Source organism: Papio anubis, chromosome 14 (genome assembly GCF_008728515.1).
Source record: "Papio anubis isolate 15944 chromosome 14, Panubis1.0, whole genome shotgun sequence".
NCBI lineage: Eukaryota > Metazoa > Chordata > Mammalia > Primates > Cercopithecidae > Papio > Papio anubis.
This window is the reverse complement of record NC_044989.1, coordinates 7267883-7339971: the sequence shown is the minus strand read 5'-3', so window position 1 is coordinate 7339971 and position 72089 is coordinate 7267883.

Sequence of the window (72089 nt, the reverse complement as noted above, 5' to 3'; positions counted from 1 at the left end):
AGAGACTTGTTGAATGGTTTTGACCAAAAGGTTGTTAGTGATATTGGTAGTAACATCCAGGCTGAGGTGATCTCAGATGGAGATAAGCAATTTATTGGGAACTGGAGTAACGGTCACTCTTGCTATGCTTTAGCAAAGAGATTGGCAGCATTTTGTTCCTGCACTAGAGATCTGTGTAACTTTGAACTTGAAAGAGATGATTTAGAGTATCTGGCAGAAGAAATTTCTAAAGGTCAGTTGCTACACAGGTCAAGAGGTGACCTGACTTATTATGAAAGCATTCAGTTACATGCATTCATAAAGAGATGGTTTGAAATTAGAACTTATGTTTAAAAGGGAAGCAGAGCATAGAGGTTTGGAAAATTTGAAGCCTGGCCACATGGTAAAAAAGAAAAAATAAATTTTCTGTGGAGGAATTCACCTGCCAGAACTGTATGAGGATAAATTATTGTTGTTTTAAGCCACTAAACAATTTGATATAGTGGTAACAGAAAACTAATGCATCTCATTTTATCAAAAAAAAAAAAAAGCCTCTGTGAAGGTTAATACTGAGTGCCAACTTGATTAGATTGAAGGATGCAAAGTATTGATACTGGATGTGTCTGTGAGGGAGTTGCCAAAGGAGATTAACATTTGAGTCAGTGGGCTGAGAAGGGTGAACCCACCCTTAATCTGGGTGGGCATCATTTAATCAGCTGCCAGTGTGGCTAGAAATGTGAAAAGACTAGACTGTCCTAGCCTCCCAGTCAACATCTTTCTCCCATGCTGGATGCTTTCTGCCCTTGAACATTGGACTCCAAGTTCTTCAGTTTTGGGACTCCAACTGGCTCTCCTTGCTCCCCAGCTTGCAGATGACCTATGTGGGACTTTGTGATCCTGTGAGATAATACTTAATAAACTCCTATATACATATATAAGAGTTCTAGAGAACCCTGACTAATACACCTTCCAATCCAGGTCGGTTTTTCTGTTTTATTTCTTGAGCTGCTTTTGACACAAAACATAAAGCAAGAGAGAGAGAAAGAGAGAGAATAAGAGGAAAGAAAGAAGGGAAGGAAGGAAGGAAGGAAGGAAGGAAGGAAGGAAGGAAGGAAGGAAGGAAGGAAGGAAGGAAGGAAGGAAAGAAGAGGGAAGGAAGGAAATTTTTTTTAAAAGTGTATAGCCCAAAAAAGACTTGACTAGAACATTCATTTCTACAAAGGACGGATGAACTTCATCGTTATGAGTTTCTTCTGAACGATGAAGAACACTTATTTTTGTACTGTGGATCCTGTGACTTCCTTTATTCCACAGCTGGATCTATGAAGTAGAGAGCTTGCTGGGAATACAGGGGCCCAGGGAGAGAGGAAAGCAAGGGAGCATTGCCTGCAGGCTCCCATCACGAAAAAGAGCCAAGGTAAGAGACCCATAGTGATGTGAGCAACTCAGAAATCCACTACACAAGAGTGGCCACACCTACTGTACACTTGCCCTATGTCATGTGGGTGAAAAGAATGTGCCTTACTGGAAAGGCATGTTTTCCCTTAGAAAACATGCAATCCAACAGGAAAAGAGATATGTTAAACTGACTAATAATGTGGCACAAAAGTTAACAACAATTTCCATTGTTGTGGGTAGAAATGAGAAAATGCAACCACACTATATATAGCCATGCACCTTTTTCCTATAACTTTTTTTTTTTTTTTTTTGAGGTGGAGTCTCTCTCTGTCACCCAGGCTGGAGAGCAGTAGCACGATCTTGGCTCACTGCAACCTCCGCTGCCCAGGTTCAAGCAATTCTCCTGCCTCAGTCTCTCAAGTAGCTGGGATTAAAGGCACATGCCATAATGCTCAGCTAATTTTTGTATTTTTTAGTAAAAACGGTTACACCATGTTGGCCAGGTTGGTCTTGAACTCCCTACCTCAAGTGAACTGCCCACCTTGGACTCCCAAAGTGCTGGGATTACAAGCGTAAGCCACTGCACCCAGACTTCTTTTAACTTTTTAACTGATAGTGGCTCTGCTGTCTGGTCATCGCCTGCCTCTGGGTATTCTTGTCAGTTCACTGTCCCCCTCTCTGAGTCTTCACAGAGTTCTATTCAGCTACTGTAGGCCCTGGGAAAAGGCAGGAATTCTGCCTGCCCTCGACCTCCCTCCTCCTTGCCCTGTGACTGGTTGCCCACATTGGTTGAGTTGAATTTCTGCTACCACCTCTAGTGATGTCCATTATTTCCATATCTAACAGGGGCCAGTAGTTGACTTCCCCTGAGCTGCTTGAATCAATGTGGTTCTCTTACCTAGGCTCTTCTTTGTAATGGGAGCCTGCAGGCAACTCTCCCTTGCTGCCCTCTCCTCCTAAGTCCCTGCATCCCCAGCAAGCCCTCTAATCCATAGTTCCAGCTACAGGAGTGCCCTGGATACTGATAAGTGGGGCCCTTGGTGGTGATGGCTACCCTCATCATCATCTTCTTGAGTCATAGAAAATGTACTAATCCTCCTTGGTGGGTGATATAATTTGGCTGTGTCCCGACCAAAATCTCATCTTGAATTGTCATCCCCATAATCTCCATAATCCCCACGTGTCAAGGGAGAGACCAGGCGGAGGTAATGGAATCATGGGTGCAGTTTCCTGCATGCCGTTCTTATGATAATGAGTGAGTTGTCACAAGATCCGATGGTTTTATAAGTGTTTGGTAGTTCCTCCTGCGTTCATTCTCCTTCCTACCACTTTGTAAAGAAGGTACCTTTCTTTCCCTTCACCTTCTGCCATAATTGTAAGTTTTCTGTGGCCTCCCTAGCCATGCTGAGCTGTGAGTCAATTAAATCTCTTTCCTTTATAAATTATCCAGTCTTTGGCAGTTCTTTATAGCAGCGTGAAAATGGACTAATACCGTAGATTTAAGAATATTGGCTTCCCCAGACACTCGATTTCAACAACACTTATGCTCTCCCCTCATTTCCTGATCATCTTTAGGTTTTAGAGGCAGAAACACTGGAGGTGGGAGAAGAGCGAGAAGGGAATGAGTTAGGAAACTGTGCTGGAATGGCCGGGGTTGAGGCTCACTTTCTGACTCACTCACTCCCTTCTGGAGGCAGCAGAATGAAAGGGGTCGTTGATCCCTGGGAATTCTGAAATTCCAAGGACACTGTGTCCTTTCACCTCACTTGGTGATTTCCCCTGCTTAGTAAAGGGAAAAACTGTAGTGATGACATTTTTTTTCTAGTGTGCTTATTTGTGTTAGTTTCACAATGGTGAGGTTTCCACTGAGACATTCATAATCCTGTGCAGAGTCCCAGGGAAATAAGTGTTGATGTCTCAAATAATTGCAATAAGTGACTAATAACTTCACCTCCATAGGAGAGTCTTTTACGAATCCTAATCTCAAAAAATTGATGTAGAAAATAATTTAGATAATAAACATCAATTGGGGTTGCTAGATTTAGCAAATAAAAATTCAGGACATCCAATTAAATTTGAATTTCAAATATCTAAAAATATATTTCAAGTAAAAGTATGTCACATTTCATATTTTGGATATATACTAACAACTTTTGTTACTAACCTGAAAAATTGAGCTAAACACCCTGCACCATATCTGGTAATCCTCACGCCAACTGTATACTTGTCCCATGCCATGTGGATGTAAAGAAAGTGCCTTACTGGTAAAGCCAGTGAGGCTCATTCTCTCCCTTAGAAAATACATAATCTGGCAGGGAAAGAGATTATGTTGAACTGACATAATAATGTGAAATAAAACTGCAATAATTGACACAGGTAATATTAATGGACTCTGTCTGTCATGAGCCGTGTCTTTTGCATATGATCTCCAAGTCTCACAGCACCTTGGAAACAGCCTTCATTATTCTTATCACTTCTTTGTAGGTGAGGAATGAAACCATGTGAGGATAAATGAATTGCTAAGATTATCTGACTAGGGCTGAAGTGGGTTTCAGACATGGTCCTGTCTGCAGCTGCCTGCCTTGGAACCACACACACTGTCATGCCCGCAAAGGCTACAGAAAGACAGCTGGCTGAGCCAGCTGGACATGGGTCGACATAAAAAGACAGAAGAGGCCAGGCATGTTGGCTCACGCCTGTAATCCCAGCACTTTGGGAGGCCAAGGTGGGTGGATCACCTGAGGTCAGGAGTTCAAGACCAGCCTGCCAACATGGTGAAAAAAATCCTCTCTACTAAAAATACAAACAATTAGCCAGGCGTGGTGGAACGCGCCTGTAATCCCAGCTACTCAGGGGACTGAGGCAGGAGAATCGCTTGAACCTGGGAGGCGGAGGTTGCAGTGAGCTGAGATTGCGCCACTGTACTCCAGCCCGGGCAACAAGAGTGAAACTCTGTCTCAAAAAAAAAAAAGGGGGGGGGGGGGGGGGGGGACGTTTGTATCTTGGCAATTGGGTCTTTAAGGTTAAACAACAATTTACTACATGGGTAAAGGAAGAACCTCTGGGTTTAGGGAGAGAGAAAACAGCAAGCAGAAAATATAGTAAAAGCAATGGTCTAAAGGTGTGAAATGTGTCATGTGTTTGGGAACAGGGAAGAGGTATTCGGAGGAAATGGACACAGAGGAAGTGAGGTGATGGCCCATCTAAGTTTAGCAGAGACATGTATGAGCCATGCCTATGAGTGGGAGCTTAATTCTGCTGAGTAAGGGGATGAACATCATTCAACATTTACTTTATAAAATTACTTTGACTGTCAAAGAAGATGATGGGGTAGAGAACGGAGCACTAGGTAGTAGAAGACTGAGAAGAGATAAGTAACGAGAGAGGCCCCAGTTGGTGGGAATGAACATTGAGAAGAAACACAGATGGGACATTCAGGATGCAGGAGGTAGAAGGCAGCCACTCAACTGACAGAGGAGGGTGAAGATGACTCTTCCGCCCTGGCAAGCTCAGCTGGGAGGATGACAGTCGCACAGTCCCAGCTTAAACACACCTGCTCTGCTCCCATTTATTCTCCCCAGCAGAAAGACATTTGGACAAGTACAGTGTCTATGTTCCTTAACGTACTGTAGCATTTGAGAATGCAATTTTGACACCTTTTTGAAACTCTATAAAAATTCATCGTTGACCTTTTTTTTTTTTTCAAGGAAATCTAAGGAAGCTGATGAAAATGAGGGCACAGATGACTCAAACCCAGTTATGGAGAAAACTGACTCTATGGAAGCCTTTTTGTTTGCGATGAGTAAAAGCAGAAATATGACAACTCATATTGTCACTATGATAAATTACAAATTGATGAAATAAAAACACTGTGGACAGAATCCAAAGAAATATGGCTCAAATTAAAATATCCACAAAGCATTCTCTGTGTGCTGCGTTCTTCCTGAACTTAGACCATGGACTGACCAAATGGTTCCTGTCTATGTCCTTCTCTCTAGCCCCAGCCCAACAAGGTCATGGAGTGTTACAGGAGAGTACCAATGAGCAAACTGAAGTTTTTCCTTGGCGTTTGCATTTACGTCTTCCCCAAACTCAGGAGCATAATCCCTGCTGCAAACCATTTGAATTACTTTTAATAACTACTATGTGGAGTTAAAAATAGGCAGCTGTTGCCCACTCTTAATGTCTCAGAACAGTTCTGGCAACAAGATGTTGCTTTTTCATAATATTTTTCTTTTCTTGTTTTTTCTTCAGGGAAGGGGTTTAAAATAATTTATTCTTAATATTATGCCTGCCTAGTATGTGAGAGTAAAGATAAGCTTGACTGTGGTACTCCAAATAAATTGCGCAAGCAGAAGGCAGCTGACTGGTGGGTAGTTGGGATCACAATGCCTCATGTACACCTCTCTTTATGTTTCCAACCCTGAATTAGATGTTGGATCCCCGTGTTTGTTTCAGTACCTTGTGAGCCTTTGAAATGTTATAGTAGATGAACTAGAGAAAGGAAGACGGGGATGGTGACGTGCTTCACTGCCAAAGCGACATGCACGGTATGCATTTCTCAACAGTAAGCACATTGATTCAAAGTCCAGGTGAGCAGGCTTCCATTTTAGGCTCAGAGATTGAAGCATCATCTTGCATTCTAACTCTAATGATCTTCCAAGTAAATAGGACCCTTCATTTCCTTAGCACTGAACTCATCTCTTGTTAACTTTCCCGGAGCAGACTTGGGAAGAGATGTGGGAAAGCACATGAGAATTTAGGAGTGAGGTTCAGATCCAAGAGTACAATCTGGACGCCAGTGGTAGATCTTTTTAAAGGAAGCCACTTCTTTTTCTTTGCCTCTCACGTCTATCTGGATAAATATTTGCAGCTGAGATGTGATTTACACTTCACATTTGACGCATTAATTTTGAGCACCATCATGTTGTTTGTTTCTGAGCCAAACATAGATTCCGCCTTTACCTCCAGACAATCAGGAGTTCACATAGTTTTGTTTGTGTGTTTTTTTGTTTGTTGGTGGGGGCAGAGATGGTAAGTGTGTATTTTAACACAAGAAATTACATGTCATATACACACTATGACTTTAAGTCTGCTTCTGCCTTCCCTGGTTTTCACATGACTCCTTCAGTCAAGGGCCCATCACAGCCTCAGTTTCCCCTGAGGTATTGAAGTGTAAAAGAAAAGTATTGAAGTAGATGCCTACAGCATGGATAATACACTAAAACAAATTGTACCTGGAATCTGGAAGTCGGCCTATTGACCTTATGCATTTAGCTTGAACATTTGATCTTTGGTGAGTTTAGATAAGCTCTGAAATATTGCATATGCCAGAGGACCCAAAAGGATGAGTGGCAATTAGCAATTAAATTTTTTTTTAAACCTGCTCAGAATATGCAGTAGATCCATGTTTCCACCAAAGTAGGCTCAAGAAATTAATTTTCTAAGGAAAGGAATGGGAGGGCAGCCTTTCCATGGCCACAGTGTGGATGAAGCTGAGAAGCAGCTACCAGTGGACACAGACTCCTCTCTAAGTGAGTGTGCTGTATGGTAAAGGCTTTCATTTCACAGGTATCAGAGGGAATACCATTAAAAGTCACTTCACTTATCTTTGTCTCAATTTTCTTATTGTGAATATGAGAGATTTGGCTTGAATTATATGTGAAGTACCTTTGTATCATCAGACATGAGGCTGTAATCCTTGGAATATGCAGAACTGGTCGTTTAAAGGACCCATGGAAGCAGAAGTGTGTTATTTATGCAGTCAAAGAGAAGATGAGGTGCCATGACCCAAAGACCAGAAGAAGATTGACATATTCAACTTCATCCAGTTTGCTCTTTCTACTACTGTCTGACCAAAATTTCTAAAACACAAAAGTAAAAATACCAATTTCTCTGAGTTTAAAAGTATCAGAAGATTGTATTAATGTCTAAAAATGAGCCCAGCTTCCCAGCCTTGCCTTTTTCCTCCAGCTACAGCAGAGAACAGCTGCCATTCATCCTCTGTTCCCACTTCCATCCTCCTGCATCCCACAGCCAAATGTCCTGCACCAAACCTGGTGTCCCCAGAACACAGCTTGGGCTTTTCTGCCCCTGCGTGCCTTTGCATATACTTTAGTTATGACCTTCCTCCATCAGACACCTCCTTCTGTCTATCCCAGTCTGGACTTTCCATGTGTGCCTTCTAGAACTCTCTACCACCTCTGTTCTGCATTCCGACTGCCCTTCAGCAGTGTCATTCTCATTGCTGGATGATAAATGCTTTAAAGAAAGGGACTATGGATTCCCTATGTTGATACTCTCTATCTCCCATAGCTCAATGTCTTGTTCTTAGTAACTGTTAATAGATATTTATTAATGCAAATAAATATGTGGTAGCGGATTTGATGAGATTCCATAAGCAGAGTAGTTGTATGAGGGAGGGCCACATGGTGCCATGGAAAGAGGGACAGCTGGCATCGCTCCATTCCTCCTTACCCTGCCTCTGTGCATGCAGCCCTGTTGCCTGGACTGGGAACCACGTGGAGAACATCACGTGGTTATTGTCGTCTTTGAATCCCCACAGCCTTGCCCAGGATCTACTGAGTGGAAGATATTCAGATGTTTGTGAGCCAAGTTGTCACTTACTGACATTTTTACCTGGGAAAATGGGTTCTCTGAGTCTCTGAGTCTCCATTTCTTCCCGGTAAGATGAGGGTCTTTGATTGCATGACTTATTTTACAAACGTCATCAAGTTTTAATTTTGCAGAACTGTCTTTCCCTTTGCGTGGAACTACTAGGTGTTTCTGTGGTAATCATTTCCTCGCATTTTGCAATCAGTCAGGTTTGGTTTGGTTTTCTGCTTTGTTTTGTTTAATGAAACTCTCCAGAGTAAGCATGTTTAAATATTATTACATTGTTACAGTATCAAAGAAAATAGAAATAGTTACAAGGCAGAAGAACACCTCAGATGTTCACAGTGGGACTGTCCTCACTTACACCTGTGCCCCGCAGGTCTTCATCTCCTCACTCTGTGTCTGTAGTGAAAAACAGTGCTGTGAGGGACTGACCAGGAAAAAGAGAAGTGCCTGAGAGCCAGCTTTGTGATTGGAAACTCAGCAACCAAGTCCCTCTCCAACACATTAGCTGCGTTATGCATTCGTAAAATAAAACCCCGTAATTCCTGGGAGAAGTATCTTTGACCTGTCAGACGGAACATCCTTTGAGGATGGTTAGGTAGAAAACGCATTGTCCAGGTGCTGGTTTCTGGGAACTGCTTTTAAAAAAATTTTAAAGGCAGATCACTAAGCTATAGCTGCTATTGTAGTCTAATCACTAGTTTTCCACAGTAAATGATGAGCCAGTGTCTGTGTAAGTGGCAGCGGCAGTGGTCTTCTTGCTTCCTTTGCACTTCCACAAACTCATTGTTTTTTAGCATCTGACAGTGTGACAGCCGTGCAGAGCTGAATTCTCCCAATTCTGACTATGAAGAAGAGGTTCAGGGGGTCTTGTGCAGTAACATGCCTGCCTTCATGCACTTTGCCATGAGAGTAATTTGAAGGTCTTCAGGTAGCTCAGAAATAAGATTCATGCTCTCAATCATACAAAGGGAAATATTAGTCTGTGCTAAAGAATCTCAAGAATGGACAAAGAGATATTGCAAGAGCCTAGGAAATCTGACTTGAAATTTCTTCAACGAGTTGCTGAAAATTTTGGGATGTGGTGCTGCTTCCAGAACCGGAACAAAGGAGAGGGTGGAAGCATCCAAACTGTTTTCCACATATATATATATATTTTTAATGCTTTTCACTGGCTCTACTGTCTTAAGGGCAATGGCAGTTATATTGGAAGTCTGCTCCTTATTCCAATGAAATGGCACAGACGAATAAAACATTTAAAAATTAGAAATCATTCGTACCTCCATGAGTGATATTTAATCCTCATACATTCCATGTAGAAAGGAACAATTTTCAATGAAGTTCTTCTTAATGTTTTCTAAGGGACTAACATTTTAAATGTTGTATGATGTATAATGTTATAGGGGTATAATATTTCTCTGGGGGCTTCTGAAGAGGATTTTTTTAAAAATCATTATTTTATAAAATTATGCAAAATATTTAGGTCACCATCTAATAATGTCACTATAAATTATGGCAAAAGATGGATTACAAATAGTGTTTGTGATATTTTCAAAGTCATGGTTTGTAAGATTACAATCTTCCCTCAGCCAAAAAAAAAATTCCTCCTTCTGAAAGTGCATTTTTTAAAATTAATGATACAACCATTTCCCACTGATCTAAGCTCAGAATTGACCTTTACTCCCCCTTATCTCTTAGGCCTAGCCTACTGTATGGAATATATCATCAAATATTCTCTGATTTCTTTTATTTCTTTTATTGCTTTTAACATCTCCATTCTTCATCCTTTAAAAAAAAAATTGAACCCACTGCTTACCTATCCTTATTTCCTAATGTGAACTCCAAACCACTTCATGTGCAGCAAGGTCACCAGCGGAAGGAACCACCAAGGACATCTTAGTCCCCGCTCCTTTCTCCGCCTGTCTCACAAGCTCCTGGGGATGGCAGTTTTGCTTCTCTGAGAATTACACTTTGAGTAGCAGCCAAGGCTTTAAAACTCAACACTCTGTGCCTCAGCACCAGTTGTCCTGGCTTCTAATGTGATAAATGAATCTTTCTACTTCATCCTGAAATTCAGGCCCTTAAACATGCCCAGGTTTGGTTCTGGCTGTCCTACTCCTTTTACCTGAAGACTAAAAGTCACTCATTAATAGTATTCAGTCTTTTTTCAGGGATGACATCCCAAATCACACCGTAAAACTTGTCTTAAAATAAGAGTAATGCTTTTGAATCCCCACCATAATGTGTGGGGCTGTGACACCACCTGCCCCTGCCCTGAGGCTGAATGAATGCTGTGTGGCCACATCTCCCAACCAGACTTGCTGCTGGATCTACCATCTTCCGGTCATGCACCTGCCTTGATGTCCCCGACTCTGGATGCTTTTGCAAGCTTCAAGTGTCACTTATTACAAGTTCATCTGGAGAGCCCTCCCCTCACAAATGTTCCCTAGGGAACAGGTTCTAAGAAGGTAAAGCATCTCAGTCATGCTCTACAATTATAAAATTCCCCTCCCCAAAGAAATGTCATTTTGCCTAAGTGAGACTTCAAATTAATTTTTCTAAGCAGACTTAAATACAAAGCGCTTTCTCTAAAGGGATGGCATTCAGAAAGATGCTATGATCTGTATTGGGGATCCCCAGTTATGACCAGAAGACCGGGGCTTGAGTCTTATTATTTTAAATTCCATTTAATTTATTTTCTATAAGACATAAAATCTATGTTGATGAATCTCTAAACAATTCCTCCACCTCTGACCTCTCTCCCGAGCCCTATTCCTGTGATGTCAAAATACGTTCACTTAGGAATCCAGACAACATCTTGGTATAATACTTGTCCTCCCCAAATATCATAGGTGTCTTTCTTTGGTTAATGACCATGGCATCCTTTTAGTCACTTGAGCTAAAAATATGGTCACCTTTATTCCTCTCTCACTCTTGTCACCCACATTAAATCAGTTGTCCTGGTTATTGTTTCTCCTACTTTTATTCATCTGAGGTTCACCCCTCTTTTCCATTTTATTCTCTTATTACTCAATTTAGGCAATTATTATCTCTGATCCATACTTTCATAATCATCTTTAATTGGTTCCCGGACTTTTATTCTCAGATTACTTTCTTTTCTACATTACTTCCAGGTTCCTTGTCTACCTCAAAAGAGATCTACAAAATAAGACCACCTCCCAAAAAAAGCATGTATTTCTAAAATGGGTACTAACTGTCCCCCAAATCTGTCCTCAGTTTGCCTACCTAATCTACTCTTTAGTGAGCTTACTGTTGTAGTCTATATTGCACTTTTTCAAACATTATTTCCTTTAATAATTGCATCAGCTGTGTGGGTGGTATAGCCTCTATGATCTTTTCATTATTCCATTTTACAAATAAGAAAATAAATGTACATAAAATTGTCTGACAATTGGCCTCAGTCATTCAAAGTCACACTGGAGTAAGAGAGAAAAGTAAATCCAAAGCTCACACCCTCACTGTTTTCCTATCTCCCCATGAACGTTTGTTGAAATGTCAATTCTGAAAATGCCTTGCTCTCTCTCTGGGCAGAACTAGTTTCCCACACCCTGGGTTCCCAAAAGACTTGCCCCATACACCTCCTAGGACACTGATCACATGCAAAGCGAGTATGTACGTTCATGTTGGTTTACAGTGAGATTCTTGCGGGAAGGAGCTGTGCTTCTGTTTGTGCGTGGCGTTTGTCAAGTGGCAGGATCTGACACATGGTGACAGGAAGCGCTGCATAGTGAGTAACCGCATCTCTCTATTACGTAGCTTGAGACATGCACTGATACCCAGTGCAGTAGGACATTCCTATGCCCCTAAAGAAGTCACAATCATATTTTGATTTTGATAGGGAAGACTATTTACTTGCTCTACAGCATGTGTGAATGTGAATCTTGCTAAACCTGACACCAGAATTTATTCTGGAAAATCAAATGACCACTCTAGTTGTAAAATAGAAAATAGATTTTATGAGAACCTAAATTCTTACCATGAGTCACAGTGAGTTAGGGCGTAAAGTCATGTTTGGTTTTGAAAGAACATTTGTGTTCTTCTGCAAACGCCTTTATTAAGAATTTAACTATTATAGAGCATGGGTTTTTTTATAGATTTAACCAAAGTTGAACCAATAAACTTATCTAATCTCTGATGGTTTCATAAAATGACTAATATTGAACATTTTAATATATTATGAGCGACTAGGCAACATCTTGACTATGTTTGCTGCTGGAAGATGTACTTAACTGGGATCTAAAGCTTTGCTTTTTATTATGGTTTAATAGGTCTAGTCTTGCAAATTTCAAGAAAGTGAATTATGTCAACAAAACAAATAAAGGCTTATGTTATAAATTGTACATAGTGAAAGAGTCCAGAACTAGTAGCAAGATGATCAGTTGGACAAAACATATGCTTAGGAATTTATTAATGCTGAGTCATTGCAGTTCATTCGGTTGAGTGAAATACGGGTGAGAATGTAATTGATTGAAACAGTGGCTCCTGATCATCACCAGGCACTGTCTGTTGGATATTTAGAAAAACCTCAGTTAGTAGGAGGAATTCTAAAGTCTCATAGGCGTTTATGAAGGGTAAACATCATAGCACTTGCTCTGTACAACCCTAAATAAACATCTTTCCCACTGCCTGTCTGTGCATAATCATATCATCTGCGTTAGAACCAAGTGTGAAGGTGGCCCTCGTCTGCATATTCCATCTGCATGGTGTGAAGAAGTTGGAAAACTCGTGCCTTTTAATTCTAAGCATTAGGTTTTCACATTTTCAGAGCCAAGGACCGACACCTAATGTGTGTACTTAGGCTTATGGAATGATTACTCTGGGACAATCCCACGTTTTAAGAAGATGATGCACAACGCAAGTAACTGCCTTGTTGGCTGCCCAGCTCTCAACTTCAGTACCCTGATCATAATCTCAAAGCATCAAATTGGTGGATCCCTAGCACAAAAGCCTTTCCTTTTTATTTTTCATGTTTAATATTTTTTTCTTATTTTTCAGATTCATACGACCATTGCTGATTTGAATTGTTAAGCAACTGAAAAGTATTTCCATAACTATAATGGTAAAATATATTCTAGACTCAATAGTCGGATTACATTTGAGAAAGAAAAAAAAACCCAGAGATCAAAGCATAATATTTAATATTAAAAATACTTCTATTCTTTCTCCAAAGTTTCTTTTTCATCATTCCCCATATGTTAGTTTGTTCTCTGTCTTAAATCAGCTCATATTTACCCAGATTGTCTTAAATATTTTTCTTATTATTTGCTTATAGCTGAAGTTCTTCAGGGCTTTTAATGAAGTGCTTTACTGGGAGCCAGTTCTAACCCAGAAAACCAAACTAGATCTAGAAATAGAAGTCAACAATATGTGGTTTTTACATTTGAAGAGTTCACAGCCCAATGAAGGAAACAGAAAAAGTGAACAAAAAAACCCCAAAACTACACTGAAGAAAGCTTCAACAGAGGTTTTAAATAAATAATAAGAACACTGATGAAAGGGGAATGGTCCCAGCCTTTGGAAAGAGGAGATTAAAAACCAGCTTTACAGGGGACAGCAGGTATCAGAGAGAGATTGAAAGTTTAACTTTCCATGTTCTACCCTAAAGTACAATATTTTATGAACCGGGAGATCTCCAGCTGCCATTGAGAATATTGGCTTTCATGAAATCCTTTCTTAAGTGTATTGTCTGAATAAATATCACTGAGGCACGGACTTCATTGCCAAGTAATAATTCTAACGTTTGGTTGTAGAAGAAATTGGAGTTACAATGTCATGTAGATATTTATAACAAACAATGGTGCTTGATGTAACAGACTCCAAATTATTCTCAATTGTCCTATTGTGTGAATTATTTATGAACTTTTACACATCTGTAAACTCTTAGAATAAACCACTTTAACCATTCCATCCATAGCCAGAAAAACATTATCAGACATCTTTTCACATGACTTACTTACAATTCATTGATTTACTTCAACATAGCATTTCACATGTACAAATTACAACATTTTAGTTGTCCAGATGCTTAACAATTAGATATTTCCATTGCGTATCTTTATTGGTGCCCGCAAGTGGATTCAAACCCTTCGGGAATCACTAGGTGGAAGCTCGGTAGTAGGCAATATAGATATCTATAGTATTTTTTCTATTTCTTAAAATTTTCTTTAATGAAAATAAATAATCACTGTATTCTTGTAACAATACTGGAAAAATAGAATAGGAGAAGGTTAGAAGGGAACTAACATTTGTTTAGCAACCACCATGAGCAAATGTCTTTACAGGCATTATCATATTTCATCTCTATAAGATGTTAGTAAATGAGTATATCATTCTCCTTTAGATTATCTCCCATTGAGTTTTATTAGTCCCATTTTATCAAAGCAAACATGAGAGTCATTTTCCCAAGATCCACATATTCAAGGTGGGCCCCATGTCCACCTGCACACATGGTCAGTATATAGCCATCCCAGAAGCTGAACCTTATTGTGACTTTTAACCACAAGATAAATGACACTGTTTGTACTACCCTTTTATTTATGCTGTTAAGGATTATAGGCCATCACCCATGTCTCTGCATGGATATAGAAAGTGGCTAAATCATGCTGAACACATTAAAAACCTTGTACCAGACTTGACCACTAGCGTCCAAAGAGTGAGTGTGTCTGTGGTGGCCAGAATAAAGGCCACCAAAGATAAATATGGCCAGTCCCTGGAATCTAAAAATCTGTTACATTACATGGTAAAAAAGACAATGCAGATGTAATTAAGGTTACAGTTTTTACAGTTGGAAGATTATCCTAGACTATCTGAGTGAGTCTAATATAATCACATAAACCCTTAAAAGTGGAGAGCTTTCTCTGAATGGAGTCAGACAGATGCAGCAAAAAGGGAAGTCAGAGTGATTCCACGAGTGAGAACGTTTCAGTGCACCATTGCTGGCTCTGAGGTCTAGAGGCTCACACACAAAAACCAGAGAGAGGCCTCTGGAGCTTAAAGCTGGCTGTCAGGCAGTAAATGAGAACCTCAGTAGTGAAATCAAAAGAAAGTGGATTCTGCCAGCAATGTGAATGGCATTGGGAGCAGATTCTTGCCAGAACTGTTGATTAGAGCTTAGCCGACGGACACCTTGATTCCAGCCTAGTGAAACCAGAAGCACAGGAATGAGATGATCCACATTTCAACCTACAAAACCAGGAAATAAGAAATACATGTTTAAAAAAACCAAGTGCGTGATAATGTGTTATGGCAGCAAAGGAAACAAATGTAGCACCTTACCACCTGGTTAGTAGCCCTAGCCGTGGTCAGCCTGGTAGATCTTTTCTTTCCTCCTCCCTCTCCCAGTGTTTATCTATTTCATTACTTCAGAGCTGCATCTGCCACCATTAGAACATTAGGTATTTAGTTACAAAATTCAACTCAACAAGGGTCCTCAGAGGCCACCCTTCCTTCCTCTTTCCTTGTTTTTAACGAAGTATCTCCATCCCAAAATACTACTCTTGAGCCAAACTCACCATGACTAGTTTTAAAGATTGTATAAAATTAATTCATGAACTGATAATTCCTATATACTCAGTTATAACCAATAATAAACAAATCTAGTCATTCTAACCATTTGTATTTTACTATAAATTAGTGTATTCTTATGTTTAAAGTGCCTGTGGTATCATAAGCACTTGGCATAGTTTATTAGGCAGTGGTGTTCATGGGGGCCACACAGCAGTGTGATTGGAGCCTCGAAGTCCTCCTCTGGATGACTGTGCTGCTTCCTGGACATGCACACAGCAGCAACGGATGAGGCAGTCACTTTCCAAAAAACCAGAGTGAGTCTGACTTTAGCAAATATTTTGCTTCTTTTTTTCTTCCCTCCAAAGAGCTGTTGAGAAATATGTTCCCTGATTTTGCTGCAGCTTATCCTTCTGTAATAGTTTTCTATTGCTATGGAGCAAATTACTACAAACTTAGCAGCTTTCCACAACACATATTTATGATCTTACGGTTTTTCTGGGTTAGGAGTCCAGGCGTGGCTTGGCTGGATTCTCTACTTTAGGATCTTACCAGGGTGCAATCCAGGTATTGGCTGGGGCTGAGTTCTCATTACAGTCTTGACTGGAGAAAGATTCAATTAACTTTCATGCAGCTTTGAGTCTGAGATTCTCTTTTTCTTACTGGCTGTCATCCAGAGAATATACTCAGCTGGAGATCCTGCCATGCAATCCTCTCATAGCCCTTCCTAAAGACCCTCCTCTAATGTGGCCACTCACTTCTTAAAGACCAGGAGCGTAATCTCTCTTGCTTCAAATCTCTTATTAAGGGCTTACCTGCATTGATAAGGTCTACCCAGGATCATGGCCTTTGATTAACTCAAGGGCACCTGAATAGGAACCTTGATTGCTTTTGCAAAATCCCTTCCCTTAACCAGGAAAGTGAAAGCTCACCATATTCACAAGCTCCACCTGCAGGGGAAGTACACCAGAGGGCAGGGTCTGTGGCCTATCTTAAAATTTTGCCAACTACACCTTCCTCAAACCAAGCTGAGGAGAAGGGCTGGAAAGAAACAATGCATCCTGAGCAATAAGAACCCCTACAGAATAAAATAACCAAGGCTTAAAGACAAAGACCGTCTGGTATTAGCAGATTTACTGGACACAGTTCAGTTGTGTAACTTAGAAAGAGATCTCTTGTTTCTAAAGGGGGGAAAACTGGAAACTCAGGGAAGAGAAGAGTATATTTCAGTTGTGCATTTAGCATCTAGTAATTTCCTATAGTGGTTATGAACTCAAGCTCTGGACTCAGACATATCGCACTGGAATGCCAGTGGCACTACAGAACATGATGTCTTGACCAAGAGTTTGAACTTCTCAAATGATGCACAAGCATTCATTGAGCATTTCCTGGGTCATAGATACTAAGCTAAGTTCTTTATCTAAGTGAATTAATTAATAGTCATAGCAGTTCTATGTGATAATTATTTATCACATAGGCACTGAGGCTTGGGGAGATGACGCAGCTTGACACAGCACATTAAACACTGGAGGCAATTTAAACCCTGCCCATGTGACTTCCAAGCCTTCATACTTTACCACTACCTGTAATGGTCTCTAAGCTTCAGCTGCCTTAACAAACCTGGTACAGTGAGCACTCCTACCAGGGTTGCGATGAAGATAAATTAAGCTAATGTGGGGCGATGATCCAGCATGGTGCCACATGCTGGTTTCTAGGGCAGGGACTGGCAAGCTTATCTGTAAAGAACCAACAAGCAAACATTTCAAGCTTTGCACATCACACTGTTTCTCTTTGCAGCTACTCAGCTCTGTTGTGGAAGAACGAAAGCAACAACACACAATAAGTTAACAGATGGGTGACACTGTATTCTAATAATATTTTATATACAAAAACAGGCAGTCCCCTGTTCCAGGACAGCAAATTAAAAATCGAGCAGCTCATCTATCCATTTTTTCTGGAGAAACATACCTTTTAAAATCATGCTGTAGTGTTCCTTAAATATGCCTCTTAATATGGAATTTTATCAAATAAACTTATTTGAGTAGCCAGTACTCTAGGATTTTTTAAAAATATTTTTACTATGTGTAAGATAATTTCTGAAAAACGAATATAAAAGTAACGTTGCCATTTAATGTTTTCATTGGGTTGTTCAACCACTGAGCAGAAACTGAGCCACTTTGCTTTCTGTAGGCACTTGACTGTTGGCTTCCTTATGTGTGATCTGTCTTCCTGACTTGATGTTGTGCCACGCTGTTCTGTTCTTTAATGTCATATAAGAAGATATACTTTTATTTTTTCATTTTCCTCTTCCATGCATTGTCTTCATATTTTTGTCCACTCTTCTTACATCTCTGCCTGAATCCCTGGTGATTCATTGTATCCTTAAAGATTCAATCAAGAGATAAGCTGCATGTTAACTTGAACAGAGGAAGCTTAATATAAAGAATTTATTAAACATAACAGGGGATTGGAATAAGGCTGGCTGAAGAAAAGAGAACTCTAAGGGATCTAGAAATAGAAGATATAAGGAGACACCACTAGCCCTAGGGCGGAGAAAGAGTCCCCAAGAAAGTGCACCTCCTCCCCCAAGGCTGAGGTGCAGACTTTGTTGAGGAGGGCACAGCTGTGGGCCACCACGTGGCAGGCAAGTCACTGTGGTACTGCACTGGCAGAACCTGATGGAAATCCACCCTCAGGGATTTGCAGTAAATGGACCCTCTCAACTGCAGGGGAAAGCCATTCATAGTGGGGTGCTCACTAGAGACTCAGTGCTAAAAGCATGCCCATGGGCAATCCCAGGATAGGCATCTAACCCTGCACACTGCAGGAGCCAGGCACTAGAGAGGATGAGTGCCCTGCAGCCTGCCTGCCAGGCAAGCACCAAAACCAGAATACAAAATCCATGCTTCCTGCGACGTCTCTACCACCCTCTACTGACAAAATTTAACGTCGTGACAGCCGGCAAAGAAAAAAATAAATAAATGAAAGACCCAGATTCACTTCCACAAAGCAGACAAAAAGGATGCATTTGGGGCTGATTAGCAATAAATCAGTAGTGAACATACTCATTTTCCATCACATCTTTTGTTTTACACATGGTGCCTAGGTTTTCTGTATTTTGTCAACTTGAAGTAAATACATTTTCAGAATCTCTTGGTGATTCTGTACCATATTGTTTTAATGGCCCCTTGGGCAATACTGCCAACCCTCTGGGAAATCCTGCTGTGAATGATGAGGCAGTTTCTCTACAGGAATTATGCAGCTCACCCACAGTCTTCTACCATGCCTTGCCATTGACCAGCCAGCCCCTCCATGTCCCAGGGAACATTTAAACCCCTATGTCTTATGCAAGGCATAGGGTTCTCCTTATGATGAATTAGAGAATTGTGTCACAGTGTATTAAGGGAGCATGCACATCTCTCTACCAAAACTTTGACGTGGTACATGTCACCAATCGGCTTCTGGTGAGCTCAACCCACCAGAGTGTTACACTGCAAAAACATATCTGAATTGTAACTTAGGTTCAAACGTAAAAGCCCAGCTATCATTAAGTATCTTATGGTATGTTTGTTAAATAGATTGGTAAGCAATCATGAGGAAACATTCATGAATATGTAATAACATGTAAAATGTCCACAATATAAATTGAAGTTAAAAAATCAGAATGTAGGCCAGGCACAGTAGCTCATGCCTGTAATCCCAGCACTTTGGGATGCTGAGGTGGGTGAATCACTTGAGGCCAAGGGTTGAAGACAGCCTGGCCAACATGGTGAAACCTTGTCTCTACTAAAAATACAAAAATCAGTCAGGAGTGGTGGCATAAACCTATAATCCCAGCTACTCCGGAGGCTGAGGCAGGAGAATTGTTTGAACCTGGGAGGCGGAGGTTGCAGTGAGCTGAGATCATGCCACTACACTCTAGCCTGGATGACAGAGTGAGACTCTGTCTCAAAAACAAAACAAAACAAAACAGAATGTATCTTATACACACCTATATAACCAACATAATGCATTAATAGCAACTATTTCCATAGTAAGAATGTTGAATTTTCTTCTTTATATTTATACATATTTTGATAAATTTTCTTTAATGGACACTATGTTTTAAAATAAAAAAATTAAGACTCACTTAAAACATGTTTCACCTCATCTCTGTGTTTTTCCCTTTCTTTCCCAAAAGATTATAGCGCCGTGAAGAAAGCATTCCTAGAATTGTAGTACATACAAGTAGCTCAATAAATTCTTATTATATTGAAATTATTTGACCACATAAAATGAATGGAAGAATGCTTTGTTATTTTTATCAATGATGAAAACAAAAATCATTCTTTCAGTGCCCCTATCCTCTACTCAGCTCATGGACAACTCATTAGAAATTCTATTTCAAAGGTCTAGGGTTTTATTTTTAGTGCTAAAGAGAGAATACATTGTTTTATTTGGTGCTAGAGGCTTTGCAACTTTTTTTTTATAGTTGTTCTAATAATTTTAGAAAGTTGTGTTGTATTTTTAGTTAATGTGAAAGTTACATTGACACACATCAATTTGGAAGATCTATAAACGCTACCAGGTGACCTTCAAGGAAGAAGAGTTCAAAGCTTATCTCAAAATCTACACTTGGGAGTTAATGCTTCAGCTCATATTCATTTGACCAGTCATAACTGGAAGACATGGGGGAGAAGTTACGGGCTTACAGGGATCATTCTTCTCCTCCTAAAAGCCTTTGTCACTAGGCTCAATGGAAGATAAACCTATTTTATCTTAAAAATGAAAGACGACATATAACAGCTATAGACAGGATTTCCTTTTCGCTCATCAGCCATCTATGTTACAAGGCATAATTAATCAATTAAGCATTTCTGAAATAAACATTTCTGGCATGCACACTGGGTGAAGTGAAATGTTTGAATCGCTGGGATCGATAAACCATCCTACGTAATAAAAGCTATTGGCCTTGTTTTTACCTTCCCTTTTAGGGGATTAACAAGGAACTGGCAAGAAACACAAAATTGTTGATACAGGCTTCCAGCTGGGATTGATTACAGGCTGCAGTCTAATGCTATAATGTTTTGCGTTAGTACAATTTAACTAGCGACGGCTCACCTACTGCCTCCTGGGACTTGCCAGTGGAGCGCCCTTTAATGTCATTTGGGTTTTCATCTTTGAACGAATACATTCTTAAAAGACCTTGCCTAGCAAAATATTGTCCTCTTCAACATGGTTTAGTGTATATTGGTGTTGAGTTGAAAAATGTTACTTAAATCTGGTTACAAGCTTTTCTCATTCACTTGTTCACAATGTTATTGAACACTTGTGTATGCCAAGAATATACTGAACTACAGAGATAACAAGAAGAAAAATATTCCCCCCCTGCCTTCAAGGAGCTTTTAAGGGGGACACGTGTAATGATTACCATGCAAAATAACGTTAAATCAGACTTGTTGGTTTAGACTTCCAAAGCAGAGAATAAAATGAGTCCAGGCTGCTCACCAACTGAAACAAGACACTATACATTGACAAAGAGTTTTAAAGGTGGCCATTAAAAACAATTTCTTTCATTAAATATAACACCAAGTCTAATAAGGCTAATATTGAAAGACCAATTTTTAAATGTGTTTTTTTAAACTAAAATGAGTTTTAATTGAGAATAAAGATCAGAAGAAAATATATTATATTTCCCAGAGATTGCACTGAAAGATTTGGGGGGTAAAATGACAGAGTAGTTTGTAAGGAGAAGGATTGGAAAGAGTAAAATGCATTTCCGCATCCTGGGGAGTCCAACTAATACTCCCTTGTTGATGTTCCACCAGTTTCCTGAGAGTGTCTAATTTGTTCCTCATAACCAACCTCTCCTGACCACAGTATGAGACAGGTATCATCACCATTCCTATCTTACCACATATATGGAAACGGAAGCACACGTCCAGGATCGTGCAGCACACCACGACCAATGGGCAGGCCAGGGAATTGAATTCAAACCATCTGACTCCAGATCCCATCATCTATCAGGCTGAGATGTGTCACAAGGCCAGGGTCCCAGAAGAGAACAAAGCAATTGCTTCTGGAGGACTGAGGGAGTGCCCGCTGTGTCTGAGGAAGTGTGCAGGATACTATCACCCAGAAAGAGACTCTGTGGAAAGAGCCTGGACATGCACTCTAATCACAGGCTCTCAAAAGCACCCCCAGAAGTGCGATGCTTCACAGGGCAGAAGACTCAAACATGTCCCCTCACCGTAGGAAGCCACCAGAAAAGCCATGGGACACTACCAGGTGGCCCCAGAGTTCCATGCCTTTCTTCCCTAGTAAGAAAGCGGTGGCCAGACCCAGGTCACGGACTGGAGGTTACATATTTGTCAGCCTCTCTTGCATCTTAGAGTGGCTGGCAATTAATTGGCACCCAAAATTTCAAATGAAAATGATGTGTGCTTGCTTGAAAGGAAATCCTCCCTTTCTATTTCATGCACCTCCCACATTGTTCCATGTGGATGGACCCATGGCCAGGCTCCAACCACAGGGATAGCAACAATATCATAGAGGAATACAGGAGCAAAACGATGGAAGGAATCGAGGTCCCTGAATGATCTCATGTTTTTGAGCCACACCGACAACCTGAGCTCTCTGCCTGCCTCTGATCTCTCACATAAAAGAGAAATAAACCTCTATCTTATTTAAGCCACCGACATTTGTGTCTCTTTGTTAAAGAAACATGGCCTGCACCATCAAGTCCTATAACACTTCATGTTAATACTTAAGAGAAATACATAAGTATTAGCATTGCTGAATGACTAATCAGACCAAATAAATGATGACATGTCCAGGATTCAGAAGTCAGAGCTGATTTGGCTGAAAGATAACTCATGCATGTGATGAACAAGGAACACATCTGCAAAGGTGAAAAGTATTTCTTGTATGTTAAAGTGCTTTAGTGGATATTCACTTCTCACTGGGAGACCAATTACTTGAGATTTATTTGAGTCAGGAAGTGAAATCCATAGAACTGAATGTATCATCTGAGATATTTTTATTGATTTTTAGATCATCTGACAGTAGAGGTTGACTCATCTTAGTTGTTTGAGATATTCTTGGAGGGTTTTCATGAAAAACACTGAACGTAAAATACTTATTTCTCAACCTCTTATGTGATGGAGATTTGGACAATGGTCAGTTTAGTCGATTTTGGGTCTAAAAGGAGTTGTTAAGGAACAAAATCACTGACAGTCAAAAAGATAAATCAACAAGAGAGTAGTAATAGAAATTTCTCTCTCTGTCTGTCTTTCTCTGTGTGTGTGTGTGTGTGTGTGTGTGTGTGTGTATTTCCAATCACTAGGACTCAACATATACTGGAACCCCACTATTGCAAGACACTTAAATATAACCGATTAAAATTCTTAAAGATTTGTCGACACTTGGATGAGTTTATGAAAAATAATAAAAATGTTCAGGACCAAGAGTAAAGGAAGAACTTAAATATGAGAAATAATAAAAATTTTCAGGACCAAGAATAAAGGCAGAACTTAAATCTAGTGAATATAACTCTGATAGTCTGCATATTTGGTTTTAGGGGCCACATATGGAGTAGAGTAATGCCAGGGTTGCAATAAGATTGGGAAGGGGCATCTTCTGATCAGGTTGAATAATAACTTACCTTCTTTAACGTAGGGAAAGCTAAAAATCCAACAGAGATAACTAGTTAGAAGTTTGTCTGTCTCAGCCTTGGAGAGTGAGAGGCATCTTGTCTAATAATTTGTGTTCACTGGCCAAATAGCATCAGGATTGGAATTTTGAATTAATACTATTTATATGTTTCATAAAATAGCAAGCTGAGACTCTTAATTCAAAAATAGCAAGACAACAGAGTGCCCTCAGGAACTAGACATTATCAAATGAGATTCCTCCCTGTAAAAAATGCACCCTTAGCAGAGAAAACTGAAACCAGACTTCCAAAACTTTAAAAATAATTGAACTCACAAGCAAAGGAAAAGATACTTCAAAAGTAAGAACCAGCAGTTTTGAAAAAGAATCAAATACACTGCATAGAAACAAGTAATTGAAATTTAGACCAGAAGAAAGGGTTAGTTCATTGGACACAGGAGAGATAATTAATGAACGTGAAGATAGAATGCTGGAATTGTATAGAATTTAGCACAGTGTGACAAAATGCAGAATACAGTGAGAAAACAATTGACAAGAGAGTGGCATACTGCAACATCTGCAAGAAGCTAATAGGGAGTGGAGAAGGCAAGTTGCTGAAATTGACAAGGACTGAAAATTCTCAGACTTAGATTTCAGAACTGCTAAAGGAATAGATTTTAATGTTTTCGCCACAAGAAAAAATAAATTGGTGAGGTGATAGCTACCTTAATTAGGCTGGTTGAATATTTCTACAATGTATATTGATCAAAACATCACATTGTACCCCATAAATATATACAATTATTATTTGTCAATTAAGAATGCCATTAATTCTCCAGGGGCAGAAGTCCATCATGTATTAAGCAAGATTAAAGAAAAAAAAACTATTAAAATGAATCTTAGTCAAATTGTGAAAGAATTGTTGCAAAGAGATTACATGGTTATTTATTATTTAGAACATAGTCAAATAAAAAGACAATTTAACCAACGGAAATAACAATTAGACCAACAGTTGTCTGACACTGACAGATAATTGTTAGGGAATAGTTATCTTTAAAGTGGACTAAAATAAAAATATCTGATTACCAAAATAATATATACAATAAACTAAGGAGTAGATCAGCATGTAAAAATATGAAGAGATAGAATTGAACTTCAACTAATGGATTTAAGCTACAGGAGTCCTCTTAAGGGCAGATTTTCTTCTGCCTCTGCCATCCTGAGACAGCAAGACCAATCCCTCCTCTACATTCTCCTCCTCAGCCTACTCAACGTGAAGATGAAAATGAAGATCTTTATGATGATCCACTTTCATTTAATGAGTAGTAAATATATTTTCCCTTCCTGATTATTTTCTTAATAACATTTTCTTTTCTTTAGCTTACTTTATGGTAAGAATGCTGTATGTAATTCACAGAACATACAAACTCTCTGTGAATCGATATTTTATATTATCAATAAAGCTTCTGATCAGCAGCAGGCTATTAGTAGTTAAGTTATATGGTGATTTTCGACTATGTGGTAGATCAGTACCCCAATCTCTGTGTTATTCAAAGATGAACTGTGTTTCAAATAAAAGAAAGTTTCAAAAAATTCAAAAATTGAATAAGATTTTTAGATTAAAAGAATTGATAATATTCACTATTTTATTAAGAAATCCTAAAGAAGGCATTTTAGTAAGAAATTAAATTATCATTGGTAAAAGTTTTAAAATCAAAAATAAAAGGCAAAAAAAGAAACAAAAACTAATTAGATAAATAATAAAAGCTGGTTTAATTATGACTAAAATATAAAGATATTTAAAGCTATAATTCTGGACAAAACAGTGTTGAGTCCTGAGGTAGGAGCAAGGCAAATGAAACTGAAGCCTTGTAAGTTATAGAGATTTGCATTGTCCTGGAAGAAGGTAACAACTCTGACTGCGTTTACTTCGATAATTAAGTTTATAGAAGTATAAGAGAAAAATGAAAAAAGATAAAAAGGCACAAACAATACAAAGGGAGGGAAGAAAGAGGGGAAATACAAAAAATTGAAAAATAAAAGCAAAAAAAAATGGTAGAAATAAACACAAATACGTCAGTAATTACAACCCACATAAAGGGACTGAACATTCTAATATAGAGATAGTTTAACTGACTCTATGAAACATAAAATTCAGCTATTACTATTTATAAAGACAAAAATGTCTGAGGTCATCAGATCATAGGAAAGCTGAAAACAAACACATGGAAAAATGACAACACTATTTTCAAACTTAATGTGCTCATCTACTTTGACTTTTCTTTCATTATAGTCCCAACTATAATGAAATTCAGAACTAAGGTCTTTAAAGTGGACTAAGCCTTCGTTTATTCAAATTCTCCCTTATGAAAGAACTTAAAAAATGATCGTGGCCAGTCAGACATTGTCACTGCATCTGAACAACCTTCTTCGGGTTCAATATATCTTGGCTGATGCCAAGTAGATCAATTCCAAGTCAGAGTAGCCCAAGGCTATCGGAACTGTAAATAATGACTTTTTACAAAGTGTGAGTCAAGAACATTTCCATGGGAAACAGTATCTTAAGTTTGTGGATCACCTTATTATTTATGATTTCTCACATGCATCGTCTCATCTGGTATTCAACTCAGCCTCGCTGGGTGTTACCAACATCTTTTTATAGACTGAAGTCCCAAGAAATAGATTTACGTAATATGTTGTGCATCACGTGGTCAATGAGAACAAATGGATCCACTACCAAAAATCTCTGTGTCTAAATTTAATGCTTTTAACCACACATCAGCCATGTATTCTGCAGCTCTCAAAGCCAACAGCTGGAGAAGACCAGCTAGCAACACAGACCATCACCCTACAAGACATGGAAGGAGTTGTTCATGATTTGTATTGATGAGGTAAAGTTAGATTTATTTCCATATGTTATCTACTACCTCATGAAACTCTGCAACACTTCCAGTGCTGTTTATAAAATCCCCTTTCCTCTCAACTAAAAAATAAGAAAAAAAAAAAACCCCGCAGACACCAGTCGCTATTTGAAGGTATTAATTCTATAGCTGTTTGAATTCCCAGAACCTGCATCTGCACTTAAAAGTCCTGTATTTAAGTTTATAAAATTAAGACAAACTGAAGTTAATTCTTTTTTAATTTAACCATTCTGGAATTAAATGAAGATTATTGTATATTGCACAAACAGAGGGCAATTCCAGTTCTGTAAACTCCACAGTGGAGGAAGTACAGCAGCAAGGGGGATACAAACAGAACCTTCATGTGCAGCTTGCTAATAAAATCATGTCAGCCTAGAGACAGGAAGTCCAGGCTATGATCGGTGCTTAGCAAACATCAGCTATTTCATTAACATTAATTTAAGTGACACCCAGCGTGTTTTCTTTTTTGTTAATAATGATGCTTCCAATGTCTTCTGGTAGTATCTTAAATATTCTACTCTTGTGTTTGGATGACTCTTATTCTCTTGAAAACTCAGGCTGCATTTTTGCGTTAAGGTAGAAAATGACTGACAATTTCACAGATTTTGAGAATGGGCTGCACTAGAATAAAATCATATGATACCAATTATTTGTTTTATATTTACAAAGGTACTGTTCTCTACCAATATTGGAATTATTCTATATTAATAAGAATGAATCAATATTATTTTTCCAGGCTCAATTTTTTTAAACTTTAAAATTAAGCAGTATAAATATAAAAAAAAAAGTAAGCTAATATGTACTCATATTGATACAATGGTTGCATTGTTCTTGAGTGCTTGAGTTCTTGACTGTCCTCTTACTTCCAAACCTCCCACTGTGCCTTCCTCCCTAGTTTCTTTCTCTTTTCCTTCCTTCATTCCTTCCTTCTCTCCTTCCCTCCTTCCCTCCTTCTTTTTTATTTCTTTCTTTTCTTTCTCTCATTTTCCACCTTCCTTCCTGTTTCCTTCCATCTCTTCCTTCCTTTCTTCTTAACTCTCTTTCTTGATAAAAAATTCCAATATAAAGTGTAACTTCACAGAATGCCAGAATTTGGGACAACTGTTTTTTTCCCCCCCCCCCCTTCATTTTTACCAGCATGTTCTTTTTTCCTTGTTTTTTCTCCCCCACTCGCCCCTCAGCCCTTGGTGTTTTTGAGAATAGCCATTCTAACTGGGTGAGATGATGTCCCACTGTGGTTTCAATTTGCATTTCTGTGATGATTAGTGATGGTGAATATTTTTTCATATATTTCTTGGCCATTTGTATGTCTTCTTTTGAGAAATTGCTATTCAGATTCCTTGTCCATTTTAAAATCTCATTATTTGTTTTATTGCTGTTGTTTAAGTTCCTTTTATATTCTGGATATTACTCTCTAATTGACGGTTGTCATTTCACTCTGTTGATCTTTCCCTTGCTGTGCAGAAGCTTTTTAGTTTGATATGGCTCATTTGTTTATTTCTGCTTTTGTTACTGTGCTTTTGTGGTCTTAACCATAAAATCTTTGCCCGGACAAGTATCCAGAAACATTTCCCGTACGTTTTCTTCTAGTTGTTCCATAGTTTTGGGTCTTACATTTAAGTCTTTAATCCATTTTGAGTTAATTTTTGTGTATGGTGAGGGCTACGGGTCTAGTTTTATTCTTCAGCCTATAGATACCTACTTTCCCCAGAACCACTTATTAAAGAGACTGCCCTTTCCCTAATGTAAGTTGTTGACACCTTTTTAAAAAATAAGTTGGCTGTAAATATGTAGATTTATTTCTAGGTTGCCTACTCTGTTCCTGGTCTATGTGTCCATTTTTATGCGTTTACATTACTATATATTTGTAGTATATTTTGAAGTCAGGTAGTGTGATATCTCCAGCTTTGTTTTTTTTGTTTTTTTTATTCGTTTGTTTTAGTTATTCTAACTAGGACTCTTTAGAGTTTCTCCTGGTGGATATTTGGCTCCAATTTAATTACATATAAAATGTAAATAGAACACTTGTATCCTTTGCTATAGAACTTTCAAATCCAAGCAGTATTTTCCTTAGAAAATCGATTAATAGATTCATTCATGTATTCTTCCATTCATTCATTCTTCCATTCGTTCATCTATCCTTGGACCTAAGAATTCTTCCATCCATTAATTTCTTCAAAATTTCCATATGTTTTTGAAAATTATTGGACTATTATTATGTGCCAGGTGTTAAGTGCTGAAGTGTGCGAGACAAAGTTGCTGCCCTCATAGAAATCCCGGTTGTCTAAGGATAATCTTCTTTGAAATTCATATTCTTGTAAAGTCAATGAAATTATTTTATAGACAGAAAACATTTAGTAAAGCATTTTCCATACCTGATTAGTACTAGAAAGAAAAAGAATTATTAAATTCCACATTTGCAAAGAAGGTCAATAAAGACAAAGGAAAGCTTAGAGGGGATAAGATCTCTGGAACTGCTGAAATCATAGTGACACATTTTTTCGGGTGCTGCTCTTGGAAGTTTGTGACAATACTATCTAGAATGTAATGGCTCATGATGCCTTATTTACTATGAAGAGATTTTTTTTTTTTGGAGAATTCAGGTTCATAAATATAACAAGAAACACGAAGTCAGTTAGCAATCAAACAACTTTAGCACGGCTAAAGGTAGCAACACATCTGCCCTGCAAACTAGTTTAATGTCTAATAGCTGTAATTGTCATGAAAGTCTTCTTGTACAGGAGTATATTCTTTGTGCTAAATATATCCATGTTAATTTGTAATGCAGCCACTTTCTCAATTGAAATGCAAAATGTTCCAAAAGAACATATGTCCAGCAACTTCTTTAGCTTTAGCTTAAGAAACAGTTTGTGTGTTTCTTTTTCTATTCTTTTCTTTTCCCTCTCTTCTCTTCTGCTGTTTTTTCTCTTTAATCAAGACAGCAAAGGCCTGCTATGCGCCTGGGAGACAGTCATATTTTTGCTGAGCTCCAGAACTGTGAATCCAACAGCCTACTGAACACATTATGAGGCACAACAAATTAAGTACATAGTGTTTGCCACTCTCAAGAGTTCAGCAAATTTTTGAGATAAAGAATCAAAAACGGCTAGTGATCAAGAGCTGCTAAATCCATTAATGAAATGAGTGGACAGGAAAGGGAGAGACTAATATTAGGCTGTAGTTTTCTAGGAAGGTTTCAAAAGAACAGTATAACAAAATCCACTTGAGAGGGGTCATGAATTTTCTGTACTGTCGTAAGCAGAGAGGAAACGGAAAGAGAGTGTAGAGAAGGAAGTGAAGTTGGAGGCACTGAAATGTCCAGTGGTAACTAAGCAGAGATTGACTTGTTTGCAATGAGGGGATTTTTATGGGTGGAATTGTGACCCCTCTCTTACATGTCAAAGTCCCGGCCCCCCGTACCTCAGATTGGGATCATTTTTAGGAATAGAGTTGCTGCAAATGTGATTAGTTAAGATGAGGTCATACTAGAGTAGGGTAGAGCCTTAATCTAGTACGATCGGTACTCTTCCAAAGAAAGATTGTGAGCACAGACATGCACACAGAGGGAACACCAGGCGAAGATGAAAGCAGAGACTAGAGTGACAGTTCTGTATGACGAGGGACACAAACTACCGGAAGAGATTATCCACAAACCCCTGGAAGCTAGGAGAGGTTCCTGGAACAGATTCTCCCTCACAGCCTCAGAAGGAACCAATCTCGCAGACACCTTGATCTCAAACTTGTGGTCTGCAGAACTGTGAGACGATGCATTCCTGTTGTTTAAGCAGCTAAGTCTGTGGTACTTTGTCACCTCAGCTCTAGGAAACTGCACACCAGAATGAATGGAGGGGCCCCTTATCCATAATATGTATTTCCTTTGGGGACTCGTGTTGGAAAGGGTCCTCCGTGGGGTCATCCATAATAGCTGACTGTCTCCTTTGATTGAATTTGCACTTTCGTAAAAATCAGAATGACCCACTCAAAACAGTCTTTAAATATGTACTACATGTTATTAGAATGCCAATAAAGCCTAACCCAGAAGTCTCTATACCTCATTAACAGGCCCTCAAAGACAGCACTAATTAAATCCTGGAAACTACAGGGTTTTGAGCAGTTGGAATTTATGTTTTAAAAATAGGCAACTTTTGTTTCCTCCCAGCTCTAAAATCTATAATTCTGGTTGTGACACACTTATCACCCACCAGTTCTTATGTTCATTTGGATCTTTCTGGATTTCTTAGAAAGTGCCAGGAAAACATTTGCATTCTGGCATACATGCTGAACTGGACATTGCCATGAGGATTTTCATAAAATGAAAGAAGCACGTGGCTCCCAAATATTCATCAGATCCTGCTACCTCCTACTGTTTGAGAAGAAGTGCGTGCTTTAAAAAAAATTGTTAAAGGGATCTCCAAATTTTGGTGCGTCAGATTTGTGAGTTGTTTTTTTTTTTTTAAACAAGTCATAATGAAATGATGTGGTCTTAAGATGTGGGCTACACAGTGCAGTTATAAGACGAGTGGGTCCTCAGTCAATCTTGTGTATGGAGAGCTGTTGTTTACTGGCCACTGAGTCAATGCTGTGTGCCCACTACCTGTTATAATGGCGATCTCCATGTAGTTACTGTTCACCTCTTCTCACCTCTCCTTCCTACCTTGCCACCATTTACAGCAGAGAAAATAGAAAGTTCACCAGCCCAAAATAACATCTGCATTAGGAAACATAAAGAACGTCAGATGTATCATCAAAGTTATTGGCCTTGAACTTCATTCTGCTTTGGATTAGAAATGTCACTTCTCTTTTCTAATTTAATTATTTGATTTCCCTTCGAAATGCAACGCAACCTGCTATTTTTGTGACTTTCTCTGAATATTGTCTTCTTACTGAAGGATAAACTCGATGTTTATGTGCTATAATGTCTAATAAATGATACATGCCAAAGGAGTGACTTAGACAAGTTATATGTCCTCTCTGAGCTTCAGTTTCTTCATATGCAGCTGAGAATATTAATATCCACCTAAGCAATGTTGCAAGGACGTAGTGATATGTGTGAAAGTGCTGGATTAGTAGTTCTCCATCGTCAGCAAGCTGATTTCAGCGGAACAAGGGATTTATTGAATGGATGAGTAGTTAACAAAACATCAGAAGGCAAAAAACATGTGGATAAAATAGGTAATATCAAAGGAAGGACAGACAGAGAGAATCACAGCAAACAAAAAAACAAAAAACAAACAAAAAACAACAACAACAACAAAAAACAAAAAACTGCTCTGCAAAACCAGTTAGGTGAAAAGAGAGCAGCTGTCACCATGAGCAGGGGAACCTGAGGCAGAGCTTTCTGGGGCAGAGCTGTGACTGTAGACAGTAATGGCAATTGCTAAAATTGTTGCCTCTGTAGTTTTTTGAACCTGAATGTTGCTGTTGCCACTGCTGATGTCATTGCTGAAGGAACACAATCTCCCCTCCCCAGGCTTCTTTGCTTTGCTATGTCTTGATTTAAATTCCTAGGTGGTTGCATCTGATCTACCACTCTTGCAAGAACAGAGTCTGGGAAAGTGAGTATTTGACTTTTCACCTTCTGTAGAGGGAGGCCAACTCTGCTTTCAGAACAGGTTTATGTGGTAGGGAATTTCGCAACTAAGAAAAGAATTAAGAAACAAATCAAGGCCGGGCGCGGTGGCTCAAGCCTGTAATCCCAGCACTTTGGGAGGCCGAGACGGGTGGATCACGAGGTCAGGAGATCGAGACCATCCTGGCTAACACGGTGAAACCCCGTCTCTACTAAAAAATACAAAAAACTAGCCGGGCGAGGTGGCGGGCGCCTGTAGTCCCAGCTACTCGGGAGGCTGAGGCAGGAGAATGGCGGTAAACCCAGGAGGCGGAGCTTGCAGTGAGCTGAGATCCGGCCACTGCACTACAGCCTGGGCGACAGAGCGAGACTCCGTCTCCAAAAAAAAAAAAAAAAAAAAAAAAGAGAAACAAATCAACAAACAACAAAATTTCACTATGTCCACAATAATCTATTACTTTCTGCAGTATCATATGGCCTAAATATATTATTTAAATATTATTATACAGAATAAGAAAAGAATAAATAGAAATAATTCCCAGGTGGTTGAGGTTAGGAACAGATTGTTTAGAAATATAATTTTGTGTTGAGATTAAGAACAGGTAAGATTCAGACAAACAGGGACAGAGGAAGTCAAGACTTCCAAGGTGGGGCAAACCGTATGGACAATGGTTTTACATTTTAAAATGTCAAAGTATATTCTTAAATGAGCAAAATCATTTGTCTGAAACAGAACACTAAAGACGTAAGTGAAACATATAGAGAGTAAAATTGGAAAGGTAATGGGTATCCTAGTTACATGATACCTTTTAACTTTATATTAAGGACTAAAGGAGTTTTCAAGGATTTCAACTGGGAGATGATCTAGAGGGATAGTTATTAGACAACACGGAGCCACCCTGAGAAGATCAGCTGACTCTCTGATGACTTGCAGGTGACTTGCGGAAGAGGGACAGCAGATGAGGCACTTAAACATCTGAGCTTGAAAATGACTTTGCAGTGATATAAATAATTTACCGTCTAAGGCTATTTGTTATATACCCTTATAGGAATGTCAATCACCTTGAAAATACTCAGCAGAAATAGCATGCCCTCAAAAGCTTCGTTTGTCTGGCTTCTGCTCATTATAGTATAAACTATTAGAGTATCCTTTTATTTAACTTTTATTTTGGGTTCAGGGGTACATGTGCAGGTTTTTTATACAGGTAAATTTCATGTGTCAGGGAGTTGGAGTACAGATTATTTTGTTACCCAGGTAATCAGCATAGTACCTAATAGGTAGTTTTCTATCCTCACCCTGTCTTTATTGTAATTTTACCTCTTTTGAATATAGTGTACAGATTACAGATTGCAAGCAGGCTGCATTGTACATCAGCATCTCTTTTCTATTGGTCATATATCTTAATAAGGACTTAAACATATTTTAAATGGTCATTTGTATCAAACCTGGAATTTAAATATCCATCATCTGGTGAGTAGATAAACAAATTATGGTTTACCTATAAAACGGAATACAACTTAGCAATAGAATGAAGCAAACTACAGACACATGCAACAATATGGAGAAATCTCAAAGAAAATGTTAAACAAAAGAACACAGAATTTTAAGGCTATATACTGTATGATTCCATTCAGATGCCTCTTGTCAAAGGCAAATCCTGAGGAAGTTCATCTTTACTGCTTTTGGTACTAAGATAATAATGGCATATCATATATATATATACACACACACTATATATATATACACACACACTATATATATATATACACACACTATATATATATATATTTTTTATTTTATTTTATTTTTTTTTTTGAGGTGGAGTCTCGCTCTGCCACCCAGGCTGGAGTGCAGTGGCGCAGTCTTGGCTCACTGCAAACTCCGCCTCCCAGGTTCACACCATTCTCCTGCCTCAGCCTCCCGAGTAGCTGGGATTACAGGTACCCGCCACTACGCCCAGCTAATTTTTTGTATTTTTAGTTGAGACAGGGTTTCACTGTGTCAGCCAGGATGGTCTCGATCTCCTGACCTCGTGATCCACCCACCTCAGCCTTCCAAGTATATACAGATATGTATATGTATATATACAGATATGTGTTATATATATTTATATATATTGGAAAAGTATGTGTACAATTAATATTAGTTCTTTCTTAAACATTTGCCGGTAAAGCCATTCAGTCCTGGAGATTTCCTTGTAAGAAGCTTTTAAAATGTGACTTCAAATTCTTATTAGACATGAGATTATTTAGGTTTTCTATTTCATTGTGAGTGAGATTTGATAGTTTGTATCTTTCAAGGAATTTGTCTCTTAAATCTGTGTTATCTTAAAGTTTTGCATAAAATTATCTTATCATCCTTTAACATCCATGGGATCTATGGTTATGTTCATTCTTTAATTCCTGACACTGGTAAATTGCATATTCTCTTTTTGTTTGCTTCATCAGTAGACTAAAGGTTTAACAGCTTTATTAATATTTTAAATGAGTAGGTTTTTGTTTCATTGATTTTTCTCTATTATTTTGTTGGTTTTAGTCTTATTGATTTCTGCTCTGACCTTTATAATGTTTGCTTCCTTGCTTGGTTTGGGCTTAATTTGCTTTTTTTTAAATTTCAAAAAATGTCTAATGTGGAAGACACATAATTATTTAAGAATATACTATTGTTTCTGTTTTATGTGAACATTCAATGCCATAAATTTTCCTCAAAGTGCTGAATTAGCTACATCCTAAGCATGTTGTTTCTAAATAATTATCAAAATGTGATAAAGTATAACATCCTGGAGATAAGATAACTTCATATTTATTTCAATTTAAGATATCAAAGTAACTATATATACAGGTTCACATAAGTTTTGTGGCAGATTGTATTCTTCAAGATGGTTGCAACTACATTCTCCTTCTCCTGTATTCTTCTACAAGGTGACTGACATTGACTTCATTCATTAATAGATGGAGTCAGATTACCCTCCTTATAAATGTAGATGAATTTGTAATTAGAGTATCATAGAAATGACTTTTTATGACGTCTCGGTTTGGTTTATAAAACGTGATGCAACTTCTCTCCTGTTCACTGAAACACCCATATTTGAAGACCTGACTTACCGTGTAAAAAATTTAACTTCTATAAAGTGACTATGTTGTGAGAAAGCCAAGAATCATGGTGAAGCCACATGTATGTACTTAATCATATAGTTTGTAGCCATTTTGGTTGGCTTTTTTCACTTAATACTAAGCATTTAATTTTCCCCCATGTCTTCATAATGTGATAGTGCATTTCTTTCTAGTGTTGAATAATATTCCACTGCCTGGATGTATCACAATGATACACAATGGATGTGTATTTGTCTATTCACCTACTGAAGGACACTTTAGTGGTTTTCAGGTTTTAGCAATTATAAATAGAATTGCCATAAATATTATGTACAATGTTTTGCATGGACAAAACAGTTGAACTCATTTGTCAATACCAAGGAGCATGATTGCTGGATTATATGGTAAGAGTGTGGTTAGCTTGGTAAGAAACTGTCAAATTGTCTTTCATATAATCGTGCCCTTTTGCATTCCTAGCAATGCTGAATGAAGTTCTTGTTTGTTTGCATTCTGATTAGCATTTGATGTTGTTGACATTCTGGATTTCAGCCATTTTAATAGGTATGTCATGGTATCTCATTGTCATTTTAATTTGCATTTCGCTAATGACATACGATGGGAAACACCTTTTTAAATGCCTGTTTGCCACCTGTGTATCTTCTTTGGAGAGGTGTTTGTTGGCTTGTCTATTTCTTCTCTTGAGAGTGTCTTTCACTGAGCAGACATTTTTAATTTTTTGTTTGTTTTTGTTTCTTGAGATGGAGTCTCACTCTGTCACCCAGGCTGGAGTGCAGTGGGTCACTGCAATCTCTGCCTCCCAGATTCAAGTGATTCTCCTACCTCAGCCTCCCAAGTAGCTGGGATTATTGGTGCTTGCCACCATGCCCTGCTAATTTTTATGTTTTTAGCGGAGGTGAGGTTTCACCATGTTGGCCAGGCTGGTCTCGAATTCCTGACCTCAAGTGATCTGCCTGCCTCAGCCTCCCAAAGTGCTGGGATTACAGGCATGAGACATTTTTAAATTTAATGAAGTTCAGCTTATCAATTATTTATTTAATGGATAGTGCCTTTGGTGTTATATCTAAAAAGTTAACACTAAACCCAAAGTCATCTAAATTTTCTTTTCTGTTAATTTTTAGGACTTTTATAGTTTTGAGTTTTACATGTAGGTCTACAATCCATTTTGAGTAAATTTCTTGGTCAAAGTCAAATTGTGAAAATAATTTACCAATGCACAGGCAAACCAATATTTTCCTAATGGTTCCAAAGTAAACACAATCTCTAAAGTAAATAAGAAATTCCAGTTAGTCACAGTGTAGTTACTAGTATTGATCCACATACTGGTTAGCCCTGAGTAACTCTGAACTTACAGATAAAACTATTTGTATACAGTGATGATTTTATGCAACATTCATTTAAGAAATATTTACTAAGTTTGTTCCTTGTGCAAGAGCCCTGGCGTCTCATTTTCTAGGCCCTAGAGATATAGTAGCCCACTAAACAAACAAAAATTGCTGTCCTCAGGGAGCCTATATTCTAATGGGATAGAACATACCATAGACAAAATAAATAAAATGACTATAATAAATATTAGGCACTGGTAAATGCTACAGAGATAAAGTATAGGAAAGAAGAAGAGCTCATTTTGTTGTGATTTTGCGATGTTTAATATAATTAGATAAAGCTCATGGATAAGAAGACATTTGAGAAGAGATCTAAGGAGATAAGGAAGAAAGTCATGTAGATATCTGGAAGAAGAGCATGGAAGAAGGTAGGCAAAAACTAAATCAGAGACCCAGTGGGGAGCGGAGATCATGCAGGACTTCGCAGACTGTTGCTCTGAGTGAGAGAAAGTCACAGAGAATAAAGGGGAAGTAAGAATGGGTGCTATAGAAATAAATGGAGGGGCTCTACAAAATGTTCTGTTTTCTTACAGTTTGATAAGTACTCTAGAAAATCTTTAAGACTCTGAAAGCAAGAACTATGTCTACTCTAGATACTTCTTGGCTGGAACATTAGTGTTTACAACATATTTATTTGTGAAGATAAACCTCAATGTTGAAAGGATAAGACCAAAAAAAAATAAATTTCTATATCATCTGAAGAAGTTGTAGTTATTATGCATGGAGAATAATCTTTGGTTTCAGAAAAGATATTCTCTTTCTTCCAGAAAAGAAGATGGGATTTGTTTAATTCCCCACAATTCCAATGACAACAGAGAATATCAAAAAAACAATTAAAATAACATAATTATTTTCAGAGAAAAGTTGAAGTTGGAGCTCTGACACTTAGGAAATGTTCGGCCTTGGGCAATTTATCTCACCTCTCAAGGTCTCCATTTCCTCCTCCAAAATGGAAACAATAATAGCGCAAACTTCTTAGATAACGGCAGGGTTAAATTAAGTTAGGTGATATATATAAACATTCAGAAAATCATCTATTAAACATTAAGCGTTTGGATATATTATTATTAATGTCAATGATATTATTATCATCTTAGGAAACAGAGAAACTGGGCTGATACATTCAGCTTTAAGGTTCAGGACATGGTCAACACAATGCCATTTGCTATGTACCTTATCTAATCATTGTTGTTAGCTGTTATTTTTTTTAAAAACTCTGTATGTAGATTCTGCTAATATAGCTGTTTGTATTACATTGCATAAACATAATCTGAAAGTTTATTATTGCACAGTTAGTACAGGCTCACCATCAAAGATAAGTAAAGTTATTTTTAAAAATAGAAATTAAACAATCTCTAGATCACTCACATGCATAGAAAACTACGATTGTTTTTCAGTTTGACCAAACTTAGTTTCCGATGTATCAACTCATTTTGTTTTTACATTTAGAAGTTCTTTGCAACTTCTCAAATATCTTCTTTATTTTAGAGATAGTCTTGAGTGAGTGAATACACTCCTAATTATTTTTCTAGAAAAGGTCTAAAAGAAAAGCTGTTTCAGACAATTAGTATAAAAAAATACACATCCTCTAGGTCTTCCCAAGTTATCTTTGCATAGAAGCTTTAATCTTATGCTTAAAATGAATACCCTAGGAGTAATAGTCAAATTGGAAAATAAGCATATGAGATACATTCACAGTAAATATTGCTCTATTATTTTAGGCATAAATGCAAAATTGAGTGACATGTTTTCAAACACATACCCAAAACTACATGTCTCTGTATGTATGTGTGTGCACACACACAAACACACACAAACACATATATATAAATACACTCACATATATGAGAGGAGAGAGAGAGACTCCCTTTTGGTGTACTCACTCTCAGAGTACTCAGCTCAGTAAATATTTATGGTGTGCATCCTCTGTACTTGTCAATCTGCTAGGCATCGGGAATACATAGGAGTGAAAAAAATGGTCCTTGTCATGAAATACAGTGAAATGACACATAAATAAACGGGTCTAACACGATGTGATCCTCTGTCAAATAATGATGGTATTCACAAAGACATGAGGGAAAAAATGAGTAAGCTATATAAGTTCCGATCCTAAGAAAAGGAAAGTAAGAAATGCTGAGCAAATCACTGGAGATTTAAGTCCCACCTTAAATTATTCGTTAAAATGTAGTAGGAAAAAGAATGGGGTAAGGAATTCCAGAAAGAAGGAACAACATTAACGAAGACTAAACATATGAAATACAGCAAACGTTGGGAGGTATCCTATTCTAGTGATGCTGCCACTGCTTTAAAAGTAATTAATCCTTGAGAATTGTCCATAGACAATGATGACAAAGTGTAAGAAATTACTGAGAGTAGATTTCATTTGGGAAAAGTAAAACCATTCAAATGGATAAGTTCAATGTGAATAGAAATCTATAAAATACTAAATGGTTGGAGAATAAGTATGGGCCATCTTCCCCATTTATTGATTCAACCAGGTTTGAGCAAAGCACTGGACGATGTCAGTGGAGGGAGGGCTCACCCACCCAAGGTGACAGTCACTGTTCAGGGAGGAGGTGGTACTTGAGCTGCACATTGAAGGATGAGTTCCGCAGATGGAGATGGGGTATTGATACACCTAAACATGAGTATTGCCTTTCAAATCTTTGGCTTGAAGAGCTCAGCATTTGTTCTTCTGGTGCTGCCATTGTCTCCACATGAAATGATTTTCAAAGGTCAGATAAGCCACTCAGGATGATCCTTCTCTTGTTTGTGGTCACTCTTTATGTAACTCTGCAGATTCCCATTCAAATGAGATCTCAGCCCAGGGCCCAATACAGTTGAATAAATTTGTACTAAATATGGTAGCAAATAAAACGAACTACAAACACGCATACATTGAGAGAGAGAGAAAGAGGGAGAGTGAGAGGGAAGTATTTCCCTGGGTGGTGATTTTGCAGCCACCAAAGGGACGCTCTGACCACATGTTTGCCGTTAATATTTGCCTGGCCTTAATTTGGTTTGTCTAGATCCTCCTGATATGGGCTGTAACATGTCGGGGAATATTGGTCCAAATCTCACCCCATACTACCTTTGCCCAGATTAACAGGCTGACCTGGACTGAATTAAATTGCTGTGGCACACCCCACAGGAAGGCTGGGTATCAGGTAGACTGAGGTAAGTAACCATGTGGTGCCCAGTATATACTACTGTTACCAGGTCAGAGCACATGAATGGTGGTCCCAGGACAAGCAGCAGCTGAACAAAACATGACCTCACTGGTTGGAAAGCACGTTTACAAAGGTAAGTGCTCATCACACAGTAAATACATCAGTTATACCATAGACATTAGAGATTTAAAACAACACCAAGTCCCTGAGGCTTCATAGAGGAATGGTTCTTACATAGTCTAGAGGTCTCGCCAAGTTTTGGACCAAGGTAATTTTTTCCTTTTCTTTTCTTTTCTTCCTTCTTTTCTCTTCTTTTCTTCCCTTTCTCTTTCCCTTTCCCTTCCTTTCCTTTCCTTTCCTTTCTTTCTTCCTTCCTTCCTTCTCTCCTTCCTTCTCTCCTTCCTTCCCTCCTTCCTTCCCCTTTCCTTCCCTCCCTCCTTCCTTTCCTTTCCTTTTCCTTCTTTCCTTCCTTCCTTCTTTCCTTCCTTCCTTCCTTCCTCCATTCCTTCTTTCTTCCTCCCTCCCTCCCTCTCTTCCTCCCTTTCTTTCTTCCTCTCCCTCTCCCTCTCTCTCTCTTTCTTTCTCATTTTTGTCAACTGATTTTAACTAGAAACATTTTTATTTTGGATTTTATCATTTTAGCTTATTCAATCACTCATGCTTCCTTTTTATTTTTGAAATTATGATATAATTTACATACAGTAAAATTCATCTTTTTACAGTTCTGTGAATTTTGACAAGCACATACAGTTTTATAACTACTGTTACAATCAAGATAAAAAATAACTTCATCACCCCCCAGAATTAACCCTGGCTCCTTCTGTTATCAACTCGTCTCCATTCCCTTGACCATAGATGTGTCTTCTGTCTCTGTGGTTCTGTTTTTGCGAGAATGTCATATAAAGGTTATGATACGCAAGTAACTTTTCAGATCTGGCTTTTTACAATTAGCATAATGCATTTGAGATTCACCCGTGTTGTGTGCATTAATAGTTTGTTTCTTTTCATTATTCACACTATTTTGTATTAGTCTGTTCCCATGCTGCTAATAAAGACATACTTAAGACTGGATAATTTACAAAGGAAAGAGATTTAATTGACTCACAGTTCCACATGGCTGAGGAGGCTTCACAATCATGGTAGAAGGCGAATGATGAGCAAAGTCACGTCTTACACAGTGGCAAGTAAGAGAGCTCGTACAGGGGAACTCCCGTTTATAGAATCCTTAGGATCTCGTGAGACTTATTCACTACCAAGAGAACAGTCTGGGGACAACCACCCCCATGATGCAATTATCTGCACCTGGCTCTGCCCTTGTAATAATGGGGATTATTAAAATTCAAGGTGAGATTTGGGTGGGGACACGGCCAAACAGTATCATATTTCAAATGCATAGATGTCTTGTACTTTGTTTGTCCACTTCCTACTTGAGGGAATTTAGGTTGTTTCTAGTTTTTTATGGATATGAATAAAGCCTATATAAACATTCTATACAGGTTTTTGCATAAATGTAGGTTTTTACCACTTGTGTAGCTATCGAAGAGTGAAAACTGCTGGGTTGTATAGTAAGTGTCTATTCAACTTTAGAAGAAATTGTAAACTGTTTTCCCAAGTTGGTACACCGTTTCAAATTCCCACCAGCATTGCATGACAGTCTCAGTTGGTCTTCATCCTTGCTGACTCCTTACTGTTAGGTTTTGTTTGTTTATTCCTTTTTTTTTGTAGTTGTACTTCTTATGTATTCTAATAGGCATATAGTGCTGTGTCATTGTGGTTTAATTTGCAGTTCCCTAATGACTAAAGATATTCAGCATATTTTTATTTGCTAATTTCCATCTATCTTTGTTGGTGAAATGTCTGTTCAAAGCTTTTGTTCATTTATAAACTGGGTTATGTTACTATTTTTGAGACTTGAGAGAGAGAGAGAGAGATAGTGAGGGGCTTACCATTTTATTCTCTTAACAGTGTCCTGTGAAGAGCAGATATTCTTAATTTTGGTCACATTGAAATAATCAGTCCTTCTTTTCATAGATCTTGATTTTGATGTTGTATCTAAAATATTCATACCTTACTGAAGGTCACAAATATTTTTCTCCTATTATTTCGTTCAGAGTTCTATAGTTTACATGTAGGCCTATTACCCATTTAATTAATTTTTATCAGGTGCAAGGTATACACTGAGATTCATTCAATTTCACATGGATATGAAATTATTCTGGCAACATTTGTTGAAAAGATTGTTTTTATTCCATTGAATTACCTTTGCATATTTCTCAAAACCCAATTAACTATGTGGCTACATTCTGTCCCATTTATCTACATGTCTATTCTTTCTCCACTGCCATACTGTCTTCACTACTGTAACTTCGTAGTTAAAGTTTAGTAGGAGTCAATATTTAGAAATACAAATGCCTTTTGTATATTGCCCTTGTATCATTTGACATTGCCAAAGTTACTAATTAGTACTAGGAACTATTTTGCACATTTTTTGACATTTGCTACATAGACAATCATGTAATATACAAATAGAGGTTATTTTACAATTTTATCTCTAAGACGTATGCTTATTTTCCTTTACTTTTTGCAATGTGTAAGACCTCTGCTGTGACATTAAATAGAAGAGTTAAGAACAGAAAGAAAAATATTTCAATACATCACCACTAATTGTAATATTAGTTGTAGCTTTTTATAGATGCCATTTATCAGGTTAAGGATGTGTCCTTTATAGCTAGTCTGTTGAGGCTTTTACCATGAGTTGATACTAAGTTTTGCCAACATATTTTTCTACATCTATTGAGATGAATCTATGTTTTGCCTTATTTAGTCTTTCATATGATGAATTATACTGATTGGTTTTTCTGCTGTTGTCCCAGCCTTGCATTCCTAAACTGAGCCTGCCCGATATTTTCTCTATAAGGCTGGATTTGAATTGCTAATGTTTTGTTGAAATATTTTTGTGCCTGTGGGCTTGAGTACTATTGATCTCTAGTTAGTTTTTTCTTAATGTCTTTTCTTACTTTGATATCAAGGTTATATTGTAAATAAGTTGTGTTGAGAAGTGTTCCTTCCTCTTCTGCTTTTATATGCAAATTTGTGTATAATTTATATTTCTTCTTTGTCTTTGGTAGAAATTGCTAGGGGAGGCATCTCCACTTGGATTTTTCTGTGTTGGAGAATTTTTTATTTTGGGGTTTCAAGGGGAGGTTTTAAATAATATGCAATTCCTTTGATAGATATTAGACTATTCAATTTTCTATTTTTTTCTTGAGTGAGGTTTGATAGCTTTTATTTTTCAAGGAATTTTTCCATTTTATTTAAATTGAAATAATAAGCAATTATATCTGATTATTTTAATATTTATTAGAATCTGTAGGTCATGTCCCTTCTTTAAATTCCAAGTAGTTGTAAGTTGCATCTTTTTTTTCTGTTAGAAGTTTGGTTAGAAACTTATCAATTTTATTTATGATTTTGAAACACCTGAACATTTTGGTTCATTGGTTTTCTTTATAAACTTTCTTTTTGTAAAATTTCATTAATGGCTGCTGTTATTATGCTGTTCCTTTTACTGCTTTAGTTTTTAATTTACTCTAACATTTTTAGTTTCTTAGGGCACAAGTTTAGATTATTAATACAAAATCATTCTTTTCAGTTGTAAGTATATGATGCTATAAATTTTCCTTTAAACAATGCTTTTGTTTCAGCATTGACATTCTAATTTCAATATATTGCATTTTTATTTTCATTAAAATCAAATTTTTAAAATTTCTCATGTGATTTTTTTGACCCATGGATGATTTAGAATTTTATTATTTAATTTCATTTTGTGGATTCTGTATTTTTCTGTTATTGATTTGTAGCTCAACTTTGTTGTGTTCTAAAAGTATATTTTGTAAAATTTCAATTTTTAAAATGCTTTTAGGTTTATTTTATGGCCTGGAATATCTTCGATTTTGTTGAGTGCCCATGTGTATTTGAAAAGAATGTATATTGGGCTGTTTTGGATAGAGTATTTTATAAATGTCAATTAAGGTGGATTGTTCAAAAGTGTTTCACAGATCTGTTATAAACCTAGTGTTCATATATACATATTTTTTCCATAACTTTGCTTAATGAATTTTGAAGCTATCTTGTTATAGATACATATAGTGCTATTATGGTCTCTTGGAGAATTGACTAATATATTGCTACACAATATTTTTCCTTTTCTCTAGTATGCTTTTCTTTGAATTCTAATACTTCTCTAGCATTAGTATAGCTATGCAAGCTTTCTTTTGATCAGTGTTTAGATGAAATATCACTGGTTTTTCCTATTTAAATAATTAATAGTATCTAACATAATTTTAATTAAACATTTATTTTGAGATAATTGTGAGTTTTCAAGAAGTTGTAAGACGTAATGAGATCTATGTACCCTTTACCAAGTTTCCCTAAATGATAACATCCTGCACATATAGTACACTATCACAACCAGGAAGTGACATTGACGTGATTCAGTAATCTTATTGCATTTTTATTTTCGTTAAAATCAAATTTTTAAAATTTCTTATGTGATTTTTTTTGACTCATGGATGATTTAGAATTTTATTATTTAATTTCATTTGGTGGATTCTGTATTTTTCCATTATTGATTTGTAGCTCAACTTTGTTGGGTTTCTGTTTTGCTTGTATTCATTAGTATATGTGTATCTAGCTCTATAAATTAATTTCATCACATTTGTAGTACATGAATTTATCACTAAAGTCAAGGTACAGAATGGCTCCCTCCTCCACTAATTCCACAAGTTACCCTTTTATAACCATATTCATATCCCCTAATTCCTAACCCTTGGCATCTACTAATCTGTTTCTTATTTCTATAATTATTTTATTTTGAGAACTTTATCTAAATTGAATTATAAATGGTGTAATCTTTGAGAGCTTTCTTCACTCAGCAAAATTTTGTAGAGATTGAGTCTGGTTGTTGTATGTACCAATGGTTCATTCTTTATTGCTGAGTAGTATTCTATAACATAAATATACCACAGTTTGCTTAACCTTTCATTCATTGAAGGACATTTTGTCTGTTTCCAGTTGTGGTTGTCGTGAATAAAGTTGTCATGGAAATTAATGTACAACTTTTCATGTAAATATACTTTTTCATTTCTCTATGATAAGTGTTCAAAAGTACAATTGCCAGTCACATGGCGATTCCAGCTTTAGTTTCTTCAAGAAAATGCCAAAGTGAGGCTGACAGCAGTGGCTCACACCTGTATTCCCAGCACTTTATTTCTGGGTTCTCTATTCTTGGTTTCCTAATATTTTGTTGATGATGTTTGCATCTGTGTTCATCAGGGATATTGTTCTGTAGCTTTCTTTTTCTGTTATGACCTTGTCTGGTTTTGGTATCGGGGGATGCTGGCTTTGTAGAATGAGTTAGGGTGTCCCATTGAACTATGTGTCGATTTTTGTACCAGTACCATGCTGTTTCAGTTACTATAGCTTTGTAGTATAATTTGAAGTCAAGAAATCTGATGCCTCCAGCTTTGTTCTTTTGCTTAGAATTGCCTTTGTCTATTCAGGCTTTTTTTTTTTTTTTTTTTTTTTTTGGCTCCATATGACTTTTTCAATTTTTTTTTAATTCTGTGGAAAGTGACATTGGTAGTTTGATAGGGATTGTATTCAATCTGTAGATTGCTTTGGGCAATATGGCCATTTTAATAATATTATTCTTCTAATCCATGAGCATGGGATGTTTTCCCATTTGTTTGTGTCATCTATGATTACTTTTATTACAATTTTATAGTTCTCCTTATAAAGATATTTGTCATCTTTGGTTAAATATATTCCTTAAGTACTTTATTTTTATAGTTATTGTAAATGGGATTGCCTTCTTGATTTGGTCCTCTGCTAGACAATTATTGGTGTATAGAAATGCTACCAATTTCTGTACATTGATTTTGTATCTGAAACTTTACTGAATTCATTTTTTCAAAACTAAGATTGCTTTTGGTGAAGTCTTTAAGATTACCATAAGTGAACAGGGATAATTTGATTTCCTCTTTTCCAGTTTTGTTGTCTTTTATTTTACTCTCTTGCCTGATTGTTCTGGCAGGGACTTCCAGGACTATTTTGAGTAAGAGTAGTGAAAGTGGGCATTCTTGCTTTGTTCCAGTTCTTTGAGGGAATGCTTCATGCCAGTTTGTTGAAAATTTTTATCATGAAGGGATGCTGAATTTGATCAAAAGCTTTTTCTGTGTCTATTGAGATAATCATATAGTTTTTATCCTTAATTCTGTTTATGTGATATATCACTTTATTGATTTGCATATATTGAAACATTCTTGAATCTATGGGATGAATCCCATCTGATCAAGGTGAATTCTAATCTTTTTGGTGTGATGTTGGATTTGATTTGCTAGCATTTTATTGAGGATTTTTTTGTCTATGATCATCAGAGATATTGTTCTATAGTTTTCTTTGTTGTGTTGTGTCATCTGGTTTTAGTGTCATGAGGATACTGACCTCATGGAATGAGTTGGGGTGAATTCCCTCCTCTTCAATTTTTAAAAATAGTTTTAGGAGGATTGGTATTCATTCTTCATTGTGTGTTTGGTAGAACTTGACTGTGAATGCACCTGGACCTGGGCTTTTTTTTTTTTTTTTTTAGGGGGAAGGGAGGAAATTTTCTATTACTGATTCAATCTCATCACTCATTATTGATCTTTTCAAGAGTTTTATTTCTATCTGGTGCAATATCAGGAAGTTGTATGTTTACAGGAATTTATCCATTTCCTCTAAATTTTCTAGTTTTTTTTTTTTTGTTTTTGAGACAGGGTCTCACTCTGTCACCCAGGCTGGAGTGCGGTGGCATGATCTTGGCTCACTGCAGCCTCCTCCTCTGGCACTGAAGCAGTCCTCCCACCTCATCCTCCCAAGTAGCTGAGGCTACTTGGCACATATCACCACACAGCTAATTTTTTTTTTTCCATAGAGATGGGGTTTAGCCATGTTGCGCAGACTGGTGTTAAACTCCTGTGCTCAAGCTATTTGCCCACCTTGGCCTCCCAGAGTGCTGGGGTTACAGCCACTGCGTGCAGCTTCTGATAATTTTTTTCTATTTCTGTGTTATCATTTGGAATGTCTCCTTTTTCATTTCTAATTGTGTTTATTTGCATTTTCTCTCTTCTTTTTTACAATTAGTGTAGCTAGTGGTTTATCGGTTTTGTTTATCTTATGGAATAATTGACTTTTGTTTTGTTAATTCCTTGGGTTTTTTGTTTTTTTTGTGTGTGTGTGTCTTTATTTCATTTAGTTCTGCTCTGATCTTTATTATTTCTTTTCTTCTACTAACTTTGGTTTTGGTTTGTTCTTATTTTTCTAGTTCCTTGAGGTGTGATGTTACATTACTAATTTGTGATCTTTCTACCTTTTTTTGATGTAGGAACTTAATGCTGTAAACTTCCCTCTTAGTGCTGCTTATATTTTATCCCACAGGTTTTAGTATGTTGTGTTTTCATTTTCAGTCACTTCAAATGTTTTATAATTTCTGTTTTAATTTCTTCATTTACCTACTGATCATTCAGGATCATAATGTTGAATTTCCATGTATTTGTATAGTTTCCAAAGTTACTCTTGGTATTGATTTCTAGCTTTGCTCCACTGAATTCTAAGAAGATATGTGATATGATTTTGATTTTTTTGAATTTGTTAAGAATTGCTTTGTGCTGTAACATGTGGTCTGTCTTTGAGAATGTTCCATGTGCTGATGAAAAGAATGAATATTCTGTAATTATTATGTAGAATGTTCTGTAAATGTTTGTTAAGTCCATTTGTTCTAAAGTCCAATGTAAATCCAATATTTATTTGTTAATTCTCTGTTTTGCTGATCTGTCTAGTGCTGTGAGTGGGGTGTTGAAATATCCCAATATTATTGTATTGCTGTCTATCTCTTTAGGCATACTGATACTTGTTTTGTGAATTAGGGTGCTCCCATTTGGATGCATATACATTTAGGATTGTTATATCCTCTTGCTAAATGATCCCTTTATCATTACACAATTACCTTCTTTGTTTTCTTTTTTTTAATGTTTGTGATATGAAATCTGTTTTATCTGATATATAAAGAACTACTCCTGCTCACTTTTGATTTCTATATATATGGAATATCTTCTCTCATCCCTTGACTTTCAGTCTATATGTGTCTTTATGGGTAAGGTGATTTTACTTGTAGGCAACATATTTATATATAGTTGGATGATGTTTAATTTTACAGGTAAAAGGAAAGTCGTAGAAGGGTGCTGAAGTCAGTGTGTCAGAATAATAGGATGGCAGGGAAGAGAGAACAAGAACATGATTCATCAAATTGTGTGCCTGTGGTTGCATGTGTGCATGAGTGTACATGTGCCTGAGTGTGTCTGTGTGTGTGCACATTTGTGTCATCAGTAAAATCCAGCTGCTCAGGGGCAGCCATAGAGAAGGCAGATATTTGAATTTCACAAGGGTTTGGATTAGGCCTTTTGCAGTTGTGTTGTAACGAAAGCTTAGGGCATCTGAAGGTGTATCAATACTCTAAGCTGGAGAAAGAGAGAAGTGAGAATATGAGGATATTTACACTCCTATCTACAATGTATGAAAATGTGAATTTCTTATGCTCCCATTAGATGTTGCCATGAATCTATTATATAACTTGTTTTTCCCACTTATTGACCTTTTGATTTCTTTTTTTCATCAATCAACCTTTCCTATCTTCTCAATATTTTTCTAATTATGTTTGTGTCTTTAAAACAAATTTTAAGAACTTACATATTTTGGCGATACGAAACTTTGTCACATATGTTACACATATTTTCTCTGTAGATTACTCTTTGACTAAGTTTCTGTCATGTTTGAGTTATAAAAGTTTGAATGTTTAAATATTAAATTGGTCATTATTTGTTCAGTAGCTTTAAGCTTTCCTATTGTACTTAGGAAGACCTCCTCCACAAATGCTTTAAAATAATCTCATATTACTTTGAATAAGCTTGCATTTTTTGAACACTTTACTTTTTGTAATTTATGTATGCTGTAAAGTAGTGATCAAACTTATTTTTTCTCCAAATGTTTGCTCAATTTTCTCAACATAATTTGGGAGAAACCCAGTTTTTTTCTTACATATTTGCAATACCAAATGCACCATGGATTAAATTTCATGCATTCTTGGATATATTTATCATTCTTATGTTTTGTTCTTCTGGGATAGCCATATTTTGTTATAATAGTAACTTCTTAGAATGTTTTAATATCTGATAAGACAAAACCACCTCAATTATGTAAAGATTTCACATTGTTCTTGGCAATCCTCACACATTTATTCTTCCATATAAACTTTATATTCAATTTGTCCACTTTCAAAATATGCCCCTGTTAAGTGCATGACAGAAATATTACTGGGTTTAATTATTTATTTTGGAGGATTGACATTTTAACTAGGAACAGGGCTTGTGATTCTTAATTGTATTCTTAATATTTTTCCATAAAATACAGTTTATTGCACATGGAACTTACATATTTACTTTTGCATTTAGTATTATGGACTTTGTAGTTATGTCACTGTATGGATGAAGTCCATTAGTTATTGTTTCATTTCATTCTCTGACAATTAATAGATGTTACTACAAACCTCCTATATCCTGCTACATATGAAAACTATCAGTTCTAACTATTTTAATTTAAGCTCTTTTATTTTCCAAATATATAAAAATATCTGCAAGTAAGGATAATATCTCTATTTTAGATATACCACTAATTTTATTTTTTAAAATTATATCACATAGTCCCTATAAAACCATTTTAAATAACTGATATCCTTGTATCTTTTTCTTGATTGTAGTAAAACATGTTTTAAGCAATTATTCTTTTAATGTAATACTTGCTCCTGGTTTTTGATAAATACTTTTACCTCGTGCTTATATTTTCTTTGTTTTTATTAGACATTTCATTAAAAAATAATATCTACTTTTACTCATTGTGTTGGCTTTTTGGTTTGCTCTGTTTTCTAGTGGAATAATCTCAGTTCAGTCTTTATTAATTCTTACGTACTTTCCTTTGGTGTATTTTTCTCTGCTTCTTTTACTTCTGGTGTTGGTGTGTGTTCATTCTCACACTCTCCTTTAATTCAGATGCTCTGATGACGGGCAGGAGATGCCGGCTCAGTCTGGAGACACCCCTCCTCCTTCTTACCACAAATCTGGGGAAATCTTTCATCAAGGAAGACTTTCTGTCAGAATCTTTCATTTTTCACAAAAAGAAGGAATGCTTTTCTCTGACCTTGGTAGAGCATATTGATCTTTCTTCAGTCGATAACACAAAATGTCTGCACTTCTGGTCCTCCCAGATGACAGTCATTTGAGTGGTCTGGCGGGAGGTCTTACCACAAGGCCATCTGAGACAACGTGGATCTGAAAGGAATGAGCTAAGAATTCTGTAAACTATTTACTTTGCAGGATTTTCTAGTTATTATTATTATTATTATTATTAATTTTATCTGATTTTATTTATTTATTTATTTATTTATTTATTTATTTATTTTTGCGATGGAGTCTCGCTCTGTCACCCAGGCTGGAATATAGTTGCACAATCTCGGCTCACTGCAACCTCCGCTTCCTGGGTTCAAGCGACTCTCCTGTCTCAGCCCCCTGAGTAGTAGGGATTACAGGTGCATGCCACCACACCTGGCTGATTTTTGTACTTTTAGTAGAGGCAGGGTTTCATCAGGTTGGCCTGGCTGGTCTTGAACTCCTGACTTCAAGTGATCACCTGCCTTGGCTTCCCAAAATGTTGGGATTACAGGCCTGAGCCACTGCACCCAGCCTTATATGCGTGGGGTTTTTTTCCCATAAATTAAGTAAAATTTTTAAAAAGCTACATACCTGGGACCAGTATCTTTTGCTGTCTCTACAGCCATCAGCCCCAGTACCAGGATTTTCTTAAAGAATTACTATGAACTTAAACTCTCTACTGGCTTACCCTGGAAGCCAGTTTGAAAAAACAAGTCCATAAAATTTCTCTGCATTTGTAAAGTATGATTAGTGAAGACTTGTTCTATCATATTCCAAATGTCACATACATAAAGGTTTTTAGGTATTTATCTCAGAACTTTGAGGCTGGAAATGATTTTGCTCTCCTATGAAATGGAATGAATTCCATTATTAAACAGTGAATGCTGTGTCATTTATGCTCTGTCATTCATAGCATTCATAGAATGACACAGCATGTGTTATGGTTGGTAGGAAGCTCAATACTCTATTTCTGTATCATCTTTTTCTCTCCTTGCTCTTTTCTTCTTTTTCTTTCTCTTTCTCTTTCTCTTTCTCAGCCTCTATGGGTTTTAATCCTTCTTGTTCTTTAATTGTAAGTTGCTTTTGTGAAAATAAGGCAGATATAATCAAGTCAGAACATGTATAAATATGGAATAAAAATAAAGAAAAGTAACTTCAATATTTATAAGCCAAAGGAAAAAGAACTGTTTTCTTTTTCTTACCTACCTACAGTAATTTTTGGGCTTCCAACACTTGGAATCAATCTGAAAAATAAAACAAAACATTAACAACAACAACAACAAACCAAGGCTCTTCTATAGAAGAATCATTTTCTGGAACTGCACTCCATCTCTCTATTTGTGAGAGGGTAACAAGTTGATATTAACTCTTTAATCCTGGGGCTATATGCCAGAAATAATAGAAGAAGGGCTTTCTATATATCTCTTTCCATACTTGATGTGGAAAGTTCAAGACCCAGAAACAAGTAGAATTGTATTTTATTGTAACCTATTTTTGATGATATTCCAGGCTTCTTTCTACACATAGCTTTCAATGTTTACTCTAACAAAAAATAAGCAGTAACCAAAAGCCTTAAACATTTCTTTCAAATACTCCTAGACACAGATGCCAAGCATGAAGAACCTATATGATCATCTCTTACACTTTCTAGAAACCCATGAGTCCTTTTGCCCAGAGGTCAAGTCTAAAATGCAAATTCAGTCCTGAGAGTTTCCTTATCTGGGCTTTCTTCTATCATGGCTCCCTCAGGAAGGAGGGAAGAGGGAAGTAGGCCTGCGTGACTCCAGAGGCAGGGCACAGTATCTGTTTCAATGCTGGCCAGCTCTTGGCTCCTTTATTCTGGGCTCTGAGGTAGGTCACAGGTCAGCCCGCCATACCTGGGCTCAGGTGGAGCTCCCGATTGCTTTAAGGGGTCCCTTCATGGGTTGCGCAACTCTGTGCCTTCCTCCAGGGAGACCCAGGCTCTGTGGGGAGATTACACACACATTAGGCTCATCATTTTGATAAGAGAATGCCTAATTCAAACAACCCCCAAGAATGATTACACATGTTTATAAGTGTCTTGAGCTCTGCAGTGTTTCCAGGCTTAGGGTTCCCAGGGCGATACTGTCTCCACTGCTTTCACTTTCCTCTGCAAAAGAAAACACGATGCAATGGGGATAATGTTATTTAACTCTTTTCTGGTGCATTTTTTAAATTCATATAGATATTTCTAGCCCTGAGTTTCACCACTCATGGAATAAATGGCATTCACTAATTTAGGAGAGGAGCAGAGATAACCTAAAACAAAAGATTCATTGAAAGGTAGGCTTTGTTCCAAAAACCCGGGTAAAAGAGTGGTTCTAAACTCCAAAAATGTTTCTTCACATATCAAGGACAGTGCTATGAAATGCAAGCTAAGAAAAGCTTTCCCATGAAAGGGGAAAGAAATTAAAAGTGTGTGCAATAGGTGAGAATTCTTAGATGTAGAATACGCAGGACTCCATAAGAATGGAGAAGATTCCCCAACCGAAGCAAGAAGGGTTGTGATTCGACATTGTGTTTGCTGTGCAGTTGAAACACATAGAACACTAGAAGCAACCTCATCTTGTGGGTGAAGGAGGCCTGCATCCTCCAGGCACAAATGGAAAAAGTAAAAGTAGAAACATTACAAAGAAACCATAGCCTACTTTAATCCATACGTCTCTTTCTGTGGTTTGGAGCCATTTTGCTTCCCGTTCTTCATCTGTCTTGCCCTAAAGCTGGAGAAAGGGAGCCCTATTGAAGCTGTGTAGTAGTTATCATTTGTGCAATGCTTTGAAATGCTGAAAAGCCCTATACACCACCCAGCATCTGTTATTCTGTTTTCCCTTGCCCTGTGAGATGCAGCTAAGCAGGGCACCTCAACCTTCCCATGACGTCTTGTTTTTGTTAGTTCTTTTAAAAAGTTATGCCATAGAGTAAAAAACAATTCAAAATGATAAGAATTTTTAGGAGTAATATTAGTTTTCAAGGCTGCTGTAAAAAAGTACCTCCAACAGAGTGACTTAAAACAGCACAAATTTATTGTCTCACAGTTCTGGAGACTGAAAGTCCGAAATCAAGGTGTTGGCAGGGCTGGTTCCGTCTGAAGACTGTGAGGAAGAATCTGTCCCAAGCCTCTTCTGAGCTCCTGGTGGTTTCCTGGCAATCCTTAGTGTTCCTTGGCTTGTGAAGCCTCAACCTGATCTCAGCCTTCATTTTCACATGCCATCCTCCCTCAGTGTGTGTGTGTGCGTGTGCACACGTACGCGTACACACGAGCGTGCATGCATGCGTATCTAGTACAGAGTTTTTCTTTTCTTAAGGACACTGATTATATTGGACTAGGGGTCCACCCTACTCCAGTATGACCTCATTTTAACGAATTACATCTGCAATGATCCTGTTCTGGTTGCAATCAGAAGCTATGAGGCCAGGACTTCAGTTTATGCATTGGGAGGGAATGCAATTCCACCCATAATAGTTGTTTTATCTTTTTTCAACTTTAATGTAGAAGAGTACAAGAAAATAGAAGTAAAAGAAATTTGGGGGGTTCTGATTTTACAGAAACATTGGAAAGTCTACACAACTTACAAATTTGTTTGGCTTCCGGCCTATCCATAAGAAGGAATTCACCCATTCACCCTTCTCCTCTTCTTCTGACATCCTGTGGCTCATTAATGTCAGGCTTGCTTGGGGCTTCTCGAAGCAGACCCCTGCTCTGCCTGTGCACAATGCCGCTCCAAACGTGCTCCACTGAAACGTCTCTGTTTTTCGCATTTTATAGACTTGTTTTTCTTGCTTTAATTCTTGAAGTTTCGTTTTTCCCATGCAAATATGAAAACACATTTTTTAAAAAAAGAGGTATTTTCTCCCTCTCAGCAGCAGAAGTTTGAAAACGAAGATTTATTTTGCATCTTTGACAGACGGATCTATTGAAATTTATCTTTTTTAAAAAGGCATATTCTCTCTTTTTTGCAGTAGGAGCCAATAAACAAAGTAGTGGGCCCCTAATTTACATAAAAATTAATAAGAAACTTTATCTGAGACACAGATGCTTTATTACCTGACTTAACATGTCACAAAAGTCAGAGTAGAAGTATTGAGCACTGAAAATTCAAGAACTTTTTGAAAAGCTGTGGTCTCCAAATTAAGGCTTCCAGAAGAAATATTAAAAGTCTGCTCACTTTCATAGCTTTATTCTCAGATATATATTTGTAAATAAATCTCAGAAGGCAAGTCCAATTTATCATCAAAGCATTTCTTATGTGCCAATTTGAGGAGCATCAAATATTTATTACATGCTCCCCTGGAGATGACAATTTATACAAAATAAATAAATATTTTCTGATTTAAGGAAGTGCAAATTTTATGTGTGTTAAAACTTGTATAGATAACCTCCAAATCAAGGGCGTGAGATCCAAATGTGTTCAAAAGAAGCACATAACCACTCTTATTGTGACCAAAGTAAACTTCAAGGAATACCTGGATTGTATTAAAAACAAAAACAAAGCTCAAGCAATAATGAAATCTGAACATAGCAGAGGGAAGGAATTGGGAGACCAGGAGATACGATGTATGATTCTACTTCGGTGGCCTCCAGTGGTCCTAGCACTTCTCTTTTCCGAGCCTCTTCAAAATTAAAACAATAGAGGGATGACCGTATTTCAGCTCATCCTAAGTTTACAGCTAGTTGTGTGGTGAGGCTGGCTCTGATTTTTAACTCATTTTGGTCTTTTAAATTAACTAACACACCATTTAAAAAATACTTTTTCTATGTAGAACCAAAATTTTGTTAAGAATTAGATTCAGTGATTTTCTTGAAAGTTTGCTGATTCACTTTTAAGGATATTTCTTATACATAAGACATTAGAGTTTAAGAGGAAATACATTTACCAAATGAATTTTTAGTTTTATCTGGCTCCTAAATATGTGAATAGCAGTTTCAGATTTCTAATGAATGCCATGCCAGTCGGATTTGTCTAGGGGCAAAATCCCTTAAGATGCCCCTTGCTGTAAACCTCTCAAAAAGAAAATCTCATCACGAGTCAAAAGTAATGGGTCCAAGGGGTGTTGTGATTCCCCTAAATTCTCAGGTCAGCAGCATTCTCATTTCTGACTTTTTCACTTCGGTCAGCTGGAATCTACAGTAAAGAGGCTGGCAATTCTTTTATCTCAGTCTTACCAAATAGGTAGCTTTGGAAACTACTTCCCCACTTGAGTATTGCAAAAGCCTCCCTAATTGATAAATCTTCCAAGTTCATCTCCAAACAGATAGCACAATGCTTGCGTCAGCACTTTGCCTGGCATTTGAACTCCTCATTACTGACTTAAAAACAGGAGGATCAGGAAAAGGGAAAACAGATTCCGAAATGCAGAGCCTGATAAAACACCACTGGGGGAAATTAAAGTAGAAGTGAGAGAACAATAGCTCTTTTGTCCTTCATCACCTCCTCATAATGTGAAAAGGAAAATGCAAGCGTTTACATGAGAAACGATCCCCTGGGGTAACCCCCTTGACAAAGCTTGTGAGATTCAAAACAGAAAGTCAGTTCCAATCAGCTTCCCTGAGATATTTCCATTTTCTCCCCTCTGAAGGTAACAGTCTTCATTTTTCAGTCTGCAAATAGTAAGTTCTAAATACATGCAGGATGAAGGGAAGTGCACTGAAAAATGTATACAGAAATTAATAGTTTGGAACGATCTCCGGTAGATTTTGAGAATATTGCAATAGTATATGAAAAAATAGATTTAAAAATTCTCTTTAAATGAAATACATGTAAAAGAAATTAGCACTAGGGGCTATAAGGGAAACTGAACCATTCTGTGGATTGCATTTGTCTTTCAATCCACTTTGTCCTCTATATGAAATGTGGCATAAAGACATCTGCCGATATTTTAAAGGCTTCTGCTGGTGCCTGAATTATATTTTTAAATGAGACCCTAAAGCTGCATTCTAATGCATTACTTTCATTTAGTAAAGTGTGCATCCAGCCTCATTCTACTCCCTCAGCATCCTTTATTTAATCAGTCTGAGAGCAGCACAGAACATCTCCATCTCCACATGCGTCTCTGCCAGATACTGCTGACTTTTACATTTAACCTTTCTGGCAACACATGACCTACTTAAAGGAAAGGAAATAGACATACAACCGAGCAGGAGATGGAGGAGGGGGAGAAACATTCCTTTAAATAATCAGTGAGACATATGTAAATCTGACTCTTTGCACCTGATGTGATGCATGTCATTGGAGTTGCCATAATAAACAACTTTAGAATTCCTTTGTAAGATAAGAGCACTGTGATTTCTATATTTGACACACAATTTAAGCTTGGTTAAGAAAGTCGATCTGCTATTTGTTTTTGTTTGTTTGTTTTTTGAGACACAGTCTCACTCTGTCTCCCAGGCTGGAGTGCAGTGGCGCAACCTCGGCTCACTGCAAGCTCCGCCTCCCGGGTTCACGCTATTCTCCTGCCTCAGCCTCCTGAATAGCCGGGACTACAGGCGCCCGCCACCATGCCCGGCTAATTTTTTGTATTTTTAGTAGAGATGGGGTTTCACCGTGTTAGCCAGGATCGTCTCGATCTCCTGACCTTGTGATCTGCCCGCCTCGGCCTCCCAAAGTGCTGGGATTACAGGCGCGAGCCATTGCACGCAGCCATTTGTTATTTTTAGAAAATAAAAATACTGCATTTACTGTGATGGCAGTGGTTGTGATGAACACATCGGGTTCCTTTGGAACCTGCATGAACCAAACGATATAGTTGGTTCAGAGTGTAAAAAATCATGGAGTAGTGGATTTGAACTCAGGAGGACTCTGCTACTATCACAAGATTTTCACTGTTCATCTGGTGACATGGAACAGTGGGGAGTGCATGGGCAGTGGGACCCAGAAGGATTGGATTCCAGTCCAATTGTGCAGCTAGTTATTGAATGTGGGGCCTTAGAAGTGGATGGAGGCTCACTGAGTCTCAGCTCTTCCCCTAACTGTAAAATCTATATAGTAGAGATTTCAGCTCCATCATAGACTTCTGTAAGAATTAAGCGAAATTGTGATTCAAAAGCACCTGACAGAGTAAGTAAGTATCAGAGAAATGTTAGATCTTGACCTAGTCAGGCTAATTCAGTGTATGCTAAAGTAACACATGACCTCATTCTTCCATAATAAGCAGCAGATGAGTTTATTCCTTCCTGATGCTCTTTGTGCTAAAAGGGTTGTCAGCGGGTGCTGAGGGAGATGAAGACAAGCCACCTCTGTCTGGTACATGCATTTGTCCCTGTAGCAGGGAAAAATGAGCAAATCGCCTAAGAGTTTTCTACCACTTCAGACCAGAAATGATGCGCGTTAGTTTTGCTCACATTTTATAGGAAAGCTATAGTCACTGGGCCCCGCCTAACATTCAGGAGCTCCGGATGTGTAGGGAAGAAGATGGGATATTTGGTGAGCATCCTCTCTCAGATATAGTTGTCTCTTCCCCACTAAAGACACTTTTTCAGGCACTCAACAATATTTTAAAGATCACCTAAAAATCAAAACAAAGTATGGTTAATAAATAATGCACAGCATTTGTCATAGTTTGGGTGTTATTGGCACGTTTTCCTAGCGATCTATCAACAAATAACAAATTTGACTAAATTGTCACCATCATTTCAGCCAAAAGTAAAGAAATATTATCTTCTCCTCACCTACAAAACAACTTAATTTTTACTATTTTGGCAACTCAATGGATAACAGAAATCTGAGTTTCATTCGTTTTTTTAAATTATCGTATTTTACTTTTTTTTTTTTTTTTTGACAGAGTCTTACTCTGTGGCCCAGGCTGGAGTGCAGTGGTGCAATCTTGGCTCACTGCAACCTCCGCCTCCCAGGTTCAAGCGATTCTTCTGCCTCGGTCTCCCAAGTAGCGAAGACTACAGGCGCACTCCACCACGCCTGACTAATTTTTGTATGTGTAGTAGAGACAGGGTTTCACCATGTTGGCCAGCCTGGTCTCCAAGTCTTGACTTCGTGATCCACCCGACTCGGCCTCCCAAAGGGCTGGGATTACAGGCATGAGCCACTATGCCCGGCCAGATGTTTTTAAAAATATGAAAAATGTCCTCATAAGGCATTTGCCAATTTTTGGTATTCCAGGGGGGACAGGGACCCTATGTTGTGCAGCATAAAAGTAATCATGCGGTGACCCAGCGACCTCCTGCAGGTGACTTCCTTCTCTCAGGTGGGCTTCACCTCCGCAACTGTAAAATAAGTTGTACTGCCAATTCTCCGGGAACTTTCAGCCCCTGATATCAAACCATTCTATAGAGTTTGTTTTTTTTTTTTTAAATAACAAAAATTTTTTTAATAAAAATATGTGGAATGTATAATGCCAATAAAATGTCCTCTGCTTTCCACCAAAGGCATTCTATCCTATGGGCACTCAGGAGACAGAGGCCCTGCTTCCTGCCAGGGAAACCATCTCTCTTGATCTCTGCAGTGGGTCAAGTGAGAAGCATCGAGATGAAATCACATCCACAGATTTCTTCAAGTGCTGCTGACTAACCAGGCATTATTCTTTACCTTTCATATGTTTGAATATTTCAAGTCAGGTTTTGGCTTCTCCCTAGGATGCTCTTCTCCACTTCAAATACAAATCCATGTTTAAATCATTGAATTTGCCCCAGGAAATTTGAGCATGCATCTTGCCAGCCAAGATTTGACTATTTTTCAGGCCTCCTATTGACTTAAGAGACATGGAGGTAAATAAGATGAATCTCTTCCTCGGTGACCACATTACCTACTCTGAGAAAAACAAATTGGTAAATAAATAAACAATTAGAATACAGCCTGATAAATATAAAGATGGGGGGAAGAGTGATACATATTCTTTGAAAACAGGAAATTTGTAACATGCTGGAGCACAAGGACTGCGGTTTATGAACGTTCTGAATGAGAAAATGGATTCACACGGTCTGATTCCTTCATACGCAATCACGTCATTGACACTTGGTCACTTTTCAGGATGTGAAAAGGAATCTTTCAGTGATTAAGCGCATTCCCCTTAAAATCACTATACTGCAGATATGCTGAATCTTTACAGCAAAATATACATCACCAGTGCTCATTTTCCCATGGATAATTGAGAGATTCTCGGGGGAATGTCCTGACTTTCAAGCTGTCTTCTTTTCTTCCTTTGCCAATTCGTGTATTTTCTTCCTTATCCCACACCTGATATTACAGATTTCTTTCTTCATTCCGTCACTCTTGCTTCCCCACCTGTTCCCGTAGTCCCTCCCCATTCTAGACAAATTTCCTCTTAACGGGTCTCCTCATAGCACCTTGCATTCTAAATATCAATAGGTTGGTCTCTGTCCTGATATTTCAAAGAATCAGGATTGAAAGTTTGAAGCCTTTTCTCTGCTAGGATTGAGCTTTCTAAAACACAAATTCAGTTATTAGGGGCAGGGACTATTGCACCAGACATAATATGTATCCCTGGAATGTAGATCCAGGTGCCAGAAAATTGCAGGCCAGTAGGAAAATGGTGTAATCTGTGATTCCATCTGGCCCATGAATTTCCAGTGGCCTTGCTTATAGATTGTCAGAACTGTTCATTAAGTTTGTTGTGAAACCAAAGGCTTAATATCTGTAATTTAGAGGGTTCAATAGGCAGTTAAATTGAGTGAAACTATTTTTGAATGACTACTCCAGTTTCAGAGAAATAGCCGACATTGCAGCTCAGAAGAGCTGCATTTCCAGGCAGCACCAGGGACTCAAAATTATTTATAGGCCCTTTAGAAAACGGTTTTGCTACACTAAGTTGAGAAACTTTTTCTCTTCTTAAGAAAAAAAAATTAACAAAAGCCACAGTGCTGACAAAAGGATACATTTTTAATGCAAATAAGTTATCAACTACAACCACATAACTTTAAATGGTTCAAGCAGAGCAAAGGTTGATTGTATTTTCTGTTTCTGTCTTTCTCCCTCTCATCTGTGGTTATCTTAAAACGCATTAACTACAGTGAAAATTTGTTTGCATGTAATGGTACGTAGTGAAGGGAGACTGTTTAGTGTTGAATGGGTGGTAAAAAATGGAATTCCGTATAAGGCAGTCCTTTTATACTAGTAATGCATAAGTAATTTCTTACACAGTATATCAATAATGAGGATATTAGCCGCTTCTGAAATAAAAGAAAAGGATAAATGCTTGAGGTGATGGATACCCCATTTACCATGATGTGATTATCACACATTGTATGTGTTTATCAAAATATTCCGTGTACCCCAAAAATAGATATACCTACTATGTACACACAAAAATTAAAAATACTATTTTTTTGAAATGTGGCAACAAACCACAGATGGAAATTATGATTTTTATCCTGGTGGTTGACATGAAAAGGCCATGCAGATGTCAGGATGATGACCAACAACAAGTGGACATCAACAAGCACCAAGGGCCCTGTCAGAAGGAGGCATGCTGAACAGGAGCCCTCATGGACCCTGGGGTTACTCAGCTGAGTCTCAAAGTGTTTCAGAACGGCTCCTCCTCTTGAAGCATTTTTACCTTTGCTCCAGGGCACTGTGAACTTAACTTTTAAAGGACTAGGTAAATTATCTGCTCATAGGAAAAGAGCTCTAACCCAGTGTGGCAAACATTACTAATTCATTACCCCAAATCTATTCTCCGCTTCTTCACAGACTCAGCACTGATGTTTCTCAGGGTGGCAATGTGCTGGGATAGGAGAGTAAAAGAACATTTATCGCCCTTTCTTTGCAGCTTGGGTCACACGGTTACGGCCAAGGAGATGCAAGTGTAAGTCAGCTGGGAATTTCTGGGAAAGTCTGCTTTTCTGCAAAAGATGGCCACCTCTTTTTTGGGTAACTTTTATATTCTTTCTTCCTGGAATGAGGGCTGAGGTTGCAGAGAGAGCATTGCTTTTGTGATCAAGAGGCAATCAGGCAGGCAAAACCATATATTTAAGATGATAAAGCACAAAGCTGGAAAAAGCCTGGGGCATTAATGGGAGTGTGGACTTTCTCGGTGGCTCACGCCTGTAATCCCAGCACTTTGGAAAGCTGAGGTGGGCAGATCACAAGGTCAGGAGATCGAGACCAGCCTGGCTAACATGGTGAAACCCTGTCTCTACTAAAAATACAAAAAATTAGCCGGACGTGGTGACGGGCAGCAGTAGTCCCAGCTACTCAAGGCTGAGGCAGGAGAATGGCGTGAACCCGGGAGGCGGAGGTTGCAGTGAGCCCAGATGGCGCCACCACACTCCAGCCTGGGCAACAGAGAGAGACTCCATTTCAAACAACAACAGCAGCAACAAAAAAAACAAACTGTAAAGCCAACACGATAAATTTTGTCTCAGAGGTCCTCAGTTACATTTCAAATTCAAATAACTTCTTAACAATTTTAAGAATATGCAGCTCTTGTGGGACATTTCCACACATAATGGAAGTAAATAATGGAATGAACATGGAAAACAAAATGAGAAACTCCACCAAAACTACTCAGTCTGTCAAAGTGCAAGAAATCATTTTTATAAGTGATGAGACATAAATTACCATCTAAAATATAATTATAAAAGAATATTATGATTTTATTTTGATTCATTAGATTTCAATCAGAAGTTACTGTTTGGTAAATAATAGTAGAAAAAATGAAGTGAACTAAAACTCTGTCTTGCAGTGAATACTTCTTTGTAATCGTATAAAAAATAAACTTTGGGATATTTTTATGTTTACCAAGTACCTATACAATTTTCTTTTTGCATTATTTTCACTAATGCCTACAGTTTTAGAAATCATTTTCAGTAGTTATCTGATCTTTCCTTTTTTTTTTTTTTTTTTTTTTTTTTTTTTTTTTCCATCACCTCCTAATTTGGTTTTCTTTAATTCCTCACCATCATTCAAATGGAAAAAAAAAAAAAAAGTAATTAAAAAAGCTTTTTTCTGAGCAACATACTCTCCCAACATTTCCTCAAAGGTTTTACAAGATTATCTTGGTACCAGGACACAAACAAATAAACAAAAAACACCTGCAATGCACTGTGGGACTTGCTAGAATATGCTGATAATGATTTCAGATTTTGGAGGAGTGAAGCTTTCTGTGGTTGAGCAAGGCCTTTGAGTGAAGGGGTATTCCAACAAGGCTTGTAGGGTGTTAAAAGTAGCCAAAGAGATGAGAGTGTTTTCTAGGCAGAAGAAAGCAGTGTCAGGAAAGAGAGGGCACAGGTTAGATGCGGGTGGATATCCATAAACCACTGATTTGTTTGGAGTGCAGGGTGAGTAGTGAGGAGGAGTAGAGGAGGGTAGGAAACCTATATTGGACACAGATTAGGATGGACCATGGATAGTAAATTTAGGGGAATAGACTCTGTATGACCTATGTTTTGAATGTCCTGTATATAGTGAGACTCTGATAAATCACTTAGCTTTCTTACAATGAACACTTAGTCTTCACCCCTCAATACCAATATTTTATTTTTATCTAAAATGAACACAATCTTACTGGGATCACTATTCTACAGACATTTGAGGGTACATGTGAACCATTTGAGGAACCTGAAATCTCACCCCCACCAGTAATGAGACATCCTTCCCCTCTGCCTCGAGTAGACTCATCTGAACCTAGTGAAGAGTCTGGACTTTCACCGTCACCCAGAATTAACCAGGCCACTCCACATGCACTGTGTTGTTAGAGGCTGCATAAGGAAGAGCAATGTGCTTCTCATCCTTCCAGCCAGGGTGGTATCAGCAGAGGCCAAGTGGAGAGAATAAACTCCATCCTCACCCAACAGCAACACTGAGTGTCAACTTCACCTCACTGTAATGAGGGAGATCACCTTTCACCAGCCAGAGGACTATAAGAGGAGGCCCACTGACAGACAAGATTTAAATAAAATTCTAAGTCTCAAACCATAATTCTGCAAATGTCCACACATCAATAAAATATTATTTATCGTACTAAGAACCAAGAAGATCTCAAATTGAATACAAAAAGATAATTATTAGACAGCAAAACCATGATGACACAGATATTAGAATAATCTGATTAGGATTTTAAAACAGCTATTATAAAAATGTTTCAATGATCAAACACACACACAAATAAAAATATAGAAAGTTATCAAATAAATGGAAGATAGGAACTAAATTGAAATTATAGAACTAAAACAAAATGCATTAGCATTAGCCAAAATGAAGAGAAAAACAAAACTCACTGTTGGGGCTCACCAGCGCACTAGGGAAGACAGGAGAAAGTATCAATGAATTTGAATGTGGGACAACACAAATTACCCAACCCAACAACAGAAAAAATACAATAGAGAGAGAGAGAGAGAGAGAGAGCACCTCAGAGATATGTGTGATTATAACAGAAGATCAAATATAACAGAAGATCAAATATTCTTGGAGCAGGTAGAGTAGTCAAAGAAAGAATGACTGAAAGCTTTCCAAATTTACAAATAAGCATAAATGTATAAATTCAAGAAGCTGAGCAAATAACAAGATAAACACAAAGAAATCCAAACACATCATCAAAATTAACCTTTCAAAACTAAAGTAAAAAATTAAATAAATAAGAAAGAAAAACATTGAAACTTCTAGTGAGAAATGGCACATTACCTACAGGGTAGAAACAACTTGGTAGATTTTTTTATTTTTATTTTTCAGACGGAGTCTTGCTCTGTCGCCCAGGCTGGAGTGCAGTGGCGTGATCTCGGCTCACTGCAAGCTCCGCCTCCCAGGTTCACACCGTTCTCCTGCCTCAGCCTCCAAAGTAGCTGGGACTACATACTCTCCCAACATTTCCTCAAAGGTTTTACAAGATAATCTGGGTACCAGGACACATATAAACAAACAAAAACACCTGCAATGCACCATGGGACTTGCTAGAATATGCTAATAATGACTTCAGATTTTGGAGGAGGGAAAGCTTTCTGTGGTTGAGCAAGTGCCCACCACGACGCCCGGCTAATTTTTTGTATTTTTAGTAGAGACGGGGTTTCACTGTGATAGCCAGGATGGTCTCCATCTCCTGACCTTGTGATCCACCCACCTTGGCCTCCCAAAGTGCTGGGATTACAAGCGTGAGCCACCGCACCCAGCCCTCAGTAGATTTTCCATCAGAAACTACGGAAACCAAAAGGAAATGGTACTACTGTGTACCCACAAGAGTTATATATATATATATATATATATTTTTTTTTTTACAAAAAAGGTAGGAAGGAAATGGCACGCAATTTCCCAAGTACTGAAAGAACTGTTAACCCATAATTCTATATTAATTGAAAATATCCTTCACGAATTCAGGAAAATCCAAACATTCTCAAAGAATAAGAAAATTTATCACCAGTATACCTACTCTAAATAATAGTTAAAAGAAGTTCTCTAAATAAAAAGAATATATTAAGAGCAAGAATATTGGAACATCAAAAAGAAAACTAAAACATGGGTAAAGTGTAATAGAATTCCTTTCTCTTCTGGAATTTTCTAACTTATGTATGACTATTGAAGCAATCTATGTAGAGAAAATATTTAAGATCCTTATTATAAATGAGGGAGGGTAAGTGGAGATTAAAGGGGGTAACAGTATTATACTTTGCTCAGACTAGTAAAATTTATATATATATGGTTAAAAGCACTTTAAACAGAGATACAGTTACTGTCACTACAGATAAATTGAAATTTAAAATATATTCAAGAAACCTCCTGGAAGGTAGAAAAACAAAAATGAAGAAATGAAAAAACAAAACAAATTGATCATTTCATTAACTGTAAATGGGCTGAAAACAAAAGACAGAGAATGGCAAAGTAGATTTTTAAAGTCAAACAAAAGATGATCTAACTATATATTTTCTACAAGAAAGTCACTTCAATATAATAATATAGGTAAGTTGAACAAAAAAAGCTTAAAATAAGATATACCAGAGAAACATTAATCAAAAGAGTGCAGAGGTGGTTATATCGGTATCAAATAAAATAGACATCAAAATAAATTACCGTATATAAAGAGGAACGGTTCATAATCACAAAAGGGCCAATCCACCAAGAGGAAAAGAAAACCTTAATGTGCACGTGCCATACAAAAGCACTGTAAAATAATTTGAGGCAAACAGTAACAGAATTGAAAATAGAAATAGATGAATCCGCAGTTAAAGAATTCAACAACCCTCACTCAATAATTGATAGAACAACTAGACAGAAAATCAGCAAGGATATAAAACCCAACAACATCACCAAAAATTAGTATCTAATTGATATTTATAGAACATTCCACCCAACTACTACTGTAGACTACACATTCATTCCAAGTACCGATAGAGCATAAATAAAGATAGACCAAATTCTGGACCACAAAACAAACCACAATAAATTTTTAAAACTCGAAATTACTCAGAGCATGTTGTCTGACTATAGTGGGATCAAACAAGAAGTCAATAACAGAAATCCAGCAGGATAATCTCCCAAACCTCAGAAATTAAATAATGCACTTCTAAATAATCCCTATGCAGAAAAGAGAAGTCTCAAGGAAAATAATACAATGAGCTGAATTGAAATAAAAATAGAAGATACCAAAATTTCTGACATGCAGCTAAAACAGTAATAAGAGGAAAAATGGTGATCCTAAGGCTTGTATTAAAGAAGAGAACATTTAAAATCAGTAATCTAAGCTCCCATATCAGGAAACCAAGGCAAAAAGAACCAAACCAAAAAGAAAATCAAGGCAAGCAGAAGAAAGTAATAACAATACCATTAGAAATCAATGAAATTGAAAACAAAAATACAACGTAGAAAGCAGATACACAAAACTGAAAAGTAGAGAGAATTATGAAATAAAAAGTTGGTTCTTTAGGATGATCGATAAGATTTATATATCCCTATCAAGGTTGACAAAGAAAACAAGAGAAAAGACACAAATTATGAACATGTGTAATAAAACACAGTACATCATTACAGACCCTGATGACAGCAAAAGTACACTAAGTGAATATTATGGAAAATTCTGCACATGTAAACTTGATTAAATTAGATAAAATATAACAATTCATTGAAAAGTAAAACTACTACAACTCTTTCAATAAGAACCTAATCATTTGAATAGCCTTATAACTATTAAGGAAGAGCCCATAATTTAAACCCTTCTAAAAATGAATTTCAGGGCCTAGATGGCTTTACTGGTGAATTCTACTGAAAGTTAAAAAAAAAAACAAAAAAACAAAACAAAAAAAAAACCACTCATTTTACACAAAAAGAAGAGGACGCTTATCTTACAAAGCCAGTCAGGATTATCTTGATACCAAAAAGCAGACAATGACAGTACAAAAAATGAAACCTACTGACTAATGTCCCTCAGGAATGTAGATACAAAAATTATTTATTTATTTTAAGTTCTGGGATACATATGCAGGATGTGCAGATTGGTAAACATGTTACATTGGTAAACATGTGCCATGGTGATATGCTGCGCCTATAAACCCATCACCTAGGTATTAAGTCCAACAAGCATCAGCTATTTTTCCTGATACTCTTCTTCCTCCCACCTTGCCACAGGCACCAGTGTGTGTTGTTCCCTCCCTGTATCTATATGTTCACATTGCTTAACTCCCACTTACAAGTGAGCATACATGATGTTTGGTTTTCTGTACTGTGTTAGTTTGCTGAGGATAATGGATTCCATCTCTATCCATGTCCCTCCAAAGGACAGGAACTCATTCCTTTTTATGGCTGCATAGTATTCCATGATGCATATGTACCACATTTTCTTTATCCAGTCTATCATTCTTGGGCATTTGGGTTGATTCCATGTCTTCGCTATTGTGAATAGTGATGCAATGAACATATGCATGCATGCATGTATCTTCATAATAGAATGATTTACACTCCTTTGGGTGTCTACTCAGTAATGGGATTGCTGGGTCAAATGGTATTTCTGGTTCTAGGTCTTTGAGGAATCACCACACTGTCTTCCACAATGATTGAACTAATTTACATTGCCACCAACAGTATAAAAGCATTGCTAATTCTCTGCAGCCTCACCAGCATCTCTTGCTTCTTGGCTTTTTAATAATTGCCATTCTGACTGGTGTGAGTATCTCATTGTGGTTTTGACTTGCATTTCTCTAATGATCAGTGATGTTGAGCTTTTTTTCATATGTTTGTTGGGCCCACAAATGTCTTCTTTTGAGAAGTGTCTGTTCATGTCCTTTGTCCATTTTTTAATGGAGTTGTTTGTTTTTTTTCTTATAAATTTGTTTAAGTTTCTCATAGATTCTGGATATTAGACCTTTATCAGATGGATAGATTGCAAAATTTTTCTTTCATTCTGTAGGTTATCTGTTCAATCTGATGATAGTTTCTTTGATGCAAAAATTATTAATAAAATATTAGCAAACAGAATTTCACAAAACATTAAAAAAACTAAAAACATAACTAAGTGAGGCTCATTCCAGGAATGGAAGGTGTGTTCAATACTCTTGAAAATCAATTGATGTATTTAATGTTAACAACTATAGAAGAGAAACCAGATGATTAAATCAAACGATGTAGAAAGAGCATTTTCCTAATGAATAATAATTCTTTTTTTTTAAGTTTCTAAGTTTCAGAAAACTAGAAACCGAGGAGAATTTCTCCATTGGCTAAAGAGCATCAACAAAAACCTATGGCAAACATTATACCTCAATGATGAAAGACTGAATACTTTGCCCCTAAGACAACAAAAAAGCAAAGGATGTCCACCCTCACCACTGCTATTCAGCATATTACTGGAAACCCTAGCTAGTGAAATAAGGCAAGAAAGAGATAAAAGGCATATAGACTAGAAATGATGAAACAAAACTGATTTTATTTGCATGTGACAGTATGGTCTACAGAGAAAATCCCAAGTAATCTGTAAAAACTGTTAAAACTAATACATGATTTTAGCAATGTCACATGATATAAAATCAACAAAAATTAATTGTATTGTTGTATATTAGCAGTGAAAGTGTTAAAATTAAAATTACAATACTGCTTACAATTACTCAAAGATGACAAAATTCACAGGTGTCAATCTAACAAAATATGCAATAAATTATGTGATAAAACTATAAAATTCTAATTAAAGAAATAAAAATATCTAGACAAATGAAGAGACATATGATGTTCATGAATTGGAAACCTTAACGTAGTGAATTATCAAATCTCCTCAAATCGACACACCAATTTAATGCAATTCCTATCATAATTCAAGCAAGATGATTTGTTGACACACAGGTGATTATTCCAAAATTTATATGGAACTACAAAGGCACTGGAACAGCTAAAATAATTCTGAAAGAGAAGAATAAAGTTGGAGAAAGCACTCTTCAAATTTTCAAGGCTTATCAAGCTACACTAAACAAAACTGTGTGGTATTGAAGGAGTATAATGGAACAAAGATCAATGAAACTGAATAGAGAATTTAAAAATAATCTTTCACAGGTATGGCCAACTGCTTTTTGATGAAGCTAAAAAGAATTCAGTGGAGGAAGAATAGTCTTTGCAATAAATGGTGCTGGAGCAATTGAACATCTATAGGTTAAAAACTAAACCTTGATTTAAACCTTATAACCTACTATAATTAACTTAAAATGGATCATAAATTTAAATATTCATTATAAAACTACAAATCTTTTAAAAGGTAACATAGGAAAATCTTCAAGATTTACCACGTGACAAGGTATTCTTAGACATGACACCAAATGCTTGATCCATAAAAGAGAAAAGAGTTTGACTTTATCAAAATTAAAATTATCTTTTTGGTGAAAGACCCTGTAAAGAAGATAAAAAGGAAAGCTACAGACTGGGTGAAAAGGTGTGAAAGCCATGTATTTGACAAAGGCAATCATATATAGAATATATTAGGAACTCTCAAAACACAATGGCAAAAAAAAAAAAAGCAATCCAGGGAGAAAATGGGCAAGAGATATGAAGATATCTGTCATTGAGGGGAGTATAAGGATGGCAGATAATATGAAAAGATGATCAGCCTCTTTAGAACATCTTCTGAACAATAGCCATTAGAGAAATGCAAACCAAGACTATGATATTATTACATACCTATTAAAACACATTAAATTAAAAAGGGTGATAATATCAAGTGCTGACAAAGATATAGAGAAACAGAATGTTTCCTACATGGCTGGTAGGAATGTAAAATGATGCAGTAACTCTAGAAAAAAAATTGGCTTTTTAAAAATAGCACCAAACATACAATTACCATTTGACTCAGCAGTTGCACTCATGGGTATTTATTCTTGAGAAAGGAAAATTTATTTTGGCACAAAAATCTGAACAAGATTGTCCACAGCAGTTTTTTCTGTAACAGTCCAAACTAAGAAATAGCGCAAAAGTCCTTCGCTTTTGTTTGTAATAGCCCAAACTAAGAAACAGCCCGAAAGTCCTTTGATTACATTACAAATAAATGAGAAATCTGAACGGTTAAACAAAATGTGGTATTTTGTTTACCATAGTATACCAAGTATACCATGAAATACTACTTAGCAATAAAAAGGTGAAGTAATATATGCATACATGCATCAACTTGGACAGATCTCAGGGGCCTTAAGCTGAGGTTAAAAAGTAAATCTCAAAAGTCACACACTATATAACATCCTCACAATGACAAAATTATAGATATGGGAAACATTAGTTGTTGCCAGGGTTTAGAGATAGTGTATGTAGGTGGGTTAGATGAGGGAATGTGACTATTAAAAAGCAGCATAGGGAGATCTCTGTGGTGATGGAATAGTTCTCTATCTTAATTGCAGTGATGATTGTACAGATTGGCATGTGATAAAGTAGTAGAACTGTATATATACATGGTAGACATGTCAGATCCTGTGTTTGTCATTGTACCATAATTATGTAAGATGTAAACATTGGGAAAAATCATTGAATATAAGGTACATAGGATCACTCTGTAGTAAGTTTTTAGCTTCCTGTGAATTTGTAATTATTTCAAAACAAAAAAGCCTAAAACAGGTGCTATTGACTCATGAGCAGTAGAATGGATTCATCTCATGTTCTAAGGCAAGATATATATCTTCCCTCTGTCTGCTTACAGACAATCTCTTATGGATGTATGGATTTGTGAGCTCATTGTGATTTGACCTAGATGGGCTTCGACCTTCACACTTTAGTGCATCAGAACCATGGCCAGATGCACACTGAGATTACCCAGCCTTTCGGTCTACCTGGAAGATACTTGTAGGGATAGAACTGCTGTCAACTAATAACTCCAGACTTCCTGAGCCGCTGTGTATTCCATCACCTTTTGGTTTTAGCTGGGTTACAACTCAGATTTCTCATTTATCTTTAACGTAATGCGTAGTTATTGAGCACCAACTCGGCCAAGCACTGTCAAGGCCCCCAGTGCCCAAATGGCCCCTTACAGATGGAATAAGTAGATTAATGTGGGATCTTGACTCTGACTCTCTTCTGTCTCAGATTCTATATTTTCCTATTTTACTGGAATTTGGCCAGGCTCTAACTAGTGTCTCCTAAAACAAAACACAATAAAATAAATGAGTTAACTGAATCTGCTTAAGGATCTAAAATAAGCCAAAACTCCAAATATGTTGGTGTAGATTCTTGAGCACAGGTAACATTCCTCGTGAAAGATAAAATAAAAACCACAAAAATGTGCATATCTTTTGACCAGTAAATGTTCCTAAAAATCTTTCCTATGGAAACACTTCAAAATATGGGATGAAAGTATATGCAAGATTTTGATTATTAGCATTAAAATGTAACATGTAAACTACCTCCAAAGAGAACTTGCTTTAGGCTGTTCTTGCATTGTTATAAAGAAATACATGAGGCCAGGTGCAGTGGCACATGCCTATAATCCCAGCACTTTGAGAGGCCAAGGAGGGTGGATCACATGAGGCTAGGAGTTCGAGACCAGCTTAGTCAACGTATTGAAACACCATCTCTATTAAAAAAATGCAAAAATTAGCCGGGTGTGGTGGTGAATACCTGTAATCCCAGCTCCTCAGGTGGCTAAAGCACGAGAATCACTTGAACCCAGGAGGCGGAGGTTGCAGTGAGCCAAGATCACACCAGGCACTCCAGCCTGGGTGATAGAGCCAGACTGTCTCAGACAAAAAGAAAAGAAAGAAAGAAAGAAGAAAGAAATACATGAGACTGAATAATTTACAAAGAAAAGAAGTTTAATTGGCTCACGGTTCTGCAGGCTGTACAGAAACTATGGCACCTGCATCTGCTGGGCTTCTGGGAGGGTCTCAGAGAGCTTTGACTCGTGGTGCACAGAGTGGTGAGAGCAGGCATCTCACTGGTGAAAGCAGGAGCAAGGGAGAGAGGCTGGGTGGGGAGAGGTGTTACATGTTTTCAAATGACTGGATCCTGCAAGGACTTGGAGCAAGAGCTCCCTTATCACCAAAGGGATGGACCAAGCCATTCTTGAGGGATCTGCTCCAATGATCCAGCCATCTCCCACCCAGTCCCACCTCCAACACTGGAGATTACAGTTTGACATGAGATTTTAGTGAGAACAAATATCTAACTGTATCAGAACTGTTCCATAAATTAAACCAACCCCCAATTTTGCAGTCTATATAACAATATGCTGAAACATTGGATGAAAAAATGAGGGAATTTTTACATGTACTCTGTTTATAAATACATACACACATATACATGTCTGTGTGTGTGTGTGTGTGTGTGTGTGTATTGAAAAGAATATACCAAACATTAACCAGTTTTGTGCTACAGGAGCGGAAGCATGAGCTTCCAAACACCCCACTTTTCTGTTTTATTTTATTTATTATTAATTTTGCAATTAATGCACCAATAAATGTACATAATATTGTGATAAAAATTGTAAACCTAACAAGGTTAAATCCTTTTTGATTGCCACCCCTAAATCTATTCCTATGTCTTACCAAATGCACAAATATGCAGAAACATTCTAGAGGTGATTTATCTCATCAAGTTGATGTACTAAGTCTTGAAGTCCCTTTTCTATGCATTTATAGCACCTATTGTTATGTGTATGTTTATACAAATTACATCATGTTCTATGATTGTTTGGTTCTTTAATGTTTGCACTCAATACTGTGCCTTTGTGGGCGTTCTATGTCCACATATCTCTGTATGTCAATATCTACCTCATTATTTTAATTGTCAGATTATATCCCATGCTAGATTATTGAACCATTTTTCTATCGATGAACATTTAGTTGTTTCCATTGTTTTGCTATTACAAAATTCTGCAATAAACATTAAAGTAGAAATCATTTTTTGCTGTCCACAAATATTCTGTAATGTGGTTACACTGGTTTTATAATGAAAAACACATTTCAAAACAAAATTATTTGATTATGTTAACAAAAAGAAAATAAATCATGCATCCCAGAAAGCATTAGGAGAAAAAATGTACTTTGGACTAGAAATTCGAATTATTGTATAGTAAATGCAAATTCAAATGGCTCTCAAGTGTTTTCAATATTCTTTAAATAT